The following is a 71,482-nucleotide window of genomic DNA, read 5'->3' as shown; positions in this document are numbered from 1 at the left end:
TGAGTAAGCACGGACCATTTCCGAAATTTTTGGCAATACACTTCAGCTTCATCCTGGCCCTGAGAAATAGCCAGCAAGGCTTTTTCTGCCTGAACTTCAAGATTGGGTTCCTCGTAAAGCAATCCGAGCGCCAGAAAAAATGCATCAATATTTGCCAATGCCGGATCTCCTGGCGCTAGCGAGAAGGCCCAATCCTGAGGGTCGCCCCGTAAGAAAGAGATAACAATTTTAACTTGCTGAGCTGAGTCTCCAGATGAACGGGGTCTCAGAGATAGAAACAATTTACAATTATTCCTGAAATTCCTAAACTTAAATCGGTCTCTAGAAAACAGTTCAGGAATAGGTATTTTAGGTTCAGACATTGGACTACTGGTAACAAAATCTTGTATGCCCTGCACACGAGCAGCAAGCCGGTCTACACTTGTAATCAAGGTCTGGACATTCATGTCTGCAGCAAGCACAAGCCACTCAGAGGTAAAGGGGAGGAAGAGAGGGAAAAAAAAAACAAAAACTCAGAATTTCCTTTCTTATTATCCCACTTCTGCAATGCATTAAACATTCAATGTTGGCCTGGCATACTGTTATGACCCCAATGGCAGAGGGTCTCAGAAATAATTACTAAGTCTGCAAACACAAAAAACCAGCTCATAGGGCAGTGGTAACTGAGCTGACCATATATCTAATCCTAGCACCACAAATAGCAGCAGCCGGGGAACGTGCCTACGTTGGTTCTAGACGTCTCGCGCCAGCCGGAGAACTAACTAACCCTAGAAGGAAAAAGAAAGACCTTTCTTGCCTCCAGAGAAAAAGACCCCAAAAGTTGGATACAAGCCCCTAACAAATAATAACGGTGAGGTAAGAGGAAAAGACAAACGTAAGAATGAGCTAGGTATTTAGCAAAGAGAGGCCCACTAGCTAATAGCAGAATATAGTAAGATGACTTATATGGTCAGCAAAAACCCTATCAAAATATCCACGCTGGATATTCAAGAACCCCCGAACCGTCTAACGGCCCGGGGGGAGAACACCAGCCCCCTAGAGCTTCCAGAAAAGTCAGGAATCACATTTAGTACAAGCTGGACCAAAAATAAGAGCAAAGCAAATAACCAAAAAACAAAGAAGCAGGACTTAGCTTAATTATGCACGAACCAGGACCATCAGACAGGAGCAAACAGAAAGGATCTGATAACAACGATGCCAGGCACTGGACTAAGGATCCAGGAAGTTTATATAGCGACACCCCTGGACTAACGACCCAGGTGGGTGCCAAACTGAGGAAAGACAATCCCAGAGTCATATCACTAGTAACCACAAGAGGGAGCCAAAAAGTCTAATTCACAACAGGGGGGGGGGCTGTCCTATCCTTTGGGGATTGTCTCTGAGGCAAGATAGCTTTCCTATTTCTACCTTTAGGGGTAGCTAGTTCTCCGGCTGTGACGAGGTGTCCAGGGAGTGACAGGAACATCCCACGGCTACTGCTAGTGTGTTAAGATCAGGAACTGCGGTCTGTATAGTTACCACCTGCTCAGAGCTAGTCGCATGTCGCTCCTAAATTACCAGTCCATAACAGTACAACTGGCCAAAAATGAATTGAATGCATCTCAAAAGAAGGAAAAAGAAGAAGAGTTCTGAGCCATTTTTTTTCTCTTTAGTCTGTTTTGTCTTTTTCCTTCCTCTTAATCTCTGGGTGGATTTGGGCGCGGACATGGATGTCCAGGGTTTGTTTTCTCGTGTGGATCAGCTTGCTGCAAGAGTTCAGAGTATCCAAGATTATGTTGTTCAGACTCCAGTCTTGGAGCCTAGAATTCCTACTCCAGATTTGTTTTACGGGGATAGATCTAAGTTTTTGAACTTTAAAAATAACTGCAAATTGTTTTTTGCTCTGAAACCCCGTTCCTCTGGTGACCCCACTCAGCAAGTTAAAATAGTTATTTCTCTGCTGCGTGGTGACCCTCAGGACTGGGCATTCTCCCTTGAGTCAGGGGATCCGGCATTGCTTAATGTAGATGCATTTTTTCAATCGCTCGGATTATTGTATGACGAACCTAACTCTGTGGATCATGCGGAAAAAACCTTGTTGGCCCTATGTCAGGGTCAGGAAGCGGCAGAAGTATACTGCCAGAAATTTAGAAAATGGTCTGTGCTCACTAAATGGAATGAGGATGCTCTGGCAGCAATTTTCAGAAAGGGTCTTTCAGAAGCCCTTAAAGATGTTATGGTGGGGTTCCCCACGCCTGTTGGTTTGAGCGAATCTATGTCCCTAGCCATTCAGATTGATCGGCGCCTGCGCGAGCGCAAAGTGGTGCACCATATGGCAGTGTCCTCTGAACAGAGTCCTGAGCCTATGCAATGTGATAGGATTCTGACTAGAGCGGAACAGAGGGGATACAGACGTCAGAATGGGCTGTGTTTTTACTGTGGTGATTCTGCTCATACTATTTCTGATTGCTCTAGGCGTATTAAGAGGGTCGCTAGATCTGTTACCATTAGTACTGTACAGCCTAAGTTTCTCCTGTCTGTGACCCTGATTTGCTCATTGTCATCTTTCTCTGTCATGGCATTTGTGGATTCAGGCGCTGCCCTGAACTTAATGGACTTAGACTTCGCCAGGCGCTGTGGTTTTTCTTTGCAGCTTTTGCAGAGCCCTATTCCTTTGAGGGGTATTGATGCTACACCGTTGGCCAAGAATAAACCTCAGTATTGGACTCACCTGACTATGTGCATGGCTCCAGCACATCAGGAAGATTGTCGTTTTCTGGTGTTGCATAATTTACATGATGTTGTTGTACTGGGTTTTCCATGGTATTCCATATTCGGCCGTCTTCGTCACCATTGGGAGCGGGATTCTTTTTTGTTGCCAAGAAGGATGGCTCCTTGAGACCCTGTATTGATTATCGCCTTCTTAATAAGATCACGGTCAAATTCCAATACCCTTTACCTTTGCTCTCTGATTTGTTTGCTCGGATTAAGGGGGCTAGTTGGTTTACCAAAATTGACCTTCGAGGGGCATATAATCTTGTTCGTATTAAACAGGGTGACGAATGGAAAACTGCATTTAATACGCCCGAAAGCCACTTTGAATACCTGGTGATGCCTTTCGGGCTTTCTAATGCTCCTTCTGTATTTCAGTCCTTCATGCATGATATTTTCCGCAATTATCTTGATAAATTCTTGATTGTGTATTTGGATGATATTTTGATTTTTTCCAATGATTGGGAGTCTCACGTGAAGCAGGTCAGGATGGTATTCCAGATCCTTCGTGATAATGCTCTATTTGTGAAGGGGTCTAAGTGCCTATTTGGGGTCCAGAAGGTCTCTTTTGGGGGGTTTGTTTTTTCTCCTTCGTCTATAGAAATGGATCCTGTTAAGGTCCAAGCCATTCATGACTGGGTTCAACCCACATCTGTGAAGAGCCTTCAGAAATTTTTAGGCTTTGCTAATTTTTATCGCCGTTTCTGTCATGATTCCCCAATGGCATGGGAACATCAGAAACACAAAAATAACAGACTAGCTCTCGGGTGATGGAAACTCAAGCTGACCGTGACCTAAATCTACCACACAACTAACAGTAGCCAGGGAGCATTCCTACGGCTGCCTGGATGCCACGCGCCAGCCGGAGAACTAACTACGCCTGAAAGAGGAAGGAACAGACCTGGCTTACCTCTAGTGAAATTCCCCAAAAATGATAGCAGCCCCCACATATATTAACGTTGAGTTCAGAGGAACAGACATACACAGTATGAAGGTAGATTTAGCAAAGCGAGGTCCACTTACTAGATAGAGGAAGGATACAAAAGAGGACTTCACGGTCAGCTGAAAAACCCTTTCAAAAACCCATCCTGAAATTACTTTAAAACTCCTGTGTCAACTCATCACACAGGAGTGGCAATTTCAGTCCACAAGAGCTTCCAGTATCAGGAAATGACAAAACTGTAAACTGGACAAAAATACAAAACAATAAGGACAAGAGTCCACTTAGCTGATCAGCAGACTAGTAGCAGGAACATGCAACTGAATGACTCAGGATACAATGATGACCGGCAAGGAAGTGACTGGAGAGCAAGGCTAAATAGGGAACTCCCAAAACTGATGGAAGCAGGTGAGCTAAGGCAGAAAAGCACACACAAGTCTCCAGTACCACCAGCCACCACCAGGGGAGCCCAAAAAGCGGATCACAACAGTACCCCCCCTTAAGGAGGGGGCACCAAACCCTCACAAGAACCGCCAGGGCGACCTGGATGAGCCCTATGAAAGGCACGAACCAAATCCGAGGCATGAACATCAGAGGCAGTTACCCAAGAATTATCTTCCTGACCATAGCCCTTCCATTTAACCAGATACTGGAGTCTCCGCCTGGAAATACGGGAGTCCAAGATCTTCTCTATAACGTACTCCAATTCACCCTCAACCAGCACAGGAGCAGGAGGCTCAGCAGAAGGAACCACCGGCACCTCGTATCTCCGCAACAACGACCGATGGAACACATTATGGATAGCGAAAGATGCCGGAAGGTCCAAACGAAAGGAAACAGGGTTAATAATCTCCAAAATCCTATAGGGACCGATGAACCGAGGCTTAAATTTAGGAGAAGAAACCCTCATTGGGACAAAACGGGAAGACAACCACACCAAGTCCCCAACACGAAGGCGAGGACCAACCCGACGCTGGCGGTTAGCAAACCGCTGAGTCCTCTCCTGGGACAAATTCAAATTGTCCACCACTTGTTCCCAAATCCGATACAACCGATCCACCACAGCATCTACTCCAGGACAATCCGAAGACTCCACCTGACCAGAAGAAAAACGGGGATGAAACCCCGAATTGCAAAAGAAAGGGGAAACCAAGGTGGCAGAACTAGCCCGATTATTAAGAGCAAACTCCGCCAACGGCAAAAAGGCAACCCAATCATCCTGATCCGCAGACACAAAACACCTCAAATATGTCTCCAAAGTTTGATTAGTTCGCTCCGTCTGGCCATTAGTCTGAGGATGGAAGGCAGACGAAAAAGACAAATCAATGCCCAACCTGGCACAGAATGCCTGCCAAAATCTAGAAACGAACTGGGTACCCCTATCAGAAACGATATTTTCAGGAATACCATGCAAGCGAACCACATTTTGAAAAAACAAAGGAACCAACTCAGACGAGGAAGGCAACTTCGGCAATGGCACCAAATGAACCATCTTAGAAAAACGGTCACACACCACCCAGATAACAGACATCCTCTGAGAGACAGGAAGATCAGAAATAAAGTCCATCGAGATGTGCGTCCAAGGCCTCTTCGGAATAGGCAAGGGCAACAACAACCCGCTAGCCCTAGAACAACAAGGCTTGGCCCGAGCACACACATCACAAGACTGCACAAAAACACGCACATCTCGAGACAGAGATGGCCACCAGAAGGATCTAGCCACCAAATCCCTGGTACCAAAAATTCCAGGATGACCCGCCAGCGTAGAAGAATGAACCTCCGAGATGACTCTACTGGTCCAATCATCAGGAACAAACAGTCTACCAGGTGGACAGCGATCAGGTCTATCCGCCTGAAACTCTTGCAAAGCACGTCGCAGATCTGGGGAAATAGCGGATAATATCACCCCATCCTTAAGGATACCTGTAGGTTCCGAATCACCAGGGGAATCAGGCTCAAAACTCCTAGAAAGGGCATCCGCCTTCACATTCTTAGAACCTGGTAGATATGAGACCACAAAATTAAACCGAGAGAAAAACAACGACCAGCGCGCCTGTCTAGGATTCAGGCGCCTGGCAGACTCAAGGTAAATCAGATTCTTGTGATCAGTCAAAACCAGCACCTGATGTCTAGCACCCTCAAGCCAATGACGCCACTCCTCAAATGCCCACTTCATGGCCAAAAGCTCCCGATTACCGACATCATAATTTCTTTCGGCGGCAGAAAATTTTCGAGAAAAGAACGCACAAGGTCTCATCACTGAGCAATCGGAACTTTTCTGTGACAAAACCGCCCCCGCTCCGATCTCGGAAGCATCGACCTCAACCTGAAAGGGGAGAGAGACATCGGGCTGGCGCAACACAGGGGCAGACGAAAAGCGGCGCTTAAGTTCCCGAAAGGCCTCCACAGCGGCAGAGGACCAATTGGCAACATCAGCACCCTTCTTAGTCAAATCCGTAAGAGGCTTAGCAACACCAGAAAAACCAGTTATAAATCGACGATAAAAATTAGCAAAGCCCAAGAACTTCTGAAGACCCTTTAGAGAAGTAGGCTGCGTCCAGTCACAAATAGCCCGGACCTTGACAGGGTCCATCTCAACAGAAGAAGGGGAAAAAATGTACCCCAAAAAGGAAATCTTTTGAACCCCAAAAACACACTTAGAACTCTTTACACACAGAGAATTCTCCCGCAAAACCTGAAAAACCCTCCTGACCTGCTGAACATGAGACTCCCAGTCCTCAGAAAAAATCAAAATATCGTCCAAATACACAATCATAAATTTATCCAGATATTCACGGAAAATATCATGCATTAAGGACTGAAAGACAGAAGGTGCATTAGAAAGGCCGAAAGGCATTACTAAATACTCAAAGTGGCCCTCAGGCGCATTAAATGCGGTTTTCCACTCATCCCCTTGCTTAATTCGCACCAAATTATACGCCCCACGGAGATCAATCTTGGAGAACCACTTAGCCCCCCTTATGCGAGCAAACAAATCAGTCAGCAAAGGCAACGGATACTGATATTTGACAGTAATTTTATTCAGGAGTCGATAATCAATACAAGGCCTCAGCGAGCCATCCTTTTTAGAGACAAAGAAAAACCCAGCTCCTAAAGGTGATGAAGAAGGACGAATATGTCCCTTTTCCAGGGACTCCTTAACATACTCTCGCATGGCAGCATGCTCAGGTACAGATAGGTTAAACAAACGACCCTTTGGAAATTTACTGCCTGGAATCAGATCTATGGCGCAATCACACTCTCTGTGGGGAGGGAGAGACCCAATTTTAGGCTCTTCAAAAATATCCCCAAAATCCGACAAAAATGCCGGAATCTCAGAGGGAATAGATGACGAGATAGAAACCAAAGGTATGTCCCCATGAGCCCCCCGACATCCCCAGCTTAACACAGACATAGTTTTCCAGTCCAGTACTGGGTTATGAGATTGTAACCATGGTAATCCAAGCACTAACACATCATGTAAATTATGCAACACGAGGAAGCGAATCATCTCCTGATGGTCTGGAGTCATACGCATAGTCACTTGCGTCCAGAACTGTGGTCTATTACAAGCCAGAGGTGTAGAATCAATACCCTTCAGAGGTATAGGAACTTCCAGAGGCTCCAAATCAAACCCACAGCGCCTGGCGAAGGACCAATCCATGAGACTCAGAGCGGCGCCAGAGTCCACATAGGCATCCACGGTAATAACTGATAATGAACAAATCAGAGTTACAGACAGAAGAAATTTAGACTGTAAAGTGCCAATAGAAACAGACTTGTCAACCTTCCTAGTACGTTTAGAGCATGCTGATATAACATGCGCGGAATCACCACAATAGAAGCACAAGCCATTCTTGCGCCTATAATTCTGCCGCTCGCTTCTTGACAGAATTCTGTCACATTGCATTTTCTCTGGCGTCCCTTCAGAAGATACCGCCAAATGGTGCACGGGTTTGCGCTCCCGCAAACGCCGATCAATCTGAATAGCCATTGTCATGGACTCATTCAGACCTGTGGGCGCAGGGAACCCAACCATAACATCTTTAACGGCATCAGAAAGGCCCTCTCTGAAATTTGCCGCTAGGGCGCACTCATTCCACTGAGTAAGCACAGACCATTTACGAAATTTTTGGCAGTATATCTCAGCTTCATCTTGCCCTTGAGACAGGGCTATTAAAGCTTTTTCAGCTTGAATCTCCAAATTAGGTTCCTCATACAGCAACCCTAAAGCCAGAAAAAACGCATCCACATTGAGCAACGCAGGATCCCCTGGTGCCAATGAAAATGCCCAATTTTGAGGGTCACCTCGCAGCAAAGAAATCACAATCTTAACCTGCTGAACAGGATCTCCAGAGGAGTGAGGTCTGAGAGAAAGGAATAATTTACAATTACATTTGAAATTCAGAAACCGAGATCTATCTCCGGAAAATACCTCTGGTGTAGGAATCTTAGGCTCAGAAATAGGAGTACGTATAACATAATCTTGTAAATTCTGAACCTTCGTAGCAAGATTATTTAAACCTGCAGCCAAACTCTGAGGGTCCATCCTTAAACCGGAGAGATCAGAGCCATTCAAGGATTAGAAAGAGAGAAAGGCAAGGCTGTAAATAGAGCAGAAATACAACTGAGCCAACTAAGTAGCAAACATGAGAGGGAAAAAAAAAAAAAAAAATCTACAGACTTCTTTTACTCTCCTTTCTTCTGCCAATTACTTTAACAGTGGCCGGTCATACTGTCATGATTCCCCAATGGCATGGGAACATCAGAAACACAAAAATAACAGACTAGCTCTCGGGTGATGGAAACTCAAGCTGACCGTGACCTAAATCTACCACACAACTAACAGTAGCCAGGGAGCATTCCTACGGCTGCCTGGATGCCACGCGCCAGCCGGAGAACTAACTACGCCTGAAAGAGGAAGGAACAGACCTGGCTTACCTCTAGAGAAATTCCCCAAAGATGATAGCAGCCCCCCACATATATTAACGGTGAGTTCAGAGGAAAAGACATACACAGTATGAAGGTAGATTTAGCAAAGCGAGGTCCACTTACTAGATAGAGGAAGGATACAAAAGAGGACTTCACGGTCAGCTGAAAAACCCTTTCAAAAACCCATCCTGAAATTACTTTAAAACTCCTGTGTCAACTCATCACACAGGAGTGGCAATTTCAGTCCACAAGAGCTTCCAGTAACAGGAAATGACAAAACTGTAAACTGGACAAAAATACAAAACAATAAGGACAAGAGTCCACTTAGCTGATCAGCAGACTAGTAGCAGGAACATGCAACTGAATGACTCAGGATACAATGATGACTGGCAAGGAAGTGACTGGAGAGCAAGGCTAAATAGGGAACTCCAAAAACTGATGGAAGCAGGTGAGCTAAGGCAGAAAAGCACACACAAGTCTCCAGTACCACCAGCCACCACCAGGGGAGCCCAAAAAGCGGATCACAACACGTTTCATTGCCAACTTCTCTAGTGTGGTTAAGCCCCTGACTGATTTGACGAAGAAAGGCGCTGATGTGGCAAATTGGTCCTCTGAGGCTGTGGAGGCCTTTCAGGAGCTTAAGCGCCGATTTACTTCTGTGTTATGATCTCAATGGCAAGGGATCACAGAGATTAAGCAAAGTCTGCAAACATAAATACCAGCTCATAGGGAAGTGGTAACTAGGCTGACCATATAGCTGATCCTAGCACAAACACTAACAGTAGCCGGGGAACGTGCCTACGTTGATCCTAGACGTCTCGCGCCAGCCGGAGAACTAACTAACCCTATCAGGGAAAATAAGACCTCTCTTGCCTCCAGAGAAAAGACCCCAAAGAAATACAAGCCCCCAACAAATAATAACGGTGAGGCAAGAAGAAAAGACAAACGTAAGAATGAACTAGATTTTAGCAAAGAGAGGCCCACTGACTAAATAGCAGAAGATAGTAAGATGACTTATATGGTCAGCAAAAAACCCTGCAAAATATCCACGCTGAATATCCAAGAACCCCCAAACCGACTAACGGTGAGGGGGGAGAATATCAGCCCCCTAGAGCTTCCAGCGATATCAGGAATACCATTTTGTACAAGCTGGACAAAAATAAGAACAATGCAAATAAACAAAAGTAAGAAAGCAGGACTTAGCTTATCTTGCAAAGAACCAGGACCTGAAGACAGGAGCAAACAGAAATGAACTGATTACAACGATGCCAGGCACTGGACTGAGAATCCAGGAAGTTTAAATAGCAACACCCCAGGCCTAACGAAGCAGGTGAGTACAAACCTGGTAAAAGACAATCCAAGTGCCAAATCACTAGTGACCACAAGAGGGAGCCAAGAAGTATAGTTCACAACACTTCTGCCCCTGTCTTGCGTCAGCCTGATGTGTCTCTTCCTTTTCAGGTTGAGGTTGACGCTTCTGAGATTGGGGCAGGGGCCATTTTGTCACAGAGGAATTCGGATGGTTCTTTGATGAAACCATGTGCCTTCTTTTCCCGAAAGTTTTCGCCTGCGGAACGCAATTATGATGTCGGCAATCGGGAGTTTATGGCTATGAAGTGGGCATTTTAGGAGTGGCGACATTGGCTTGAGGGAGCCAAGCACCGCATTGTGGTCTTGACCGATCATAAGAATCTGATTTACCTCGAGTCGGCCAAGCGGCTGAAGCCTAGACAGGCTCGATGGTCCCTGTTTTTCTCCCGTTTCGATTTTGTGGTCTCATATCTTCCGGGATCTAAGAATGTTAAAGCGGATGCCCTCTCTAGGAGTTTTTTGCCTGATTCTCCGGGAGTTCTTGAGCCGGTTGGCATTCTTAGGGAAGGGGTGATTCTTTCTGCCATCTCCCCTGATTTACGGCGGGTGCTTCAGGAATTTCAGGCTGATAAACCAGATCGCTGTCCTGTGGGGAAGCTGTTTGTTCCTGATAGATGGACAAGTAAGGTAATTTCTGAGGTCCATTGTTCGGTGTTGGCCGGTCATCCTGGGATTTTTGGTACCAGAGATTTGGTTGCTAGGTCCTTTTGGTGGCCTTGTCGCGGGATGTGTGTTCTTTTGTGCAGTCCTGTGGGACCTGTGCCCAGGCTAAGCCTTGCTGTTCCCGCGCTAGTGGGTTGCTTTTGCCTTTGCCTGTCCCTGAGAGGCCCTGGACCCATATTTCCATGGATTTTATTTCGGATCTTCCTGTGTCTCAGAGGATGTCTGTTATCTGGGTGGTTTTTGACCGGTTCTCTAAAATGGTCCATTTGGTACCTTTGCCTAAATTGCCTTCCTCCTCTGATTTGGTTCCATTGTTTTTTCAGCATGTGGTTCGTTTGCATGGAGTTCCAGAGAATATTGTGTCTGACAGAGGTTCCCAGTTTGTTTCCAGGTTTTGGCGGTCCTTTTGTGCTAGGATGGGCATTAATTTGTCTTTTTCTTCGGCGTTCCATCCTCAGACAAATGGCCAAACTGAGCGAACTAATGGATGATTGGGTGGCTTTCTTGCCGTTGGCCGAGTTTGCCCTTAATAATTGGGCCAGTTCGGCTACTTTGGTTTCGCCTTTTTTTTGTAATTTTGGTTTCCATCCTCGTTTTTCTTCAGGGCAGGTTGAGCCTTCTGATTGTCCTGGTGTTGATTCCGTGATGGACAGGTTACAGCAGATTTGGACTCATGTGGTAGACAATTTGACGTTGTCTCAGGAAAAGGCTCAGCGTTTTGCTAACCGCCGTCGGTGTGTTGGTCCTCGGCTTCGTGTGGGGGATTTGGTCTGGTTATCTTCTCGTCATGTTCCTATGAAGGTTTCTTCCCCTAAGTTCAAGCCTCGGTTTATTGGTCCTTATAAGATTTCTGAGATTATCAATCCAGTGTCTTTTCGTTTGGTCCTTCCAGCCTCTTTTGCCATCCACAATGTTTTCCATAGATCTTTGTTGCGGAGATATGTGGTGCCCGTGGTTCCCTCTGTTGATCCTCCTGCCCCGGTGTTGGTTGAGGGGGAGTTGGAATATGTGGTTGAAAAAATTTTGGATTCTCGTTTTTCGAGGCGGAGGCTTCAGTATCTTGTCAAGTGGAAGGGTTATGGACAGGAGGATAATTCTTGGGTGGTCGCCTCTGATGTCCATGCCGCAGATTTGGTTTGTGCTTTTCACTTGGCTCGTCCTGATCGGCCTGGGGGCTCTGGTGAGGGTTCGGTGACCCCTCCTCAAGGGGGGGGTACTGTTGTGAATTCCGCTCTTGGGCTCACTCCGGTGGTTGTAAGTAGCACTTTTGTGAGTTCTGCTCTTGGGCTCCCTCCTGTGGTTTTGAGTGGTATAGCTGCTTCTTGGATTTAGCATCAGCAGCTGCTTCCACTGATCGTCTTTCTGGCTCGGCTATTTTAGTCTGGCCTTATCTCTCAATCAATGCCAGTTGTCAATTGTTCCTGCTTGGAGTCATGGCTCTTTTGGATTTCCCTGACACTCTGACCAAGTTAAGCAAAGATAAGTCCTTGCTTGTCCTTTTGCAGTCCACTTGTTGTGGACTTATTTGTTCAGCACATTCTATGTTTTGCTCATTTGTCCAGCTTATCAGTATGGATCTATTCAGCTAAGCTGGAAGCTCTGGGCTGCAGATTTTGCCCTCCACACCTTTAGTCAGGTGTGGAGATTTTTGCATATCTCTGCGGTGGACTTTTTCTAGTTTTTATTACTGACCGCACAGTGTTCTTTCCTGTACTATCTATCTAGCTAGAAGTGGCCTCCTTTGCTAAATCTTGTTTCATACTACGTATGTCATTTCCTTCTCCTCTCACAGTCATTATTTGTGGGGGGGGGCTGTCCTATCCTTTGGGGATTTTCTCTGAGGCAAGACAGCTTTCCTATTTCTACCTTTAGGGGTAGCTATTTCTCCGGCTGTGACGAGGTGTCCAGGGAGTGACAGGAACATCCCACGGCTACTGCTAGTGTTGTGTTAAGATCAGGAACTGCGGTCTGTATAGTTACCACCTGCTCAGAGCTAGTCGCATGTCGCTCCTAAATTACCAGTCCATAACAGATGCCCCAATAATATCCCCGAGATGACGATGCCCCAATAATATCCCCGAGATGACGATGCCCCAATAATATCCCCGAGATGACGATACCCCAATAATATCCCCCGAGATGACAATGCCCCAATAATATCCCCGAGATGACGATAACCCAATAATATCCCCGAGATGACAATGCCCCAATAATATCCCCGAGATGACGATACCCCAATAATATCCCCCGAGATGACAATGCCCCAATAATATCCCCGAGATGACGATACCCCAATAATATCCCCCGAGATGACGATGTCCCAATAATATCCCCGAGATGACGATGCCCCAATAATATCCCCGAGATGACTACTCCTGACAGCAGGAGCAGATGATCGGGGTATTCCTCACCCTCCGCCTGCGATATAACTAAATAAATGAATGAGAACCCCGGTATGGGTTCCCCCTATTTTCTTGAACCAATCAGGCAAAACTCACAGCTGGTGGCTGCAACCCTCAGCTGTCAGCTTCAGCAAGGCTGGTTATCAAGAGTAGATGGGTCCTCATGCCTTATTTTTAATTATTTAAATAAATAATTTAAAAACATGGCGTGGGGTCCCCCCAGTTTTGACAACCAGCCTTGCTAAAGCAGACAGCTGGGGGCTCGTATTCTCAGGCTGGTAAGGGGCCATGGATATTGCCCCCCCCCGCCTAAAAATAGCAGCCCGCAGCCACCCAGAAAAGGTACATCTACTAGATGCGCTAATTCTGGTGCTTTGCCCGGCTCTTCCCACATGCCAGGTAGCGGTGGCAAGTGGGGTTCATATTTGTGGGGTTGATGTCACCTTTGTATTGTCAGGTGACATCAAGCCCATGGCTTAGTAATGGCGAAGCGTCAATAAAAACCCATCCATTACTAATCCTATAGTTGTATGGTAAATACACAGCCAGAATAATGTCCTTTTAAAGGGAACCTGTCAGCAGACTTTGCCGTTATAATCTGCGGCCTCCACCTTTCAGGACTGATATACGGCATTCTATAATGAGTTATATCTGCCCCCGGTCCGACCTGGAAGTGAAGAAATATAAGTTATATTATACTCACCAGGGGGGGCGGTCCAGGTCCGATGGGTGTCGCAGGTCCGGGTCAGACGGGCGTCGCAGGTCCGGTTAAGATGGGTGTCGCAGGTCCGGGTCTGACGGGCGTCGCAGGTCCGGTTAAGATGGGTGTCGCAGGTCCGGGTCTGACGGGCGTCGCAGGTCCGGGTCAGACGGGCGTCGCAGGTCCGCTTAAGATGGGTGTTGCAGGTCTGGGTCTGACGGGCGTCGCAGGTCCGGGTCAGACGGGCGTCGCAGGTCCGGTTAAGATGGGTGTCGCAGGTCCGGGTCTGATGGGCGTCGCAGGTTCGGGTCAGACGAGTGTCGCAGGTCCGGGTCAGACGGGAGTCGCAGGTCCGGGTCAGACGGGCGTCGCAGGTCCGGGTCAGACGGGAGTTGCAGGTCCGGGTCAGACGGGCGTCGCAGGTCCGGGTCTGACGGGTGTCGCAGGTCCGGGTCCGATGACAGGGGTTGCAGCCCCCAGCTGTGTTTTTCCTGGCTGGTTATAGAACATATGGGGAACCCACAGCGGGTTTCTCATTTATTTAGTTATATTGCAGGCGGAGGGTGAGGAACACCCGGATCATCGGCTCCTGCGGTCACTGTTATTAGCGGCAGCAGGTGTCGGATGATGGGAGTAACAGTCACAAAAGCCTCCACCTGCTGTCATCGTTGACTTTAATATAATTCTCATCTGATTGCGCCGATCGCCGACAGAGCAGGGAGAATGATGAGAGCGACTTAAGCACCACACGCAGGGGAACGGCGCTTACTGTAACGCTCCTTCCCCGGCGGCCGTCCGTCCGTCCGTCTGGTACTGATTGCCGCACGTATTACACACATGGACACAATACTGTACCGTTTTTTTCGGTACTGGAAATTTCAGGACGTGTGAAAGAGAGAAAACAATGAAGAAAATAGTCACATGAAAGATGGCGCCGGAGCTGGAGACATCACGAGATGCTCACGTGACAGCCTCTAGGAACGCTCTAGACGGTCACCTGATTAGAAACTACCAATCAGAATTGAGAAATAATAAAGAAGCACTTGACCGGAAAAGGCGTGGCTAGGGCCAGAACAAGGGCTGGAACGCAGAAGAGGAGGGCTGGAACGCAGAAAAGAAGTGCTGCAGCCGACTGCCAGCACCACACAGAGAGGTAAGAAATCCCGGGATGCACCGCAGCGAGCCCCGCCCCATTCCGGTTTCCGACTGCCGGTGTTGGGGGGAGGGGTACACAAGCCGCCGGTGTGTAGGTATGTATGCGCACGGCATTGTCGGGCCATGACGTCACACGTGCTGCTCTGCAGTGACGCAGGACGCCGCCATCTTCTCTCGGACGGCTGAGCCCCCGGTCAGGAGCAGCGGTGGATGTTGCCGGTGTCCGCGCCTGGGATCTCCCTCCCAGTGACGGCGGCCACGTGTCTCCTGACGGCCCGACCCTGTGGGGAGTTCTGGGAGCCGAGCTGTCAGCAGTCTCCGCACACATCACTAGATGGAGGCTGGTGGGGTGTACTCACTTCTCCATCACATGACTGTGGTATCTATGGAATATTCTAACCTCCTGTCCTGTGATGGGGAAATGTTCTGTGAAACCCACAATTGTCACAAAGTGTCCAGCGAACTGTGGATAAACATTTAACTTTTTCGTGGGGTGTACTCACTTATCCTGAACACTGTATATAATGTACCGATAATACAGGGGTGTACTCACTTATCCTGAACACTGTATATAATGTACCGATAATACAGGGGTGTACTCACTTGTACTGAGCACTGTATATAATGTACCGATAATACAGGGGTGTACTCACTTATCCTGAGCACCGTATATAATGTACCGATAATACAGGGGTGTACTCACTTATCCTGAACACCGTATATAATGTACCGATAATACAGGGGTGTACTCACTTATCCTGAACACCGTATATAATGTATCGATAATACAGGGGTGTACTCACTTATCCTGAGCACTGTGTATATAATGTACCGATAATACAGGGGTGTACTCACTTATCCTGAGCACTGTATATAATGTACCGATAATACAGGGGTGTACTCACTTATCCTGAGCACTGTATATAATGTACCGATAATACAGGGGTGTACTCACTTATCCTGAGCACTGTGTATAATGTACCGATAATACAGGGGTGTACTCACTTATCCTGAGCACTGTATATAATGTACCGATAATACAGGGGTGTACTCACTTATCCTGAGCACTGTGTATATAATGTACCGATAATACAGGGGTGTTCTCACTTATCCTGAGCACTGTATATAATGTACCGATAATACAGGGGTGTACTCACTTATCCTGAGCACTGTATATAATGTACCGATAATACAGGGGTGTACTCACTTATACTGAGCACTGTGTATATAATGTACCGATAATACAGGGGTGTACTCACTTATACTGAGCACTGTGTATATAATGTACCGATAATACAGGGGTGTACTCACTTATCCTGAGCACTGTATATAATGTACTGATAATACAGGGGTGTACTTGCTTATCCTGAGCACTGTGTATATAATGTACCGATAATACAGGGGTGTATGTTGTGAGTTCTGCTCTTGGGCTCCCTCCGGTGGTTATAAGTGGTACTGCTTCTCCTTTGGATTTCAGCAGTTATCAGGTGCTTTCACTTATTACCAATTCTGACTGGGCTATTTAGTCTGGCCAGATTCTTTTGTTAGTGCCAGTTGTTTCATTGTTCCTTGGTGGATTCACATCTCCTCCTGGATTCTCCTGCTTATCTGTTCAAATCATGAAAGATAAGTCCTGGCTTGGTTTTTGCAGTCCACATACTGTGGACTTTATTGTTCAGTGCATTTCTATGTTTTTCTTGTCCAGCTTTGTCAGTGTGGATTTATTCAGTCAAGCTGGAAGCTCTGGAGAAGCAGATTTTCCCTCCATGCCTTTAGTTAGGTGTGGAGATTTTTGTATTATCTGTGGTGGATTTTTCTAGTGTTTTTTAATACTGACCGCATAGTACTCTGTCCTATTCTGTCTATTTAGCTAGATTGGCCTCCTTTGCTAAATTCTGTTTTCAGTCTGCCTATGTTTTTTCCCTCTCCTCTCACAGTCAATATATGTGGGGGGCTGTCTATCCTTTGGGGATTTTCTCTGAGGCAAGATAGTTTTCCGTTTCAATCTATAGGGGTAATTAGTTCTCCGGCTGTGTCGAGGTGTCTAGGACTGGTAGGTACATCCCACGGCTACTGCTAGTTGCGGTGTTAAGTTCAGGGTCTGCGGTCAGTACAGGTCCCACCTCCTCCAGAGCACGTCTGATGCTGCTCCTAAGCCACCAGATCATAACAGGTGTACTCACTTATACTGAGCACTGTGTATATAATGTACCGATAATACAGGGATGTACTCACTTATACTGAGCACTGTGTATATAATGTACCGATAATACAGGGGTGTACTCACTTATCCTGAGCACCGTATATAATGTACCGATAATACTGGGGTGTACTCACTTATCCTGAGCACTGTATATAATGTACCGATAATGCAGGGGTGTACTCACTTATCCTGAACACCGTATATAATGTACCGATAATACAGGGGTGTACTCACTTATCCTGAGCACTGTGTATATAATGTACCGATAATGCAGGGGTGTACTCACTTATCCTGAACACCGTATATAATGTACCGATAATACAGGGGTGTACTCACTTATCCTGAGCACTGTATATAATGTACCGATAATACAGGGGTGTACTCACTTATACTGAGCACTGTGTATATAATGTACCGATAATACAGGGGTGTACTCACTTATACTGAGCACTGTGTATATAATGTACCGATAATACAGGGGTGTACTCACTTATCCTGAGCACTGTGTATATAATGTACCGATAATACAGGGGTGTACTCACTTACACTGAGCACTGTATATATACTGTACCGATAATGCAGGGGTGTACTCACTTATCCTGAGCACCGTATATAATGTACCGATAATACAGGGATGTACTCGCTTATCCTGAGCACTGTGTATATAATGTAGTGATGATACAGGGGTGTACTCGCTTATCCTGAGCACTGTGTATATAATGTAGTGATACAGGGGTGTACTCGCTTATCCTGAGCACTGTGTATATAATGTAGTGATAATACAGGGGTGTACTCACTTATCCTGAGCACACTGTACTGATAATGCAGGGGTGTACTCACTTATCCTGAGCACTGTGTATATAATGTAGTGATGATACAGGGGTGTACTCACTTATCCTGAGCACACTGTATACACTGTACTGATAATGCAGGGGTGTACTCACTTATCCTGAGCACTGTGTATATAATGTAGTGATGATACAGGGGTGTGCTCACTTATCCTGAGCACACTGTATACACTGTACTGATAATGCAGGGGTGTACTCACTTATCCTGAGCACTGTGTATATAATGTAGTGATGATACAGGGGTGTACTCACTTATCCTGAGCACTGTGTATATAATGTAGTGATGATACAGGGGTGTACTCACTTATCCTGAGCACTCTGTATACACTGTACTGATAATGCAGGGGTGTACTCACTTTGAGCGCTGTATATACAGTTAGGTCCATATATATTTGGACAGAGACAACATTTTTCTAGTTTTGGTTATAGACATTACCACAATGAATTTTAAACAAAACAATTCAGATGCAGTTGAAGTTCAGACTTTCAGCTTTCATTTGAGGGTATCCACATTAAAATTGGATGAAGGGTTTAGGAGTTTCAGCTCCTTAACATGTGCCACCCTGTTTTTAAAAGGGACCAAAAGTAATTGGACAGATTCAATAATTTTAAATAAAATGTTCATTTCTAGTACTTGGTTGAAAACCCTTGGCTGGCAATGACTGCCTGAAGTCTTGAACTCATGGACATCACCAGACGCTGTGTTTCCTCCTTTTTGATGCTCTCCAGGCCTTCACTGCGGTGGTTTTCAGCTGCTGTTTGTTTGTGGCCTTTCTGTCTGAAGTTTAGTCTTTAACAAGTGAAATGCTGCTCAATTGGGTTGAGATCAGGTGACTGACTTGGCCATTCCGGAATATTCCACTTCTTTGCTTTAATAAACTCCTGGGTTGCTTTGGCTTCATGTTTTGGGCCATTGTCCATCTGTAGGATGAAACGACGACCAATCAGTTTGGCTGCATTTGGCTGGATCTGAGCACACAGTATGGCGGCTCTGAATACCTCAGAATTCATTCCTGTGTCACATCATCCATAAACACTAGTGACCCAGTGCCACTGGCAGCCATGCATGCCCAAGCCATCACACTGCCTCCGCCGTGTTTTACAGATGATGTGGTATGCTTTGGATCATGAGCTGTACCACACCTTCACCATACTTTTCTCTTTCCATCATTCTGGTAGAGGTTGATCTTGGTTTCATCTGTCCACAGAATGTTCTTCCAGAACTGTGCTGGCTTTTTTAGATGTTTTTAGCCTTTTTATTCTTGATGCTTATGAGTGGCTGCACCGTGCAGTGAACCCTCTGTAGTTACTTTCATGCAGTCTTCTCTTTATGGTAGATTTGGATATTGATACGCCGACCTCCTGGAGAGTGTCGGTCACTTGGTTGGCTGTTGTGAAGGGGTTTATCTTCACCATGGAGATTATTCTGCGATCATCCACCACTGTTGTCTTCCGTGGGCACCCAGGTCGTTTTGCATTGATGAGATCACCAGTGCTTTCTTTCTTTCTCAGGATGTACCAAACTGTAGATTTTGCCACTCCTAATATTGTAGCAATTTCTCGGATGGGTTTTTTCTGTTTTCGCAGATTAAGGATGGCTTGTTTCACCTGCATGGAGAGCTCCTTTACCGCATGTTTACTTCACAGCAAAACCTTCCAAATGCAGCACCACATCTCAAATCAACTCCAGGCATTTTATCTGCTTAATTGAGAACGACATAACGAAGGGATTGCCCACACCTGTTCATGAAATAGCCTTGGAGTCAATTGTCCAATTACTTTTGGTCCCTTTAAAAACAGGGTCGCACATGTTAAGGAGCTGAAACTCCTAAACCCTTCATCCAATTTTATTGTGGATACCCTCAAATGAAAGCTGAAAGTCTGAACTTCAACTGCATCTGAATTGTTTTGTTTAAAATTCATTGTGGTAATGTCTATAACCAAAATTAGAAAAATGTTGTCTCTGTCCAAATATATATGGACCTAACTGTATATACTGTACTGATAATGCAGGGGTGTACTCACTTATCCTGAGCACTGTGTATATAATGTAGTGATAATACAGGGGTGTACTCGCTTATCCTGTGCATTCTGTATATACTGTACTGATAATGCAGGGGTGTACTCACTTTGAGCGCTGTGTGTGTTTTAGTCTGTGACCTCGCTGACTCTCTCCCTCTGGCCCACAGGTGTGGGATCGGTGCAGCCCCCGCAGGTCATGGGTGACGGTCAGGATATGCGGCGCCCTGGCCACAGGATGAATCTGCTGCTGCGCGGTCTCCTGCTGTTCCTGATTGGGGTCTTCCTGGCGCTGGTGCTGAATCTTCTGCAGGTGCAAAGGAATGTGACGCTCTTCCCCCCGGACGTGCTCTCCAGCCTCCTGTCCTCCGCCTGGTGGGTGCCGCTCTGCTGTGGAACGGCTGCAGGTAGGTGGTCACCAGTGGGGGGTTCACGTCGTCGGCAGAGTCACCGCTGTGTTCTTCCTCTGCAGCTGCCATCGGCCTCCTGTATCCGTGCATCGACCGACAGCTGGGGAAGCCGCACAGATTCAAGAGGGAGTGGTCCAGCGTGATGCGCTGCGTAGCGGTGTTCGTGGGCATCAACCATGCCAGTGCTGTATCCTACCTGCTAAGGGGGGATCACACACTGCCCGTACACTAGCGTACGTGATTACGTGGGTCCTCTGGGGGGTATTGTGTGTGTGTAGTGTCCTCTGGGCCGGTCTCCCCACCTTCGCTTCGTGCAGCAGGAGGCCCTGGCTGTCGGATGCATCTCCTGGGTGGTTGAGATCTTGGCTCCTCCACGGATTCTCATTGTGCTTTTCTTCTCCTTGACTCCTCTCATCAGAAGGTGGATTTCGCTAATAACCTGCAACTGTCGCTGACGTTGGCCGCTCTGTCCATCGGGCTGTGGTGGACATTCGACAGGTCTCGGAGCGGCCTGGGTCTGGGGGTCTGCATTGCCTTCTTCGCCACACTTGTGTCTCAGCTGCTGGTGTACAATGGAGTGTACCAGTGAGTGTCACCTGTCGTGTGTGTGTGCGCGTGCGTGCGTGCACTATTGTGCATAGATGTCTCTTGATGCTCCTCCTCTGTGCTCTTTGCCCTTACCCTCGGCGTGTGCTCTCCTAATGCTCGTCTTCTGTCCTCTGTTCTCTTTGCCCTTACCCTCGGCGTGTGCTCTCCTAAGGGCTCATACGTGCAAGCAATTCGGATGAGTCTCGCACGGCAATACCCGGCACTCAGGAGCAGAGCATGCGGCCTCATAGTAATACATGCAGCCGCACGCTTCGCTCCTTAGTGCCGGGTGCAGTGCCGGGTATTGCCTTGCAAGACTCATCCGAGTTACTCGCAAGTGAGTATGAACCCTAATGCTCCTCTGTGCACTTTCCTTTACCCTCGCCCTTTGCGTGTGCTCTCCGAACGCTTCTCTTGTGCCCTCCTTGCCTTCACCCTCCTTGCCTTCGTCCTCCTCCCTGTGTGCCCTCCTTGCCTTCGCCCTCCTCCCTGTGTGCCCTCCTTGCCTTCGTCCTCCTCCCTGTGTCCTCCTCCGTGTGCCCTCCTTGCCTTCGTCCTCCTCCCTGTGTGCCCTCCTTGCCTTCGTCCTCCTCCCTGTGTGCCCTCCTTGCCTTCGTCCTCCTCCCTGTGTGCCCTCCTTGCCTTCGTCCTCCTCCCTGTGTGCCCTCCTTGCCTTCGTCCTCCTCCCTGTGTCCTCCTCCGTTTGCCCTCCTTGCCTTCGTCCCCCTCCCTGTGTGCCCTCCTTGCCTTCGTCCTCCTCCCTGTGTGCCCTCCTTGCCTTCGTCCTCCTCCCTGTGTGCCCTCCTTGCCTTCGTCCTCCTCCCTGTGTGCCCTCCTTGCCTTCGTCCTCCTCCCTGTGTGCCCTCCTTGCCTTCGTCCTCCTCCCTGTGTGCCCTCCTTGCCTTCGCCCTCCTCCCTGTGTGCCCTCCTTGCCTGTGCCCTCCTTGCCTTCTTCCTCCTCCCTGTGTGCCCTCCTTGCCTTCTTCCTCCTCCCTCTGTGCCCTCCTTGCCTTCTTTCTCCTCCCTGTGTGCCCTCCTTGCCTTCGCCCTCCTCCCTGTGTGCCCTCCTTGCCTTCGCCCTCCTCCCTGTGTGCCCTCCTTGCCTTCGCCCTCCTCCCTGTGTGCCCTCCTTGCCTTCGCCCTCCTCCCTGTGTGCCCTCCTTGCCTTCGCCCTCCTCCGTGTGCCCTCCTTGCCTGTGCCTTCCTTGCCTTCGTCCCCCTCCCTGTGTGCCCTCCTTGCCTTCGTCCCCCTCCCTGTGTGCCCTCCTTGCCTTCGTCCTGCTCCGTGTGCCCTCCTTGCCTTCGTCCTCCTCCCTGTGTGCCCTCCTTGCCTTCGCCCTCCTCCCTGTGTGCCCTCCTTGCCTGTGCCCTCCTTGCCTTCGTCCTCCTCCCTGTGTGCCCTCCTTGCCTTCGTCCTCCTCCCTGTGTGCCCTCCTTGCCTTCGTCCTCCTCCCTGTGTGCCCTCCTTGCCTTCGTCCTCCTCCCTGTGTGCCCTCCTTGCCTTCGTCCTCCTCCCTGTGTGGCCTCCTTGCCTTCGTCCTCCTCCCTGTTTCCTCCTCCCTGTGTGCCCTCCTCGCCTTCGCCCTCCTCCCTGTGTGCCCTCCTTGCCTTCGCCCTCCTTGCCTTCGCCCTCCTCCCTGTGTGCCCTCCTTGCCTTCACCCTCCTTGCCTTCGTCCTCCTCCCTGTGTGCCCTCCTTGCCTTCGCCCTCCTCCCTGTGTGCCCTCCTTGCCTTCGCCCTCCTTGCCTTCGTCCTCCTCCCTGTGTGCCCTCCTTGCCTTCGTCCTCCTCCCTGTGTGCCCTCCTTGCCTTCGTCCTCCTCCCTGTGTGCCCTCCTTGCCTTCGTCCTCCTCCCTGTGTGCCCTCCTTGCCTTCGTCCTCCTCCCTGTGTGCCCTCCTTGCCTTCGCCCTCCTCCCTGTGTGCCCTCCTTGCCTTCGTCCTCCTCCCTGTGTGCCCTCCTTGCCTTCGCCCTCCTCCCTGTGTGCCCTCCTTGCCTTCGCCCTCCTTGCCTTCGTCGTCCTCCCTGTGTGCCCTCCTTGCCTTCGCCGTCCTCCCTGTGTGCCCTCCTTGCCTTTGTCCTCCTCCCTGTGTGCCCTCCTTGCCTTCGCCCTCCTCTTAATGTGCCCGCTTTTGTGTTTGCATGTTCCTGATACTCCAATTCTGTCTAAATGCCTTCTTGAAGCTCGTCCCATGTGATTGCACTCTCTTGACGCCCGTCCTCTTTCTGTGTATATGTGCAGTATACGACGGGTGAAATAAGTATTTAACACATCACTGATTTTCTCAGGAAATCTATTGGTAAAGGTGATATTGACATGAAATTCTCCCTAGATGTTAGTAACAACCATCCAATCCACACAGGACAGAAATCACCAGAGATGTCCATACATTATGTGTAATAATGAGAAATGACGCAGGGGAAAGTGCTGAACAGCTGGAGAGGAGCAAAAAGCCCTGGAACGTCCTGAAATCGGCTGAGGTCTATCAGTAATTAGGAAGGAATCCTGCCACTTAGGCTACTTTCACACTAGCGTCGTACTCGGCCCGTCGCAGTGCGTCGTACCGACGCTAGCGTTGTATACGCCGCACAACGGGGGCAGCGGATGCATTTAATCCAGCGCATCCGCCGCTCCATTGTGAGGTGGGGGCGGAGTTCCGGCCGCGCATGCGCGGTCGAAAATGGCGGTCCGTCGGCAGCAAAAAATGTTACATGTAACATTTTTTACACACACAAATCCCATCTAATTCATCCAAGGGACAAAGAAGAGATCCCACATATGAATAAAATCAATATTTTTATTAAGTCACATGTGACAATATACAATAAAACCACAATAAAAAAGCAAAATACCGTCTAGAGGACGCCAGGTATACACAAAGAAAAATTCCCCACAAAAAGTAACCAATTCGAAATGGTCAAAGCCAATTGTAAGTCCTAAGAAGCCATGCAATAATAGCAGCTTGGAAAGCCTGTGTTACAATTAACATACAGGCTTATGAAGACTCTTATCTACAACTGCTACCTCTCTGTATAAAAGAGTAATATAAAGCATCAAGATAAAGCATGGTAGACTATACAATAAGGTAGTAAATATTAGGAAGTTGGTGGATACCTATAGCGTGGTTTGGTCCTGGCGTCCCCTCACCCCGACGCGCGTTTCGCCGCCAGCTTCTTCCGGGGGCGTGTCAAGGTGAGGGGAAGCCGTGTACTTATGTGAGCTCTACCCTATCAGCAATGCCCAGCGCCGGTCAGGTGATGCGGCGCATCGCGTGTCCTCCCCGCCTCCTACGTCACCCTTCCGTGACGACGCTCAATGACACGCACGCTACCATTTGCGTGTCAGTGTCCGTGTAAGAGCGTCTACCGGAAGTGACGGAGTTCGGGGCCGGCACGCATGCGCACTACCCACCGGCACTTAGAAAAACTCTGTGAAGAACAACGCTGTACAGAAAAAGGGAAAGAAGGAAGACGGAGGAAAAAGAAGAAATAAAAGCAGAGGACATTCTCCATAATGAGTCCCAGCTTAGCGGCCATATTACAATCAGTACAATATATAACTAATTCTATATCACTTTTGTGCCTCATTGAAAAAGTACATATCTATGTGTATAAAGTGCATATTGTGCTATATATTGCTATAATGTGTCGCATAACTATGTTTATAAAATAGGTGCCATGATGTTATGACATTAGGCCTTATTAAAATTAAGGTGAGCATATATCATTATAAAGTGCATATGTGCTATATCATACTAGTGTATCTCAAAACTATAACAAAGTGCCATAATTTCTCAGTGGCTTCATTAAAGATCCACAATAAAACATAATTATAATAAGGTACAAAGAGTGAATACAAGATGAGTGCTAAAATTATATATATATATATTTATATATACATAAAGTGCTCTATTATGTACTACCCCTATACAAGACCATATAATACACATACAAATAAATACAATACTAAGTGCTAAGAATATATATATATATACACACAAGGTGCTAGATTAAGTACTACCCCTATACAAAGTCCATATAATACACATAAAAACAAATACAGTGCAGTGTATATTACCAAAAACACCCTTACTAATATATGCACACTAAATTGTACTAGCCAGATTACAGTTATATTCTCAAAGGGAGGCAAGTTTACAAATTATGCCCACCTGAAACCTTGGCAGAATATAATAAATCTATAAAAAAGATTTTTACTAATTCAAAAAGCCAATTATGTATAGAGAGAGACAACCAAATATAAATCATTATTAATCCTAAAATCCTCCTCCATATTCCATTCTTCCTCCATAGGGCATGAAGATAGTAATATGATGGCCAATGGATTAGTCCACATTTCTTCTTACAGCCCTCCATCGACAAGGACAACTGCTCACATAAATAAAACTAAAGATAATGGAAATGAAAAAAATTTTTAAATCAGCATATATAAACATTTAATAAACCAATGTAAATGGACTCCCCTTCCCCTTACTAAAAAGGATGCCAATCATAAGAAAGCAGAAAGGCCCATGTTCTCATTAAGTCCAGCCGGACTTAGTGCCTAAACGGTAAATCCAGCGGCATTCAAGTTTTGCAAGAGATTTCTTGATGTCTCCACCCCTCACTCCCAAATCCACCTGATCAATGGCTTTAATTCGCAGGCCACGAGGGTTGCACTTATGATATCTTTTAAAGTGCCTAGGGAGTGTTTTTAACAAAACATCATCCTTCACTACAGCAGCTTTTTCTATGTCTAAAACATGTTCTCTGACCCGAATTTTCAGTTCCCTCGTGGTCAAGCCTATATACACCTTCCCGCATGGGCAGAGAGCATGATAAACAACCCCTCTGGACATGCAGGTAAGGTGCCTACGAATGTCGAATTGACGTGATCCATCAAAATTTCCAAATTTTTTGGATTTGTCCAAATTCCCACAGGCTTTACACAAGCCACACGGGAAAAAACCCCAAGATAAAGATTTGATACCAGAAACTCCTTTCGACTCGTAGTGGCTATGCACTAATAGGTCTTTAAAATTAGCTGAACGTCTTGCAACACATTGGGGGGATGTTGGTAAAATCTTTCTCAAGATGGGATCTGTGAGCAGTACTTTCCAGTGTTGCTGGATTACCTCTTGCAAATTACGCCACTGGCCATTAAATGTTGAGATGAACCGTATTTGTTTATTGTCATCCCTCTTCTTAGGCTGATTTTTATACAATAGATCATTACGTGAAACCGCTTCCGCCCTCCTCTGTCCTCTTTTTATCATCCTACGGCTGTATCCTCGGTTTTCAAATCTCCTGGTCAGTTCTATACTTTGTTTATCAAAACTCATTTGATCCGAGCAGATTTTCTTAGCCCTTAAGAACTGACCTATGGGAATGCCGCGGATGGTACTGGCAAGATGCGCTGAATCAGCCTGAAGATATGAATTTGTAGCCGTCGGTTTTCTATATATGTCAGTTTTGATGATTCCAGTATCAGAAGCCTCCATCCAGATGTCCAAAAATTCAAGACACCTGCCAGATTTAAAGGTGAGTTTTACGTTAATGTCATTGTCATTCAGTTTTTTCATCAGATCTTCAAAACCCTGTTCCGTACCTTCCCAGACAAACATAATGTCGTCTATATACCTCATCCAGTTATGGACCCCCCCTATCTCCACAATTTTGTCACCCATAAAAATATCTCTCTCCCATGCTCCAAGGAATAAATTGGCATATGAGGGGGCACAAGACGCCCCCATTGCCGTACCTTGGAGCTGCAGATAGGTCTTGTTGTTAAAGGTGAAGATGTTATGTTTCAACACAAATTCAAGGAGAATCAGGATGAGGTCCCCTAGAGTGTCTTCGATATTACTAGAGCGGAGGAACAGGGCTGTTGCTGCAAGACCATCACCATGCTTTATTGAAGAATACAAAGCTTCCACATCAGCTGTCACCAAAATTTGATTATCTTCCAGCTGTAGCTGATCCATTCGCTGTAAAGCTTGGCTGGTATCTCTGATAAAAGAGGGCAAAGTAGAAACAATCGGCTTCAAAAAATGATCAATCACATTGCAGATAACTTCACATAAGCCCTCATTCCCTGCCACAATGGGCCGTCCCGGTGGGTCTAAAGCATTTTTATGTACCTTAGGTATCAAATATAAGGTAGGCATTTTGGGTTGATGATCCCGAATTCGGTCTAAAAAACTCTTAGTAATTAGACCTTTTTCAAATGCTGTCTCCAATATTGACACCAGGCTCTGTTGGAAAGATGAAGTCGGGTTTGAAGTGAGTCTTTTATAACACTTGCCATCATTAAGGAGTTTATAGGCCTGATTCTCATACATTACTTTTGGCCAAATTACTAAATTTCCCCCTTTATCGGCTGGTTTTAAAACCACGTCGTCCCAATCTCCTAGTTGTCTTAAGGCTTCTCTTTCCTCTTTAGACAAATTATCTCCATTTTTTTGGGTCCGAGCTAAGGTTTCAATATCTTTGGTAACCAGCCGAGTAAAAATTTCTATGGCAGGGCATATACTAAGAGATGAAAAATTCTTGGATTTGGTGAACAGGCTAGAGGGGATAGTACTTACCTCATGCGGTTCACTTTCTTCTGCTAGTGACTCCAAAATTTGAATCACTTCATTATCTCCAATTTCAAATGTCTCAGGTTTGTAGTGTAATTTTTGCAATACGATCTTTCTTGCAAATAAATTAAGATCCTTCACCGCAGTAAAGGAGTCTAGACGAGAAGAAGGAGAAAAATTAAGACCTTTTTCCAGGAGGTTAATTTGAGGGGATGTCAAAATATGATTAGACAAATTAATCACCTTTAGATGGTCCTTTGCATTTCTGTGTTTCCGGGGTTTTTGAAAGATATCAGGATAATTTCGTCTCCCCCCAGTCCTTAACTGAAAATCCCTATTATATCCTGTTTCGCTGGCCGATGCCCCACTTTCACTTCCAGACATACTTGACACATCCGATCTGTCCCTTGAAGTCTGTTGTACCGGGATTTCACCTCTCTTCTGTTGTTGCCATCTATAGATTTTTTGTGTGTCATAGTCTTTTGTATCTCTCATAAATTTTTTAAGTTTTCCTTTACTGACATCATCCTCCCATTTGTCAACTTCCTTCCCCAATTCTTTTAGCCATATTTCCAAAGATTCTTTAGACATACCAGTCTGCATTGCCTTATACCATGACTCTAAATCACCGTCAATATCTTTGAGAGTTGCCATATTATGTTCCACAATGATTTTTATAAAATCCAGAGAGCACGTTGTTGCTGCCTCCTTCCATCTACTTATCAAATCATCATTATTTAGGTCAAAGGTGGGATAGAGTTGTACTCTAAGGCCACGAGGAATAATTTTTTTATCCAAATAATTTTCTAGGGCTGCACGATTCCACCAGATCTTAGTTTTTTTCTGTAAAGCACTCTTATATTTGAACATGTACTCTTTCTGACTATTATTGGCATCCTGTGAAACGAAACCGGTATTTTGCTTAAAAATGTCTTCTGCTTTAGTACGCCACGTCAATTCTTTGGCTCGAAGATCCATCATAGCGGACTCACTGTTATAAAAACAGCAAAAATAGTATAAATCAACTAATGTCCTAAATTATTTAGGGGGGCACTTCAAATGACTACACACACAAATCCCATCTAATTCATCCAAGGGACAAAGAAGAGATCCCACATATGAATAAAATCAATATTTTTATTAAGTCACATGTGACAATATACAATAAAACCACAATAAAAAAGCAAAATACCGTCTAGAGGACGCCAGGTATACACAAAGAAAAATTCCCCACAAAAAGTAACCAATTCTAAATGGTCAAAGCCAATTGTAAGTCCTAAGAAGCCATGCAATAATAGCAGCTTGGAAAGCCTGTGTTACAATTAACATACATGCTTATGAAGACTCTTATCTACAACTGCTGCCTCTCTGTATAAAAGAGTAATATAAAGCATCAAGATAAAGCATGGTAGACTATACAATAGACTATACAATAAGGTAGTAAATATTAGGAAGTTGGTGGTTACCTATAGCGTGGTTTGGTCCTGGCGTCCCCTCACCCCGACGCGCGTTTCGCCGCCAGCTTCTTCCGGGGGCGTGTCAAGGTGAGGGGAAGCCTTGTACTGATTGTAATATGGCCGCTAAGCTGGGACTCATTATGGAGAATGTCCTTTGCTTTTATTACTTCTTTTTCCTCCGTCTTCCTTCTTTCCCTTTTTCTGTACAGCGTTGTTCTTCACAGAGTTTTTCTAAATGCCGGTGGGTAGTGCGCATGCGTGCCGGCCCCGAACTCCGTCACTTCCGGTAGACGCTCTTACACGGACACTGACACGCAAATGGTAGCGTGCGTGTCATTGAGCGTCGTCACAGAAGGGTGACGTAGGAGGCGGGGAGGACACGCGATGCGCCGCATCACCTGACCGGCGCTGGGCATTGCTGATAGGGTAGAGCTCACATAAGTACACGGCTTCCCCTCACCTTGACACGCCCCTGGAAGAAGCTGGCGGCGAAACGCGCTCAAAACCCCCCCCCCCAAAAAAAAAAAAAAAAACAGTGAAATTGTGTGTGTGTGTGTGTGTGTGTGTGTACTTTCGCAAGCCACTGGATGTATGCTCTCGATGCTGTTCCTCAGTGGCATGTAAAGGTTTTGGTACTCCTGGTCAAATTGTAATGTTGTGAACCGTTAAAATGACTTGTCGGCAGGATTGTGCTCGGTGACTACAGGCAGTGTCAGGTCGGTGCAGTTATACTGATTACACTGATACCTGTGATCAGGATTGTGCTCAGTGACTACAGACAGTGTCAGGTCGGGGCCGTTATACTGATTACACTGATACCTGTGATCAGGATTGTGCTCAGTGACTACAGACAGTGTCAGGTCGGCACGGTTATACCGATTACACTGATACCGGTGATCAGGATTGTGCTCAGTGACTACAGACAGTGTCAGGTCGGTGCCGTTATACTGATTACACTGATACCTGTGATCAGGGCAGCATGGTGGCGCAGTGGTTAGTACCGCAGCCTTGCAGCACTGGAGTCCTGGGTTCAAACCCCACCAAGGACAACATCTGCAGAGAGTTTATATGTTCTCTCCGTGTTTGCGTGGGTTTTCTCCGGGTTCTCCGGTTTCCTCCCACACTCCAAAGATATACTGATAGGGAATTTAGGTTGTGAGCCCCATTGGGGACAGCGATAATGTGTTCAAACTGTAAAGCACTGCGGAATATGTTAGCGCTATATAAAAATAAAGATTATTATTATCAGGATTGTGCGCAGTGACTACAGACAGTGTCAGGTCGGTGTCGTTATACTGATTACACTGATACCTGTGATCAGGATTGTGCTCAGTGACTACAGACAGTGTCAGGTCGGTGTCGTTATACTGATTACACTGATACCTGTGATCAGGATTGTGCTCAGTGACTACAGACCGTGTCAGGTCGGTGCCGTTATACTGATTACACTGATACCTGTGATCAGGATTGTGCTCAGTGACTACAGACAGTGTCAGGTCGGTGCGGTTATACTGATTACACTGATACCTGTGATCAGGATTGTGCTCAGTGACTACAGACAGTGTCAGGTCGGTGCCGTTATACTGATTACACTGATACCTGTGATAAGGATTGTGCTCAGTGACCACAGACAGTGCCAGGTCGGTGCCGTTATACTGATTACACTGATACCTGTGATCAGGATTGTGCTCAGTGACTACAGACAGTGTCAGGTCGGTGCGGTTATACTGATTACACTGATACCTGTGATCAGGATTGTGCTCAGTGACTACAGACAGTGTCAGGTCGGTGCCGTTATACTGATTACACTGATACCTGTGATAAGGATTGTGCTCAGTGACCACAGACAGTGCCAGGTCGGTGCCGTTATACTGATTACACTGATACCTGTGATCAGGATTGTGCTCAGTGACTACAGACCGTGTCAGGTCGGTGCCGTTATACTGATTACACTGATACCTGTGATGAGGATTGTGTTCAGTGACTACAGGCAGTGTCTGGTCGGTGCCGTTATACTGATTACACTGATATCTGTGATCAGGACTGTGCTCAGTGACTACAGTGTCAGGTCGGTGCCGTTATACTGATTACACTGATACCTGTGATCAGGATTGTGCTCAGTGACTACAGTGTCAGGTCGGTGCCGTTATACTGATTACACTGATACCTGTGATCAGGATTGTGCTCAGTGACTACAGACAGTGTCAGGTCGGTGCCGTTATACCGATTACACTGATACCTGTGATAAGGATTGTGATCAGTGACCACAGACAGTGTCAGGTCGGTGCCGTTATACTGATTACACTGATACCTGTGATAAGGATTGTGATCAGTGACTACAGACAGTGTCAGGTCGGTGTCGTTATACTGATTACACTGATACCTGTGATCAGGATTGTGCTCAGTGACCACAGACAGTGTCAGGTCGGTGCCGTTATACTGATTACACTGATACCTGTGATCAGGATTGTGCTCAGTGACTACAGACAATGTCAGGTCGGTGCCGTTATACTGATTACACTGATACCTGTGATCAGGATTGTGCTCAGTGACTACAGGCAGTGTCTGGTCGGTGCCGTTATACTGATTACACTGATATCTGTGATCAGGATTGTGCTCAGTGACTACAGACAGTGTCAGGTCGGTGCCTTTATACTGATTACACTGATACCTGTGATCAGGATTGTGCTCAGTGACTACAGACAGTGTCAGGTCGGTGCCTTTATACTGATTACACTGATACCTGTGATAAGGATTGTGCTCAGTGACCACAGACAGTGTCAGGTCGGTGCCGTTATACTGATTACACCGATACCTGAGGATGAAGTCCGTCATGTGGTTGTTGTGGAATCTGGATTTGTAGTGTTCCGTTACAGAGATTCTTGTGCTCCAGGGCGGCATGTGGAAAGTTGGAAGATAAAATTATCTAAAAGGCCTAAAGTTACAAATGACTCATTTCCTTTTTATTTTAAGCAACAATAAAAAATACATCTAGATACCTTTTATGCTTACAATTTATGAAAATGGGTCAATGCAAAAGGTTTGTGCACCCTGCACGGATAGTACCTAGTGGCGCCCCTTTTGCGGGTATCACAGCTTGTAGACGCTTTTTGTAGCCAGGCAAAAGTTTTTTTCTATTTTTAGGGATTTTCCTCCATTCTTTCTTGGGGATTTCCTCCAGTTCTGTGAGATTCCTTGGTCGTCTTGCATCTTCTGCTATTTTGAGGTCTAGCTACAGATTTTTCATCATTGTGGCCAAAGAGCTATACTTTAACCTCATCAGTCCACAGGATTTGTTTCCAAAATGCCTCAGGCTTGTGTGACAACACAGCATTTAATCTTTAATTATTCAGACGTCCTACTTTCAGTTAGCCATTAGGCTGAATGTTGGTTTGAAGAACAGTTATGACCTATAAAAAGGGAGCATTTGCCTCTAACAATTATATTCAAGAGATCCATAGATTCTGTACAAAACTACAGCCAGGAGCACTCTACACGACAGCTGTCAAGACATCATGGCTCGATCACGAGGGACACAGATTTGACATTCTACAGGATGCCAGCTTAGGGGACCACGGCCCCAGCTGAAAGAATACATATTTGCTCTATTGACCGCTACTGAACCCATGGATACGTTTGGAGAGATCAGGATGTGGACCCACTGGTCATCTAAGCCCCATGAAGATGTTTGGAGAAGCCAGGTTGTGACCCACCGGTCACCTGGCCTTGTACCCCAATCAACTATCAGCTTCCTAAGCTTGTTGTTACCACCTTTCTGTGCATGCCACAGGTGGGGTAGTCTGTCCTGGAAGCTCCTGAAGTCAAGATGCTCTTTTCCTGGCAAGTCAGTGGAAGAGTGAGACTCTGTAATGTGCATCATCTTGCGTACGTTGCTGGGTTTGTTCATTGTGTTATTTTCCTGTTTTGTGGTTCATTAAAGTGTTTCCACACTGTTTTATCCTCAACCTATGTTGTCTAAGTAGTACTTTATTACGCCCATGGTAAAAGGGGAGCGGACATTTGGTGTGTCTCTGAACAGTAAAAAAGGTACCACAACTTCAGTGACTGGTAAATCTTTCTGAAGGTCTTTTGCAGTCAAGCTGGGGTTCTGATTTGCCTCTCCAGCAATCCTACGAGCAGCTCGCACTGAAATTTTGCTTGGTCTTCCAGACCTTATCTTGACCTGCGCTGTTCCTGGTAAAGGCCATTTCTTAATTACATTTCAAAATGAGGAAATGACAACTTGAAAAGGCTTTGCTCTCTTCTTATAGCCTCCTGCTTTGTGGCCACCATTTAAGAGTGCTCAGCAGCTGCTTAAAAGATCCCATGGCTGCTGTTTTTTGGCACAAGGTTAGAGGAGGCTGGATTTTTATAAAGCTGGGAATTTGCATCACCTGGCATTTCCTAACGATGAGTGTGAATAAGCCATAACCCTAACAGGCTAATTAAAGTCTGACCCCTTGGTCAGTTATCTGAGCACACACATCACAAAGGGTGCACAAACTTTTCCATCGGCTCATTTTCCTTTCTGTAAAATGTAAGAAATGACTTGACTTTCTTGCCTAAAATACAAACATCTGTAACTTTAGGCCTTTTAGGGATCATTTCATTTTTAACTTGCTTAACTGTTCACAGTAACAGTAATTTTGACCAGGGGTGCACAAAGCTTTCCATGCCGCTGTATATATGCTCTTGACGCTTATCCTCGGGGTGTGTGCGTGCGTGCGTGCGTGCGTGCGTGCATACATGCTCATCTGACGGCCTCCTGTCTCGGCAGGTACACCTCTCCGGACTTCCTATACGTGCGCTCCTGGCTGCCTTGTGTATTTTTTGCTGGTGGGATCACGATGGGGAATATTGGCCGTCAGCTGGAGATGGTGGGTTGTGTCCTGTAAATGTGGCTCCGCACCTCGTCTCTGACTTACTGTCTGTTATCTTCCATTTCAGTATGAGCGGAAATCTGTGATGGAGAAGTCTCATAAGGACTAAGGAGAGAGCGAGCTCTGTGACAAGTGTGACGACCTCTGGAGACTTACTGCAATCTGTGATTGCTTCTTCTGCAGGATTACCCCTTGTTTTGGGGATGGTACTGGACATTTTGAGGCTCCTTGAAAATGCTTACCCCTTCCCCCACTATGGTGGGATGATACAGAAGAGAGATTCTGTATATATTTTTTTTTTTTGTGACTGGCGTGAGACGAGGTCCTGATGTGTCATTTATATTGTCAGCATTACACTGAGTGAACAGCAGCGGCAAGTATCTCCAATCATCAAATCCTTGCCACTGCTAATAAAACGTTAACCAATGGTGATGGGCACTTGTGATCATGTCCATGAATAAAAACACCGCCATAATCATGTGACTGGCAGCTGTGAGCGTGTGCACGTAGAGCAGGAGCGCTACCATCATGTGACTGGCAGCTGTGGGCGTGTGCACGTAGAGCAGGAGCGCTACCATCATGTGACTGGCAGCTGTGAGCGTGTGCACGTAGAGCAGGAGCGCTACCATCATGTGACTGGCAGCTGTGAGCGTGTGCACGTAGAGCAGGAGCGCTACCATCATGTGACTGGCAGCTGTGAGCGTGTGCACGTAGAGCAGGAGCGCTACCATCATGTGACTGGCAGCTGTGAGCGTGTGCACGTAGAGTAGGAGCGCCACCATCATGTGACTGGCAGCTGTGAGCGTGTGCACGTAGAGCAGGAGCGCTACCATCATGTGACTGGCAGCTGTGAGCGTGTGCACGTAGAGCAGGAGCGCTACCATCATGTGACTGGCAGCTGTGAGCGTGTGCACGTAGAGCAGGAGCGCTACCATCATGTGACTGGCAGCTGTGAGCGTGTGCACGTAGAGCAGGAGCGCTACCATCATGTGACTGGCAGCTGTGGGCGTGTGCACGTAGAGCAGGAGCGCTACCATCATGTGACTGGCAGCTGTGGGCGTGTGCACGTAGAGCAGGAGCGCTACCATCATGTGACTGGCAGCTGTGGGCGTGTGCACGTAGAGCAGGAGCGCTACCATCATGTGACTGGCAGCTGTGAGCGTGTGCACGTAGAGCAGGAGCGCTACCATCATGTGACTGGCAGCTGTGAGCGTGTGCACGTAGAGCAGGAGCGCTACCATCGTGTGACTGGCAGCTGTGGGCGTGTGCACGTAGAGCAGGAGCGCTACCATCGTGTGACTGGCAGCTGTGGGCGTGTGCACGTAGAGCAGGAGCGCTACCATCGTGTGACTGGCAGCTGTGGGCGTGTGCACGTAGAGCAGGAGCGCTACCATCATGTGACTGGCAGCTGTGAGCGTGTGCACGTAGAGCAGGAGCGCTACCATCATGTGACTGGCAGCTGTGAGCGTGTGCACGTAGAGCAGGAGCGCTACCATCATGTGACTGGCAGCTGTGAGCGTGTGCACGTAGAGCAGGAGCGCTACCATCATGTGACTGGCAGCTGTGAGCGTGTGCACGTAGAGTAGGAGCGCTACCATCATGTGACTGGCAGCTGTGGGCGTGTGCACGTAGAGCAGGAGCGCTACCATCATGTGACTGGCAGCTGTGGGCGTGTGCACGTAGAGCAGGAGTGCTACCATCATGTGACTGGCAGCTGTGGGCGTGTGCACGTAGAGCAGGAGCGCTACCATCATGTGACTGGCAGCTGTGAGCGTGTGCACGTAGAGCAGGAGCGCCACCATCATGTGACTGGCAGCTGTGGGCGTGTGCATCATGTGACTGGCAGCGCTGCGATCATGTTTCTCTTGCTCGCTCTTTTCTGTTCCCATCCCCTGCGCGCTGCCCGTTTTTTTCCTTTCTTGCTCTTTGTGGTCAGTTCACTCTCACTCTTCCGAACTTTTTTCTTGCTTTATTGCTCTATTTCCACATTTTGATCTTTATCGATTCAAGTGTACTTTCTCACCTGCTCTCTTTCTCACCTGCTCTCTTTCTCACCTGCTCTTTCTCACCTGCTCTTTCTCACCTGCTCTTTCTCACCTGCTCTCTTTCTCACCATTGGCCTGTTGCACTCTTTTCCTCTCTATGCTTCTCCACTCCCTTTTTGCCCTGCTGTCTCTTGCACAATCCTTCGAATTCTTTTCCTTTCTCTGTTGAGCACTTTTTTTTTTTTTCAGTTGCCACGACAGCACCAACGAGAGACGGTACCCGCCCTTCGGGGACAGGAAACCTACAGACATAAAAGGGCGGTACCTCTCTCCCCTTCAGACATACTTTATGAAGAAATGTAAAGACGGAAGATTGACCCAGACCCGGCAGGCCGGTTCAGGAGGCGGGGTCCCCTTCCTCGGTCTGTCTGGTGTGCTGGAAGTGCCACACCACGGAGGGCAGTGGAGGTAGGCAGCGGCAGGAGAAAGCAGTCTTCAGGGGGAGCGCTCGCTTTTGGTGACCATCCCTGCAGGTACAGGTAAGTATAAGCCACGGGGGGGGGGGGCTTTCTCCCCGGACCATACTAACCAGGGCCATGTCGCTGGGTGTGGTGTCCCGGTGTGCCGCGCATGGCAGAGGCGCAGTCCAGCGCTTCCTGGCGTGACGGGGTCGCGGCTGGATGATGTGGCCAGAAGGGGCGGTCCCTCTTGACGCGGCCTGATGACGTGTCGGGCATGCGCCGTCCGTGCCGCAGTGGTGATCGTTTGGTTCGACGCGGCCCTGTGAAGTGCCGCGGGTGGCCGACATGATGGTGACTCGTGGGGCTCGCGCACCGGAGCCAGGTAACAAGGAGGACGTCGGGGCTGTGTGGTGTGCTGCGGCACAGCGAGCGGGGGGGGGGGGTTCATGTCCCCGCAGGGGGTGTGGTCTTATGGGGGAGGGTCTCCCAGTGGCATACAGATTTTGTACCGGGCAGATCACCCGGATTGGCCTGCTGACCCCTCCAGCCAGGGGAAGTACCTTGAGGGGAAGCCAGCTACATAAAGAATTATGGGCTGCCATGTGCTTCTCGGCCATTTTGTAAAATGGAGTCTCAGGAGCAAGAAGTGCTGCAGCACTCTCCAGAGCAGCAGTGTCAGCCCTTAAGCCCCAAGCAACCGTTACCCAGCGGCGATCTAGTGGCAGTAGTCACCCTGGAGGAGATAGAACCAGTCAAAAGTCTAAGCTGGGCAAGTCCTCAAGCCGTAGAGATGTCACCAGCTGAGAATGACCCTCCGCAGACTACGGTACCATTTTTTACTATGCCAAGGGTAAGTGATCTTCGAGAAAGTTCACTTGGTGATGTGTTGCCTCCCCTTATGTTCCCTCTCTCCTTATCTATCAGGGAAAAACGCTCCGCTAAGGCTAAGCATAGGGAATGTACTGAATGTAGGGTTCCACTTCCAGACGGCCACGTAAAGAAACTATGCAGACAATGGTTTCAGTGTTTGATAGCAGAGGAGACACCAGACTTTGCCACGAGCCTAAGACAGATGGTCAGACAGGAGGTCAGGGGTTCGGTCAAATCCCTATCTCAGGACAGAGGCGTTAAAGAAAGAGAGCCCAGATCCCCAATTTTAATTGTCGAGAGTGACTCAGAAGAGCTAAGATCAGATTCTCCCCATTCATCCTCATCTTCTTCAGAGGGCGAGTCCGGTCATTCATGTTTTTCTTTAGACCGGATAGATCGACTGGTCAAAGCAGTAAATAATACTATGGGGATTGAAAAAACCCAGTCAGAGAAATCTGTACAGGATGTAATTTTTTTTTTTTTTAAAGGTCTAGACCGGAAAACTTGTAGATGCTTTCCTGTGATCGACAAAATAAGCTCACTTCTTACACGGGAATGGAAGAAACCTGAAAGGAAAGGTTCTCTTCAGCCATCCTTTAAAATAAAGTATCCATTTGAGGAGGCGGCATCTTATGCATGGGATAAGGCCCCAAAACTCGATGCAGCTGTGGCTAAAGCTTCCAAAAGAACCTCTCTACCATTTGAGGATTTGGGGACTTTAAAGGACCCGCTAGATAGAAGGGCCGATATGTTTCTTAAAGGAGCCTGGGAAACATCAGCAGGAGCTCTCAGACCATCAATCGCAGCCGCTTATACAGCATGACCTCTAATGGTATGGCTAGACTGCTTAGAGGACCAACTTAAAGACACGGTTCCTAGAGATGAGATCTTATCCTCTTTTCCCATAATCCAGGGAGCAGCGGCTTACCTTTCTGATGCATGGGCAGATTCTGTAAAACTAGCAGCCAGGTCAGCGTCTCTTTGCAATGCTGCCTTTAGAGCCATATGGCTGAAATGTTGGCCGGGGGACATGCAGGCCAGGTCAAAACTCTGCAGCATTCCATGCGAAGGGGTACATCTATTCAGCTCAGTTCTGGATGAACTACTGGAAAAAGTGAGCGATAGTAAAAAAAAAAAACAGTTCCCTTACTTAGGAAGACCCTCATACAGATGGGATACTAATAGAAGGTGGTTCGATTGTTGAAGGTCTACCCTAACCCTAACTCGATTGTTGAAGGTCTACCCTAACCCCCCCCCCTTTGGTTGAAAAGCTAGATTGCTCTTTTTGTACTGTTATCAGTCTGAAAGGCCTAAATAAATTCTTACTGGTCTATTCGTTCAAGATGGAGTCTGTAAAAACCGCAATAAAGCTACTGTTTAACAATTGTTTCATGGTAGGCTTAGTTTTCAAAGACGTCCATTATCATGTCCCTATACACACAGATCACCAGCAGTTTTTAAGAGCAGCAGTTTCACTGGGTGGGACTGTAGAACACCTCCAATTCAGAGCACTCCCCTTTGGGGTTGCGGCACATCTGCATGAACAGGATGTACTAGTGGTTCCATATCTGCATGACTTATTGATTGTAGGACACTCAGAATCACACTGCTCTGCCCAACTGGGGAAAGTAATATCAGCCTTACAGAGATTGGGGTGCATTATTAATAAAAAAAAAAAAAAAAATCACGATTGCGACCCTCAAGAGTAGGAATTCCTGGGTCTCATCCTAGACTCCAGATTGCAGGAATGCTGCCTACCAGAGGCAAAGGTGGACAGTATTCGACGGCAGACACTCAGGGTTGTTAATAATCCGTCAGTCACATTAAGAAGGGGAATGTCCCTGTTAGGCTCACTCACGGCTTGGATCCTGGCGGTTCTTTGGGCCCAGTACCACACCAGAACCCTGCAGTGGGATGTACTGTGCAATGCTCGTCATCTAGAAGGCCACCTTGAGTAGATTTTCCTTGTCCGTTTCTTCTATACAATCCTTACGTTGGTGGTTGCATATACCAAACCTACGGACAGGTGTTCCCTGGATAAACCATATATCTCGAGTGATGACTACGGATGCTAGCCCCAGGGATTGGGGAGCACACATGGGTGATATGTGGGTCCAGGGGATTTGGGCACAATCCAATCAAGCCTTATCTTCCAACCTTAGAGCTCGTTCTACTGCTAATAACTCTGTAAGTCATTTACTTATGTCCCTACAGGGCCGACATGTCAGGCTATTTTCAGACACCTAGATAACTGTAGCCTACATTAACCATCAAGGGGGGAATCGGTCCAGGTCATTAATGGAAGTGACGGATCGTATCTTTCAGATAGCCGAGGCTCATCTACTGTCATTCACATCCCTTCATTATAAAAGGGAAACACAACATCATGGCTGATTACTTAAGTTGCAACAGACTCAGACAAGGAGATTCGGTCCTGAATCAGGCTGTCTTCAATCAGATCAGGCTTTTATGGGGGTACCCAGACAGACCTTTTTGCCAACAAAGAAAACAGGAAGATACCCCGGTTCTGCTCCTTAGATCCCAGCGAAAACCCGTATGCAGTGGATGCCCTCCTAATTCCATGGCATTCCAGTCTAGCCTATGCATGCCTTTCCCCCATTGAACTTAATCCCGATAGTTCTGAGGAAAATACGGGAGGACAGAGCTCGGGTAATCTTAATAGCACCATTCTGGCCCAAGAGACCATGGTTCCCCTGGCTGAAGAAGATGTCTGTTTCTCAGCCTTGGATTCTTCCGGAGCTTCCAGATGTCCTCTCCCAAGGTCCGATTCTCCATCCACGAGTGTCCAATTTACATCCAGCGGCGTGGAATTTGAAAGGGTGTTACTGAGAGAGAAGGGGTTTTCTCAGGAACTTGTTAATACCTTGCTGAAAAGTAGGAAGGCTTCTACAACAAACATTTGTTAGAATCTGTAAAAAATTCTTAGCAGTCTCTGGATCGGAGGTAGGTCAAAAAGTCTGTATTAGTGAGATTCTGGAATTCCTGCAGAGGGGTTTGGAGACGGGTCTAGCTACAAGCACTCATAAGAGTTCAAGTGTCAGCACTAGGAGCACTATACAATCGTAATTTAGCTAGCAATTACTGGGTTGCTAGATTCATCAAGGCAGCGGCTAGGTCGAAACCCATTGTTAGACAAAAACTAGCTCCGTGGGACTTAATCCTGGTACTTACAGCTTTAACTGAAGCCCCCTTTGAACCTATTGAATCTGCTCTGATAAAAGCCCTGTTTTAAAACAGCCCTTTTAGTTGCCTTCACATCTGCAAGGAGGGTTAGTGATCTGCAGGCCCTCTCTAGACAGCCTCCATGCATTCAGTTTACAGACGATAGAGTGGTGCTAAAAACTGATCCTCTTTACCTTCCAAAAGTAGCGTCCAAGTTCCACAGACTACAGGTACAGGAGATAATTTTCCCCTCGTTTTGTCCTAATCACTCTAATCAAAAGGAACTCAAACTTCATTCTTTAGATGTAAAAAGATGTCTACTCGGGTATATTTCTGTTACAGACTCTTGGAAGAAAGCTAATTCCTTATTTGTATCCTTTCAGGGAGTTAGGAAAGGACTTAGTGTCCAAAAACACCTTAGGCAGATGGATTAGGGAAGGGATTTCTTTGGCTTATTCAGCAGGTGGCATGGAAATTCTGGAAGGTATAAGAGCTCACTCCACTCGAGCCATGGCAACATCCTGGGCGGAGAGGTCGGAGGTGTCGATTGAGGTCATATGTAAGGCGGCCACATGGCCATCTCCGTCTACTTTCTTTAAGCATTATAGACTAGATCTGGGTGGTTCCCCTGATCTCACGTTTGGAAGAAGAGTGCTGGAGGCAGTAGTCTCTCCCTAAGACTCTTCTCTGTAAATCTCTCGTTGGTGCCGTCTTGGCGACTGAATATAGTACTCAAGCTACTTACCGGTAGCAGTGTTTTTCAGGAGCCAATGACAGCACCCTTATATTCCCTCCCTTATATGGGTTAACACCTCTTGTTTCTCTGGAGTTTTATGTTTACTCACATGGGTGAAGTATATGTTATTTGTGTTACTAACCAAGGAGGTCCTCTCATGTTACGTAATCCAACTGATGTGGGAGAGAGGTACCGCCCTTTTGTCTGTAGGTTTCCTGTCCCTGAAGGGCGGATCCCCCCTCTTGTTGGTGCGGTCATGGGCTCCTGAAAAACACCACTACCGGTAAATAGCTTGAGTATTTCTTTATTTGTTGTTGTTGTTTTTGCTTGCTCCCTGTCCTTCATCCATTCTCTTGCCTTGTACCTCTGCATCGCATACAGTCTTTCATCCTCTTACTTGACTGCTCTCTTTTCATCTTAATTGCTCTCTCCCCCTCTTCCTCTTGCATGTCTGGTTTTTTTTTTTTTTTTTTCATTGTCCCTTTTCCTCTATTTATTTTCCCTCTCTTCCTTTTCTTCCCTGTTGTCTCTCTTCCCTTATTCTCTTCTCATCTCTCCTCTCATTTCCTCTCCTCCGCACTGTTTTCTATTACTTACACTCTCTATCCTTTGGTCCGCATCTTCCCCATCACTTCTCTTTTTCCCTCGCTTGCCTCAATCTCTCTTATCTTTGCTCTCTTTCTTGTCATCTTTCCCTGCATTTCTTCTGTCTCTGCTCCTCTGTCTCGCTTTCTTTCCTGTAGTCGCATCCTGTTTTATCCTCTGGTTTTGTTCTTTCCTTGTTTCTTTCTCTCCTTTCTCTTGCTTTGTAATTTTCACTTGCTCATTCTTTACTTCTTTCCGTTGGCTCTCTTATCTTGCATTTTTTCCTTTTGCTCTGTATCTCTTCCTGTTTCTTTATTTATATCCCACTGCTCGGCTGCACCAATTTGTCACGAACCAGGGTTATTTGGTTGCCCCTGGTTCTTTCTGAAGGGGATTTATCTATATCCCACTTCCCAGTTCCGGTTTGGAACTGTTAGCTCTCTGGCGCCCCCTTACCCTCAGGGTCAGTCAGGGAACTGCATCTAGGATAATTAGCCACCAGAAAGGCTGCCTGGTTGTGTACTGGTTACTGGGCAAGCTGCCGTGAGGGTGATATAATTATTCTCAGCCGCAGCCGAGCAATACACTATAAAAACCCCGTTCTGTCACTGCCAGCATTGCACAACAAGCTCAGTACGATCTGCCACTAGCTCCTATTCCTATGACTAATAGCAGGTCAGGAGCCAACCCAATTAGTAGCGTAATTTACTTGAGAGGACGTTGGAGTTACTTTTTAGAGCAAGGCAAAGGAAGCTAGTAAATATTATAACTTTTACTCCAAAAAGATTAGGCAGAGTTTACAAAAAGTATATAAAAAAAATATTACAAGATGAGACAATTATAGTATCTACAGAACGATTGCAAAATAGAGGGGATTAAAGTTGAAAATAAACTTACATTTGTCTTATGTCATGGCTGGCCATGCGGCTGGGGGAAGGGGTAGCATATGTCCCAATGCATCAGAGCAGATTGCCCAGGAATCCAGCTAACAGAAACTGTGCAAAGACCTACTCATAACTCAGCAGGTTTAAGATATACCCTCTGGTTGTGACATCACTGAGTGGGCTGAGTTATGAAATGCACTCCTCTTTTCTCAGAGGGACTGAAGCGTACTGAAAACTAACCATCGTAGCTCGGGGTTGGCACCCCGTATTGCGACCACGGAACTACCATTCTTATGGGCATGAGCTGGGCGTTAATTTGAGCCTAAACATGAAGTATCTGAGCCGGTTAAGTAGCAGTCCGTTTCTCAGAATCTGCTGGTACGGGAAAATAGAAACCGCACTGGTGTGTAGCGCTATCATCACACATCCCAAACATGTAATTTTCACATCTATATCGCTACTTGGGGTCGAGTTATTTCATCTTAAAGAACTTTCTCGTACACACATGGAGCACATGACTGCAGACAAAGAACTGGGTTCTGCTCACTCATGCATTCTTGAGGGGGGGGAAGGAGTATAGGATTACACACACAGGCAGAGTGAGAAGGAGAGCTTAGGGTCTGCTGGGGGGGGGCTGCTAGCACAATGGTAACACGTTGCACAGAGTGTGTAGTGAGAAAGAGCTGGGGGGGTTCAAAAAGCCCACAGCGGGTCTGTAAAGCCATGGAACCTTCTAGAAGTATACTCAGAATATGGCATATTTTATATTATCATGACACTCCCGTTATTTCCTTTCCTCTCCTCTCTTCTTGCTTTTACAGTGAAGGAAATCATTATTTGATCCCTTGCTGATTTTGTAAGTTTGCCCACTGACAGACATGAACAGTCTATAATTTTAAGGGTAGGTTAATTTTAACATTGAGAGGTAGAATATCAAAAATAAAATCCAGAAAATCACATTGTATAAATTATATAAATGTAATCTTAAGGGACCAGTAGCGCTACTAACTAACAATCGCAGCAGGTAATGATACAAAACCACCCTTTATTTTGTATCGTGGTCTATAAAGAAAAATAAATGATAGAATACCCGCGCTAAATGAAAAACCTCCACTCAACCTTTACATATGTCAGAGCGTTGTCTTAAGAAGGGAAACTGAATGTATTTACATTTTGCAGTGAGAAATAAGTATTTGATCCCTCTGGCAAGCAAGACTTAATACTTGGTGGTAAAACCCTTGTTGGCAAGCACAGCAGTCAGACGTTTTTTGTAGTAGATGACGAGGTTTGCGCACATGTCAGGAGGAATTTTGCTCCACTCTTCTTTGCAGATCATCTCTAAATCATTAAGATTTTGAGGCTGTCGCTTGGTAACTCGGAGATTCAACTCCCTCCATAAGTTTTCTATGGGATTAAGGTCTGGAAACTGGCTAGGCCACTCCACCACCTGTATGGGCTTCTTTTTGAGCCACTCCTTTGTTGCCTTGACTGTACAATTTGGGTCATTATCTTGCTGGAAGACCCAGCCATGACCCATTTTTAATTTCCTGGTGGAGGGAAGGAGGTGGTCACTCAGGATTTTACAGTACATGGCTCCATCCATTCTCCCATTGATGTAGTGAAGTATTCCTGTGCCCTTAGCAGAGAAACATCCCCAAAACATAATGTTTCCACCTGCATGCTTGACAGTGGAAACGGTATTCTTTGGTTCATAGGCAGCAGTTTTCTTCCTCCAAACACGGCGAGTTGAATTAATGCTAAAGAGCTCATTTTTCTCTAGTAGCCTTGCATGACAACATAGGAGGTTGTCTCCATTCCCTAATGAGGACAGGAAGCACAAGAGGTTAAAAACCCCTCCCATTAGCCATCCAGTGTCTTTCCTGTCCCCCATGTGGCATGGAGAGGTTCTTGGTACGCTGCGTGGCCGGCTTCGGCAGTTGTACCTGTCAAATACTTGTTTGCTGGGCAGTGGTGGTCGGGGGCCACGCCTTCCTCTGCCCTTCTGCTCCTTTCTTCTCTGCGGATTCTTGGACCGTTTCCTGGCCCACCTGCGTCCCCTTGCGGGGGTAAAGCGGGCCCGTGATCCCCATTCCCGGAGGCCTCCCTGAGCTCTCAAGCGTCTCCACATCTTGCGCGTGCTGTTCGGTGACACGGAAGTCGCGTCGTCCTGGCGCTTCACTTACGAGTCTTGCTTTCCAGCTGGAACGCATGCAGTTTTCCGATCTGAGAGTTCCGAACGGTGTGTAAAGCACGCTGAAGATGACGCCTGCTTTGGACTTCAGAGGGGGAGGCAATTTGCCAACGCTGGGGCAGCCTTATACACATATAAGGCTGCCAGAAGACATCTCCCAGGTAAGACTGATCCCATAGCATGGAGAGTATGCCCTGCCCTGCGTCTGCAGAGCCCAGCGCTCCCCAAGCCCCAGTAAGTGTGGGGCTTGGGATGGGTCCTTTTTCTGAGGTTATGGGTTTTAAGCTCCCCAACTTATTCTTCTCTCCCTCTATTTCAGGGAGACAAGTTTACCCATAAAACCTCCAGTAGATGCAAATGCGCTATCTTTAACCTGAAGTTACCCCTAAAATGTGAGAAAAAAACGATGCCAGTCCTGTACAGACAAGGGGTCAGAGCGGAGCACCCTTCGTTAATTGAGATACGTACGCTAGTTAAGCAAGAGGTCCAAACCTCACTAGCCACACTTACCCCTCCCCCACCACCATCCTCACCTGGCCCGTCTCTCCACAAGAAAAGGAAGTTTTAGGTGGAGCATTCTGACTCCGAAGCGGATGTCTCCTATGAGTCATCCTTAGTTGGATGGGAAGACTCTCTGCCCCATAAAAACCCTGAGGTCAGGAGATATCTTTTTTCTTCAGAGCATATTGAAGAATTGGTGGGTGCAGTGCGAAGCACTATGGGGTTGCAAGAGGAACCCGTCGCTCAGTCAAGGCAGGATGAACTTTTCGTGTTACATACTGATAAACAAATTGGCTTTCCTGTACATAAAAGTATCGTGGATATGATTACCCAAGAATGGGAGCTTCCAGAAAAGCGTCTGACCACCCCCTCAGACTTCAAACACAGGTTTCCTCTTGATGAAGATGGGGTATTCCTAAGGTGGATGTTCAGGTGGCGAGAGTGGCAAAAAAGACAGCCCTGCTTTTTGAGGACTCCTCTCAAAGGATCCCATGGATAGAAAGATTGAGTCTTCTTAGGAAATCCTGGGAAACCTCCTCCTCTGCTCTCAGATCTAATATTGCATCCACCTGCGTAGCCAGATTGCTTTTTCGTTGGCTGGAAGAATTGGAGAACCACATCTCTCAAGGAACTCCGAGAGGCGAGGTATTACTCTCTGCCCATTCTCCAAAAAGTTACTTGGTTCCTAGCGGATGCCTCTATGGAGTCGATCTGTGTTGCTGCTAGATCTCTGGTCCAGACTAACTCAGCCAGAAGGGCACTCTGGCTCAAAATGTGAAGTGGAGGCATAACCTCAAAAATAAAGCTGTGCTCCATTCCCTTTAAGGTTGAGTATGTGTTCGTCCCGCTCTGGACGAAATCCTGGAGAAGGCCACGGATAGGAAAAGAGCCCTTCCTGAGCAGAGACCACCCAGGAAACATTTTTTTTTCGGCCCCCACAGTCTCAACCCTCCCAAGCCAGGGGGAAAGGGAAAACTGAGAGATGGAGCTATGCCAAAGGGAAAGCCAAGAATATCCTTGTTCCCCAGCAGCCACAGCAAGAAAAACAATGACTCTGATCCGGTGGGGGGAGTTCCTCGAAATTCTTCCACAGTTGGCAGTCTATTTCCAACAGCCACTGGGTCCTAAATGTCATTCAGGAGGGACTCCTAATAGAATTCAAGGCCTCGAGTCACTCCTGCTCCATCTCGGGAAGTTCAAACCTTAATATTAGCAGGGCTGCAGGAGCTAGTGGCCTCAAAGGCAATATCCCCAGTTCCAGTGAGCGATCAGGGAAGAGGTCATTATTCCCATATATTCATGGTAAAGAAGCCTTCAGGTCAGGCCCGGATTATAATAAATCTAAAGTCCCTCAATAACTACATCGCTTACCGCAAATTCAAGATGGAGTCCATAAAATCAGCCATCCCATTGATAGGCCCAGACTCCTTTATGGCGACTATAGATCTCAGACGCCTACTTCCATATTCCTATACACCCTCAACACAGGAAGTACCTGAGGTTTGCAGTTCACCTAAATCAGAGGGTATTGCATTTTCAATACAATGTGCTTCCCTTCGGGATCTCCTTGGCCCCAAGGATCTTCTCCAGAGTCATGGCGGAAGCGGTATCACATACGAAGACAGGGTATCGCTATTGTTCCCTATCTGGACGACCTGCTAATTATTGGTCCTTCCTCCGAGATCCTCAAACAGATGTACAGAACTCTGGACATTCGGCAACATCTGGGTTGGTTTCCCAACCTAAAAAAATCCCAACTCCAGCAGTGAAGGAGAGCACCAAATCTTCCAACTTCAGAGAGTTAAAGGGAACCTGTCACCCCCAAAATCAAAGGTGAGCTAAGCCCACCGGCATCAGGGGCTTATCTACAGCATTCTGTAATGCTGTAGATAAGCCCCCGATGTATCCTGAAAGATGAGAAAAAGAGGTTAGATTATACTCACCCAGGAGTGGTCCCGGTTCTGTTCTGGTCCGATTGGCGTCGCGGTCCACTCCGAGGCCTCCCGTCACCTTACGATGACGTCCTCTTGTCTAAACGCTCTGGCACAGGTGTACTTTGTCTGCCCTCAAAGTCGCAGGCGTCGGGCCTCTCTGACCTTTCCCCGGCGCCTGCGCACTGCAGTACTTTGCTCTGCCCTCAACAGGGCAGACAAAGTACGCCGGAGCCGCAGCGTGAAGACAAGAAGAGGATGTCATCGTAAGAAGATGGGAGGCCCCGGAGCGGACCGCGACGCCCATCGGACCAGAACAGAGCCGGGACCGCCCATGGGTGAGTATAATCTAACCTCTTTTTCTCATCTTTCAGGATACATCGGGGGCTTATCTACACCATTACAGAATACTGTAGATAAGCCCCTGATGCCGGTGGGCTTAGCTCACCTTCGATTTTGGGGGTGACAGGTTCCCTTTAAGGGCAGTGGAGAAGGCTCTTTTGGCAGCAAACAATCTGGTCTCAGGTCACCATGTCAGAGTTTACTCAGACCATATGACTACGGTAGCTCATCTCAAGCACCAAGGGAGCCCAAAATTAAATGGTCTGAGAGGGATCTCAAACAATTTTCTGCTGGGCCGGGAAACATCTCTCCTTGACGGCGGTACACCTAAAGGGGTCCGTAAACACACAGGCAGACCTTCTAAGCTGACAGAACATCCAGCCAGGAGAATGTAGCCTGTTAAAGGGCGCCTTCAACATGTTGACAGACAAATGGGGCCTACCAGAGGTGGACCTACTGGCCTCAAGCCAGAATGCGCAGGTAGAAGCCTACTTCTCCCTGAATCCCAGGGACGCCTTTGCCCACACATGGAAGTTTTGGCTGGCATATGCTTTCCCCCAATACCATTGATGGCAAAAACCCTTTGAAAAAATTTGAGACGACAAGGTTACAACTATCCTTGTTGCCTCAGTATTGCTAAAAAAAAAGCTGGTACCATCTCATGATAGAGCTTCAGGCGGATAAAATGGTTTTCTTACCACAGGATGGACTGGTTTTCTTTCCACCATCGGACGACCTTCTGCAGGGTCCCCCTTCATCACCCAAATGCCCAAAGGCTGAACCTGGCTGCTGAAGCCCAGGTACTACAAGCTTGGGGGCTCTCAGAATCCGTGATCTCCACCTTGCAAAAATCCAGAAAACCTGTTACCAATGCTATATATAGCAAAATTTGGAAGAAATTCTCATGGTGTCACCCTAATGCACCTGACCCTTTCCACCCAGATATATCTCGAATATTGGACTTTTTGCAAAAAGGGTTGGAATTGGGGCTCAAACCAAGCACACTAAAGGTCCAGGTATCTGCTCTAAGCGCTGTCTTTGACCAAGATCTAGCCAGTCATCGGTGAATAAAAAGGGTCATGTTTCAGCACTTAGACTTCATCCCAAAAGACAGATTATTGTCCCATCCTTGGACTTAAACTTGGTCCTTAGAGGACTCGCGGGCCCTCCATTTGAACCCCTGTCCTCTTGCACCCCTCAGCTCCTATCGTATAAAACAGTGTTCTTGGTTGCCATATCTACAGCAAGGCGAGTAGGGGAATTGCAGGCTCTATCGGTCAGGGAGCCTTACCTAAACATCACAGATGACTCCATTATATTCCGCCTGGACCCGTCCTTTCTTCCAAAGGTGATGTCGGACTTTCTTCTTTCACAGGACGTAGTCCTACCGTCCTTCTGCCAAAACCCGACGAATCCAAAGGAAGAAAAGTACCACACTTTGGACGTCCGATGCATAGTCCTCCACTACTTGGAGCAGTCCAAATCTTTCAGATCTGACAATCTCTGTACATTTGTTCGGTTGAAATAAAGGCAAGAAAGTAGCAAAAAGTACAATTTCCAACTGGATAAAAAGGGCTGTAGCTGAAACATACTTAGCCCTTCTGGGCTTGACTGCACCTGCAGGTTTAAAAGCTCACTCCATCAGATCCACCTCCGTCTCCTGGGCAGAAAGGGCTGGCGCATCTACTGAACAGATCTTCAGGGCTGCAACTTGGTCTTCTTTACATACCTTTACCAAACATTACAGATTGGACCTCTGGTCCAATTGGGATCTAGTCTTTGGCCAGAAAGTTCTCCAGGCCGTGGTTCCTCCCCTCCCAATGCAGAATTGGTTGGTATTCCTCCTATGCTATCGTGGAAGGCTACTAGAGAAATTAGAATTAGACCTACCGGTAACTCGGTTTCTAGGAGCCTTCCACGACAGCACTAATTCCCTCCCGACATTCTTGGATTAATTTTTGAGAATCTAAAGGTAACCGGTGCTATGGTGTTAGTTGTAAGTCACTGGCTAATGGGCGGTTGGAGGGGTTTTTAACCTCTTGTGCTTCCTGTCCCCCATTAGGGAACGGAGACAACCTCCTATGCTGTCATGGAAGGCTCCGCACCGGACCGTTCCCCCGGGTGCGTATAATATAGCTTATTTTTCTTCACTTCCAGGTCGGACGTGGGGCAGATATACCTCATTATAGAATGCCGTATATCAGCCCTGAAAGGGGGAGGCCACAGCTCATAGCTGCAAAGTCTGCTGACAGGTTCCCTTTAATGCAGGTAACGAGTTGATTAGGAGCGTCTAACTGGTCTGTAGGAGCCAGAGCTCTTAACGGTTGGTAGGGGATCAAATACTTATTTCTCACTGCAAAATGCAAATAAATGTATATAATTTATACAATGTGATTTTCTGGATTTTATTTTTAATATTCTATCTCTCAATGTTAACCCCTTCCCCCCCCTCTTGGCTACGATCGCTCTGATTGGCAGTTTCACTTTCAACAGCCAATCAGAGCGATTTGTAATATTTCACCCAAAAAAACGGTGAAATATTACAATCCAGCCATGGCCGATGCTGCAATATCATCGGCCATGGCTGGAAAACCTAATCTGTACCCCCCCCACACCCACCGATTTCCTCCCCAGTCCTCCATTATGCGGTCCGCCCCCCTAAGTCGTCCTGTCCGCTGCCCCTTGTCGTCCTGTCCTTCCCCCCCCCCCCCGGGATCCGATCACCCCCCTTCATACTCACCGGGCCTCCCGGTGTCCGTTCGTCTTCTCCATGGGCGCCGCCATCTTCCAAAATGGCGGGCGCATGCGCAGTGCGCCCGCCGAATCTGCCGGCCGGCAGATTAGTTTCAGATATATTTTGATCACTGCGATATAGCCTATCACAGTGATCAAAATAAAAAAAATAGTAAATGACCCCCCATAGGTAGGGACAATAATAAAAATAAAAATAAATAAAATATTTTTTTTTTCTTTTTCTTCTAGGGTTACAACTAGGGTTAGGGTTAGGGGTAGGGCATGTGCACACAGTGCGGATTTGGCTGCGAATCCGCAGCGGATTGGCCGCGGATCCGCAACGGATTGGCCGCTGCGAATTCGTAGCAGTTTTCCATCAGGTTTACAGTACCATGTACACCTATGAAAAACCAAATCCGCTGTGCCCATGGTGCGGAAAATACCGTGCGGAAACGCTGTGTTGTATTTTCCGCAGCATGTCAATTTTGTGCGGATTCCGCAGCGTTTTACACCTGTTCCTCAATAGGAATCCGCAGGTGAAATCCGCACAAAAAAACACTGGAAATCCGCTGTAAATCCGCAGGTAAAACACAGTGCCTTTTACCTGCGGATTTTTCAAAAATGGTGCGGAAAAATCTCACACGAATCCGCAAAGTGGGCACATAGCCTTAGGGTTGGAATTAGGGCTAGGGTTGGAAATAGGGTTAATATTAGGCTTGTGGTTAGGGTTAAGGATAGGGTTAGGGGTGTGTTAGGGTTACAGTTGTGGTTAGGGTTGGGATTAGGGTTACGGGTGTGTTGGGGTTAGGGTTGTGGTTAGGGGTGTGTTGGGGTTAGGGTTGTGATTAGGGTTATGGCTACAGTTGGGATTAGGGTTAGGGGTGTGTTGGGGTTAGTGTTGAAGTTAGAATTGAGGGGTTTCCACTGTTTAGGCACATCAGGGGTCTCCAAACGCAACATGGCGCCACCATTGATTCCAGCCAATCTTGCGTTCAAAAAGTCAAATGGTGCTCCCTCCCTTCCAAGCCCCGACGTGCGCCCAAACAGTGGTTTACCCCCACATATGGGGTACCAGCGTACTCAGGACAAACTGGGCAACAACTATTGGGGTCCAATTTCTCCTGTTACCCTTGCGAAAATAAAAAATTACTTGCTAAAACATAATTTTTGAGGAAAGAACAATTATTTTTTATTTTCACGGCTCTGCGTTGTAAACTTATGTGAAGCACTTGGGGGTTGAACGTGCTCACCACACATCTAGATAAGTTCTTTGGGGGGTCTAGTTTCCAAAATGGGGTCACTTGTGGGGTGTTTCTACTGTTTAGGCACATCAGGGGCTCTGCAAATGCAACGTGACGCCCGCAGACCATTCCATCAAAGTCTGCATTTCAAATGTCACTACTTCCCTTCCAAGCCCTGACGTGCGCCCAAACAGTGGTTTACCCCCACATATGGGGTATCAGCGTACTCAGGAGAAACTGGACAACAGCTTTTGGGGTCAAATTTCTCCTGTTACCCTTGGGAAAATTAAAAAATTCTGGGCTTAAAAAATATTTTTGAGGAAAGAAAACACATTTATTATTTTCACGGCTCTGCGTTATAAACTTCTGTGAAGCACTTGGGGGTTCAAAGTGCTCACCACTCATCTAGATTAGTTCCTTGGGAGGTCTAGTTTCCAAAATGGGGTCACTTGTGCGGGAGCTCCAATGTTTAGGCACATAGGGGCTCTCCAAACGCGACATGGTGTCCGCTAATGATTGAAGCTAATTTTCCATTCAAAAAGCCAAATGGCGTGCCTTCCCTTCCGAGCCCTGCCGTGCGCCCAAACAGTGGTTTACCCCCACATATGGGGTATCATTGTACTCAGGACAAACTGGACAACAACATTTGGGGTCTAATTTCTCCTATTACCCTTGGGAAAATAAAAAATTCCGGGCTAAAATTCATGGCTCTGCGTTATAAACTTCTGTGAAGCACCTGGGGGTTTTAAGTGCTCACTATGCATCTAGATAAGTTCCTTGGGGGGGTCTAGTTTCCAAAATGGGGTCACTTGTGTGGGAGCTCCAATGTTTAGGCACACAGGGGCTCTTCAAACCTGACATGGTGTCCGCTAGCGATGGAGATAATTTTTCATTCAAAAAGTCAAATGGCGCTCCTTCCCTTCCGAGCCTTACTATGTGCCCAAACAGTGGTTTACCCCCACATGTGAGGTATCGGTGTACTCAGGAGAAATTGTTCAACAAATTTTAGGATCCATTTTATCCTGTTGCCCATGTGAAAATGAAAAAATTGAGGCTAAAATAATTTTTTTGCGGAACAAAAGTACTTTTTCATCTTTACGGATTAATTTGTGAAGCACCTGGGGGTTTAAAGTGCTCACTATGCTTCTAGAGAAGTTCCTTGGGGGGTCTAGTTTCCAAAATGGGGTCACTTGTGGGGGAGCTCCAATGTTTAGGCACACGGGGGCTCTCCAAACGCGACATGGTGTCCGCTAAAGATTGGAGCCAATTTTTCATTCAAAAAGTCAAATGGCGCTCCTTCCCTTCCGAGCCCTGCCGTGCGCCCAAACAGTGGTTTACCCCCACATATCAGGTATCAGCGTACTCAGGACAAATTGGACAACGTTCGTGGTCCAGTTTCTCCTTTTACCTTTGGGAAAATAAAAAAATTGTTGCGAAAAGATCATTTTCTCAGTCGCCCATGACAGCACTACCAGAGAGAGGGGATCCGCCCTTCAGGGACAGGAAACCTACAGGATAAAAGGGCGGTACCTCTCCCCTGCATCAGTTTGGTTTCCTGTCCCTGACGGGGAACCTCCTTGGACGGTACCTGCGTGAAGAACCGACCGATGAGGACCGGGGCCGGCCAGTCCGACTTCTGGCGGCGGGGACGCCCCTGCCACGGCTGGTCCGGTATCCGAAGCCGCCACAGCTCCGACTGAGGGGTCCGGTAGTGTGTGCGGGGGGAAGCGCAGCCGCCGCTCTGATGGGAGCTTGGGGCTTCATGCTGCTGTGAGAAACGCCGAAATCCAAGATGGCGCCGCACCGGAAGTAGTAGTGGAACTTCCGGTTCAGGGGCGACGCTGTGAGTGACTGCACCAAGATGGCGCTGCCCCGGAACCGGAATACTCCATTTCCGGGTTGCTGGCTGCAGGCATGCGCAGTAAGAGGGGAAAAAAAAAAAAAATGGACTCTTCCTCTTTCGGCAGCCACAGGTGAAGGGGATTAATAGCGCTTATATGGAGATGGCGACGGAGGCTCCTGGCTGCAGGCTGTTCCACGGTAATACCATGGAGGACAGTGACCAGCAGCTCCATCCGCCGCTGCCACCACCGCCGCAGCAGCAGCAACAACAGCGCCGTCGGCAGAAATTGGACATTCAGGAAAAACGGATTTCGGCAGGCAATCGAAGCTCTCGGTCTGATAGCCGTTCCACTCAGCGCAGTAAAAGCTCCAGTGTGGTAAATCAGCTGCCTCCCACGGATGCTTCTCAGACGACCCCTCCTCCAGAACTGGTACCTGTGGCTGCGTCAGAGTGGTGAGTGATCTTCGTGTAAGTTCACCTTTTGTAACTAGGGTTCCCCTTCTCTATCTATCCTAGGCAGGGAAGAGAACGGGGAAGATGAAGCATAGAACCTGCCCCCTATGTGAAACAGCTTTGTCACAGACATGGGACAAAAAGCTATGTGGGTCTTGTATAGAACGAGTCCTCTGTGAGGAGACCCCCAAACTTTGCTTCCGAGTTACGGTCCGTAATTAAATCGGAAGTTGAGAATGCGTTTAGCTCCTTTAAAAGTGGGAAGGCTACTAAAAAACAACCTATTTACTCGGACTCCCATGACAGCACGACGAGAGAGGGGATCCGCCCATTAGGAACAGGAAACCTACAGATACAAAAGGGCGGCACCTCTCCCCTGCATCAGTTGGTTTCCTGTTCCTAAAGGGACGGGTGCCTACAGATTAAGAAAAGGAGCCCAGGCCGGCCAGACCGAATCTGGTAGCGGGGGGGTCTCCTACCTCGGCCGGTGCGGAGAACCCTGGAGACGCCACGGTGGTCCTGGCTGGACTGCACGCGGTGGCGTTCGCAGCAGGGAACGGAGTCCGGAGGATTTCCTGCCTCCATCAGCGTCGGCGCCGGTAAGTATATCCATTGGTGGTGCAGCGGTGCGGTGAATGTGGGGTGCCGGCGTCAGGGCTGTCTGGGTGAACTCCCGGAGCGCTGCGGTCCGTTCCCGGCGTCCTGCACCGCTCTCAGCGTTTCCGGGTGCAGTGACGTGAGGGGGCGGAGTTAGCAGCCGCTTCCGGGTCGCCGGGTGTCTGCGCATGCGCAGTCGATCCAAGATGGCGGCGCCCATAGCATCCTGATGCCGGTTTTCTCCCACATGGTTCCTGCCTCCCTGCGGTATCCTGAGCCAATGGGGCAGCGTCTGACCTATCTGCTGACCGGATCCAAGGGGGATTTAAGCAGGTGACAACTACAGAGCCCTGCTTTTGGTCGCAAATCATCATGGAGAGTGGTGGTGAGCAGCAGCAGCAGCTGGATGAGGTGCGTCAGAAGCCCAAAGACAGAAGCGACCAGTCCAGTCGAAGAAGCTCGTCCGCAAAAGGATCCAGAGCTTCGGCTAGGAAAGAACCCCCTCGTATTCCGGTATTTACTTTGGCGCACGGGTAAGTGATCTACGTGAAAGTTCACTCTGTGATGCAGGCCCCCTATACTTTATCATTCTAGGGGAAGAAAAGCACGGACAAGTCAAGGCATAAGGAATGTGCCCTCTGTGGGGTCCCCTTACCTGATTCTTGCCCCAAAAAATTATGTGCCCCCTGTATACAACAGACGGTGAGGTCTACAGGAGTGGTTGGGTGGAAGTGACATTAGGTCAGATAGTATTTATCACCTATATTGTCCTCCCCTAGGTGGCGGAAGAATCTGTGAGTGCGGCTAACCTGAAAGAAATGATCCGTTTGGAAGTAAGGGAATCCTTACGGTCCCTGTCCCAAGCGGGAGGTTCCAAACATAGGACCCCTCTGGACTCTAATTCTTCGGAGGAAGAAAGAGAAGAGGGTGCCTATCACTCAAGTCCTTCCTCCTCTTCATCAGATGAGGAGTCTGGACGATTCTGTCTACCCCTGGATAGAATTGACAAAGTCGTCAAGTCTGTTAGAGGCACAATGGGGATAGAAGAGCCCAAACCGCAGCCCTCAAAGCAGGATATGATGTTCAGCGGATTGGATCGTAAGAAACATAGATCTTTCCCGGTGAACGAAAAAATCCAAGACCTGATTCTCCGAGAATGGAAGAAACCTGAGAAAAAGGGTTCCTTACCGCCAGCGTTGAAACGCAGGTACCCTTTCGACGATCCGGTTGTGGAAACATGGGATAAAGCCCCTAAGCTGGATGCGGCGGTGGCAAAAGCGTCGAAGAAGGCCTCATTGCCATTTGAGGATATGGGGACCCTCAAAGACCCCCTTGACAGAAAGGCAGATGCTTTTCTTAAAGGAACCTGGGAGACGGCGGCAGGATCTCTAAGACCAGCTGTTGCCGCGACATGTACAGCCAGGTCTTTAATGGTCTGGCTGGATCAGTTAGAGTCCCAGCTCAAGGACGGCGCTTCCAGAGATTCCATTCTGAAGGCTTTACCAACAATGCAGAATGCTGCGGCCTTTCTGTCAGACGCATCTGTGGACTCAGTCAGGATGGCGGCTAGAGCGGCAGGACTCTCCAACGCGGCTCGTAGAGCTTTATGGTTGAAGTGCTGGTCTGGCGACATTCAATCCAGAACTAAACTCTGCGCCATTCCGTGTAAAGGAGAATATCTCTTTGGACCAACTCTGGATGAGTTGCTGGAGAAAGCGGGGGATGATAAGAAGAAATTTCCCAATCCATCTTCAGCATCCTACCGCAGACCCTTCATTAAAAGGAGATTTGGTCGCGGGAAAAAACGCGGATCCTCACCCTCTAGAGAGAGTTTTAGATGGGAGGACAGACGCGGAAGAGGTACGGGCTATATGTTTCGCCGTTCCTCGAAAGAACAGAAAAAACCGGACCAATGACTAGCGGTCCCCGTGGGGGGTAGACTGTCAGCTTTCTCATCAGCTTGGTTTGACATTACAAACAGTAAATGGGTCCGAGGCATCATAGCGAAAGGTCTAAGACTTGACTTTGATCACTGGCCTCGAGATAAATTTAATTTAACCCCTTTACGTTCCTCCCCCCTTGAGCAAGCAGCCTTGGAAGCAGAGGTCACAAACTTATGCTTCAAGAATGTTTTGGTTGAAATTCCAGTATCAGAAAGAGGGAGAGGATTTTACTCTCCTCTCTTTCTGATCAAGAAGCCAGACGGATCATTTAGAACGATCATAAATCTTAAAGGCCTTAATAATTTTCTGACCAATGAATCGTTCAAGATGGAATCAATTGGTTCAGCAATAAAAATGTTGTTTAAACACTGCTTCATGGTAGTTGTAGATCTAAAGGACGCGTACTATCATGTCCCAATACATGAAGACTTCCAGAGATTCCTGAGGGTAGCTGTGTCAATGGGGGGACAAATTCGTCATTTCCAGTTTAGAGCTCTTCCCTTTGGCTTATCAGCGGCTCCTAGGGTGTTTACCAAGATAGTGGCCGAAGTCATGGCACACTTACGAGAGTCTGACATCTTAATTGTCCCCTATTTGGATGATTTCCTTATAGTTGGGAATTCAGCAGACCATTGCCTCTCTTAGCTACAGACAACCACAACCAAACTTGAGCATCTGGGGTGGATTGTGAATTATGAAAAATCCCGATTACAGCCCCAGAAAATACAGAGATTCTTAGGACTGTTGTTAAATTCAGAGACCCAACAGTGTTGTCTTCCGCCCGACAAGTTATTACACATCCAACAACAGGTGTCTAGAGCAACTGATAATCCATCCATGACACTTAGACATGCTATGTCACTGTTAGGATCTCTAACCTCGTGCATTCCTGCTGTCCGGTGGGCCCAATTTCACACCAGACCCTTACAATCCGAGGTACTGGTTAATGACAGAATCTTGCAAGGCTCCTTGCAGAGTCAGATTACTTTGGGTCCAGAAGCACTGACATCTCTTAGATGGTGGCTAGTCACTGACAATTTATCAGCAGGAGTTCCCTGGGTGACACAGGCGACACGTATTGTAACGACAGACGCTAGCCCTTCAGGTTGGGGAGCACACATGGACGACATGATAGTTCAGGGTCTATGGGACCCCTTAACATCAGCCTCCTCCAACCAAAAAGAATTAATGGCGGTTGAACTGTCAGTTAAAAAATTACTCTCATATCTGCAGGGTCACCACGTCAAGATCCTCTCGGACAACCAGGTGGCGGTCGCGTACATAAATCACCAGGGTGGAACTCATTCCGAATCATTGATGAGGGTGACAGATCGTCTATTCCAGACTGCGGAAGACCATTTTCTATCTTTAACCGCACTGCACATAAGAGGAAAAGAAAATGTAAAAGCGGACTTTCTAAGCCGCAACACCCTGAGACAAGGGGAGTGGTCTCTAAACAGTCTTGTGTTCGACCAGATTGTCCACAAATGGGGACATCCAGAGGTGGATTTATTTGCCACCAGGGACAATCGAAAGACAGTAAAATTCTGTTCCCTAAATCCCAGGGAGAATCCTCTAGCGGTAGACGCCTTTCTGATCAGTTGGAACTTTCGGCTGGCTTATGCGTTCCCCCCGCTGGCCTTGATACCTCTGGTAATCAGGAAGATAAGAGAGGATCGGGCAAGAGTTATTTTGATTGCCCCATTTTGGCCCAGAAGGGCCTGGTTCACCTGGCTCAGGATCATGTCAGTGGAGGACCCCTGGGTGCTTCCGGACATCCCAGATTTGCTCCACCAGGGTCCGATCAGCCATCCTCAAGTAAAGAATCTCCATTTAACGGCATGGAGTTTGAGAGGGCGTTACTGAGGGACAAAGGGTTCTCCCCAAATTTGATTGAAACCCTTATGAAAAGTAGAAAGCAGATTACAACAACAATCTATGCTAGAACCTGGCGGAAATTCCTAGCCTCTTCTGACTTTAATTTAGAAGAGGGAATTCCTATAAAACAGATCTTAGAATTCCTGCAAAGGGGCTTAGAGCTAGATCTATCCACTAGTACCCTAAAGGTACAAGTCTCGGCCCTAGGGGCCTTGTTTTCCTGTAACATCGCCAATAATTATTGGATCTCAAGGTTCATAAAAGCTTCTAGCAGGGCTAGACCCATACATAAGGATAGATCTATGCCGTGGGATCTTAATCTAGTCCTGTCAGCATTGACTAGAGAGCCGTTTGAACCATTACAATCAGCTTCAATCAAGGCCCTATCCCTTAAAACAGCATTTCTGGTAGCGATAACATCTGCCCGTAGGGTAGGGGACATACAAGCTCTCTCCAGAATTTCCCCTTACACAGAGTTTCTGCCAGATAGGGTAGTCCTCAGACCGGACCCAGCCTATTTACCAAAAATGTCATCACGGTTTCACAGGTCACAGGAGATAGTTTTACCATCTTTCCTTCCCAATCCCTCCAACCCTAAAGAAGAGCTACTCCATACACTAGACGTTAGGAGATGCCTGTTAGAATACATCTCTGTTACTGATACATGGAAGAAAGATAATGCGTTATTTTTATCTTTCCAAAACCCTAGAAAGGGACTCAGGGTATCAAAGTACACACTAGCGAAGTGGATTAGGGAGGCTATCTCTTTGGCTTATACTGCAGGTGGGGGTCCGACTCCGCAGAATCTGAGGGCGCATTCCACCAGAGCCATGGCTACATCTTGGGCGGAAAAATCTGGAGTATCAATCGATCAGATATGTAAGGCGGCCACATGGTCATCCCCGTCCACCTTCTTTAAACACTATAGGTTGGATTTAGGGGCCTCCTCTGATCTCACTTTCGGGTTAAGGGTGCTGCAAGCTATAGTCCCTCCCTAAGGTAGTGTTACATCTCTGTAAATCTCTCGTCGTGCTGTCATGGGAGTCCGAGTAAAGCATTAAGCTACTTACGGTAGCGGCATTTCTCGGAGGCCCATGACAGCACCCTTAGTTCCCTCCCTATTCACGTGGGGGTTGCACCTCCTATAATGTATATATCTCACGTATAATACCCAGTTCCAATATATGGGTTATAATATTGTATATAAACTGTATATAATGTATATTTTTGTGTGCCACTAACCGCGGTAGTCCTCTCAAGGCTCTGAAATACAACTGATGCAGGGGAGAGGTGCCGCCCTTTTGTATCTGTAGGTTTCCTGTTCCTAATGGGCGGATCCCCTCTCTCGTCGTGCTGTCATGGGCCTCCGAGAAATGCCGCTACCGTAAGTAGCTTAATGCTTTCCCCTGCGGATTCTGACCCTTCCTATTCCGGGAGTAAGAGCTCAGATACGCATGACTCCTCATCCTCTTCTTCGGACAACGAGAGTGGAGGTCGTCATTGTTTCCCCCTAGAGGAGGTCGATGGCCTTGTTAAAGCGATAAGATCTACAATGGGGGTTCTGGACCCTCGTCCTGAAAAACCGTTCAGGACATTATGTTTGGGGGACTATCTCAAAGGAAGCGTAAAGTATTCCCCCTTAACGAGAATATACAGGCATTAATTAAAAAGGAGTGGGAGAAACCGGAAAGGAAAAACGCATCGGTCCCCTCTATTAAAAGGAAATACCCCTTTGAAGATGAGGCTTCTGCTACATGGGATAAAGCCCCCAAACTAGATGTTGCGGTGGCTAAAGCCTCAAAAAAGTTTGCCCTACCGTTCGAGGACATGGGAACCCTGAAAGACCCTCTCGATAAGAGGGCAGATACCTTTCTCAAAGGGGCCTGGGAGTCAGCAGGAGGATGCCTAAGGCCTACCATAGCGGCAGCTTGCACGTCACGGTCTCTAATGATCTGGGTTGATAACCTAGAAAAACAGCTCAGAGATGGGGTCCAGAGAAATAAAATCTTAGAGTCTATCCCTATGATTAGGGGAGCTGCGGCATTCCTGGCGGATTCTTCGGCTGACTCAATTAAACTAACATCTAAATCCGCAGCTCTTTCAAATGCAGCACGTAGAACCTTGTGGCTGAAAACCTGGCCAGGGGACTTGCAAACTAAACAGAAACTTTGTTCCATTCCGTGTGAGGGCAAATTCCTCTTCGGAGAAACTCTGGATGATATCCTGCAAAAAGCGGGTGATAAAAAGAAAGGGTTTCCTATCCTCGCCCCAACATATAATAAGCGGCCCTTTCGGAACAGAAAATTCTTTAAAAGGAGACCACCAAGAGAACAAACCCGATGGGATGATGGGAGAAGAAAGGATAGAGGGTTCCTCTTTAGTAACTCCCCTCACGATAAAAAACCCCCCTCCAAGTGACATCTCTCCCAGGGTGGGAGGGAGATTATCCCAATTCCTCCCGGCCTGGGAGAAAATTTCGTCCAGCCCTTGGATTATAAATCTAATACGGGAAGGGCTTCGCATAAACTTTCTATCCTTACCCCCAAGGAACTATGTGGTAACACCGCTGAGGTCGTCTCCCCTTCAGCAAGAAGCCCTGGAGCTAGAAATCATAAAACTACTAAACAAATCTGTCATCCAAGAGGTCCCCCCTCTAGAGAGGGGAATGGGATTTTATTCTCCATTGTTTCTGGTGCCCAAACCAGACGGAACCTTCCGAACCATAATAAACTTACGGAAGTTGAACACCTATGTAAAACACCAGAGGTTCAAAATGGACTCAATAAAGTCAACGATAAAAAATCTGTTTCCAAACTGTTTTATGATAGTTCTAGATCTCAGCGATGCATATTATCACGTCCCCATCCACAAGACTTCTCAGAAATTCCTCAGACTAGCGGTAGTCATGAAAGGACAGACAAAAGAATACCAATACAAGGCTCTCCCATTCGGTTTATCAATTGCCCCTCGCGTCTTCACCAAGCTGATAGCAGAGATGATGGCGCATCTGAGGGAGGAAAATGTCTTGATTATTCCATATCTAGACGATTTTTTGATTGTGAGCAATTTGGCCGAACTCTGCTGCCAGCAACGCGACAGAGTCATAGACATTTTAAAAAAATTGGGGTGGTTAGTGAACCTCCAAAAGTCGAAGCTGGAACCAGCCAGGGTTCAAGAATTTTTGGGTCTCATCTTAGACTCAAATTCTCAAATGTGTCTCCTGCCACACGACAAAAAACAAAAAATAATTCACTTAAGTGTCACAAGCACGTACGAACCCTACCATGACTCTAAGGAAGGCGATGTCACTACTGGGGTCCCTCTCTGCTTGCCTTCCAGCAGTTCAGTGGGCGCAACTCCACACAAGACCCCTCCAGTGGGACGTCTTAAAAAACCAGAAACTACTGGAAGAAGGTCGCATGACTCTAGATTTGCCTACTATTCGTTCCCTAGCCTGGTGGTTAAATCCCAGCAACTTGTCAAAGGGAGTTCCTTGGGTGATAGAGACATCTCAGATAGTCACTACGGACTCAAGTCCCACAGGGTGGGGGGCTCACCTGGACAACAGAATCGCTCAGGGGTTATGGACAAATCAGGAGCTAGTGTCCTCCTCAAATCAAAAAGAACTGAGAGCGGTAAAGCATGCCTTACTGTACTTTCTAAACGAGTTGCAAGGTCACCATGTCCGAGTATTCTCGGACAACAGAGTAGTGGTAGCTTACTTAAACCACCAGGGGGGAACCAGATCCCAAACATTAATGAGAACCACCTCCGAAATTTTCAGCCTGGTTCAAAACAACTTTCTTTCCCTATCGGCCCTACACATAAAGGCAGTAGAAAACCAGAAAGCGGACTTCTTGAGTCGTACCCAATTAAGACAGGGAGAGTGGTCTCTAAATCAGGGGATTTTCAACAAAATCACAGATCTATGGGGAGTCCCTGTGATAGACCTCTTTGCCAACTCTCACAACAGGAAGGTGGAAGCCTTCTGCTCCCTAGATCCCGGGGGGAACCCTCAGGCTGTGGATGCATTCACAATTCCCTGGACACAAACACTGGCGTACGCTTTTCCCCCCACCATTCTCATTCCAGCAGTCCTGCGGAAGGTCAGGCAGGACAGATCCAGTCTTATCCTAATAGCCCCCTTCTGGCCCAGGAGAGCCTGGTTCTCATGGCTGAGGATGCTATCGATCACCGATCCCTGGGTCCTTCCGGATCTTCCGGACCTCCTGTCTCAGGGACTGGTGTTCCACCCTCAGTCAGAGAATTTACATCTGACAGCATGGTATTTGAGAGGTCACTATTGAGGGAAAGAGGTTTTTCTGACAAACTAGTGTCCACTTTAATGAAAAGTAGGAAACCTGTGACTACAAAAATTTACGGTAAAACCTGGAAAAAATTTCTATCATCCTCAGGGGTAAGATTGCAGGACGGGGTCCCAATCACTGAAATACTAGAGTTTTTGCAAAAAGGGTTAGACCTAGGCCTTTCAGTAAGTACATTAAAGGTACAAATAGCAGCTCTAGGAGCATTATACTGCGAAAACATAGCAGCCAACCCTTGGGTAGTACGATTCGTCAGAGCAGCCGCAAGGTCTAAACCCGTAACTATACGGAGGTTACCATCCTGGGATTTGAACTTAGTATTGTCAGCCCTAACAGAATCCCCGTTCGAGCCTTTAGAATCACTCCCTCTTAAGATTTTCACTTAAAACGGCCCTCCTAATAGCCCTGACTTCGGCCCGTAGAATAAGTGACCTCCAAGCCCTATCTGCAAACCATCCATTTACACAAATCCTGGATGATAGTTATACTAAAAACAGACCCTGCCTATTTGCCAAAAGTTGCATCCTCATTTCATAGATCTCAGGAAATAATACTTCCTTCTTTTTGTCCAGACCCTAGAAATAAGAGGGAAGAGAAATTCCACACACTAGATGTGAAAAGGTGTCTAGCACAATACCTTAAAATCACCCAGCAGCATAGGAAGGAAGGGTCTCTTTTTTTTATCTGCTTCCAGGGGCCTAGGAAAGGACTCAAAGCTTCTAAAGGCACTATTGCTCGATGGGTGACAGACGCAATAGCCTTGGCGTACTCATCCACCGGAAACGCTGTTCCAGAGGGACTGAAGGCCCACTCTACGAGGGCTATGGCGACCTCCTGGGCCGAAAGGTCGGAGGTACCATTAGATCAAATCTGTAAGGCGGCCACCTGGTCATCACCCTCAACCTTTTTCAGACACTACCGCTTAGACCTAGCCTCTTCATCTGACCTGACCTTCGGAAGAAGGGTTCTACAGGCTGTGGTCCCTCCCTAAGCAATATCTCTGAAATTCTCTCCGTAGTGCTGTCATGGGCGACTGAGAAAGTCCTAGTTACTCACCGATAACGGTGTTTCTCAGAGCCCATGACAGCACCTGCTTATTCCCCCCCTCATCACGTGTGCGGTGAGCACATTATTTTGTGTGAAGTGGTTTTCCATATAGACACGGTGTTTACTTACTAAGAGATACGTAAAATTGTATATTTTTTTGTTGTTGTGACTAACCTGGAGGACCTCCGATGCTCTGTAAACCAAACTGATGCAGGGGAGAGGTACCGCCCTTTTATCTGTAGGTTTCCTGTCCCTGAAGGGCGGATCCCCTCTCTGGTAGTGCTGTCATGGGCTCTGAGAAACACCGTTATCGGTTAGTAACTATGACTTTTGTGACTAAAAAGTTAAATGTTCATTTTTTCCTTCCATGTTGCTTCTGCTGCTGTGAAACACCTGAAGGGTTAATAAACTTCTTGAATGTGGTTTTGAGCACCTTGAGGGGTGCAGTTTTTAGAATGGTGTCACTTTTGGGTATTTTCAGCCATATAGAACCCTCAAAATGACTTCAAATGTGAGGTGGTCCCTAAAAAAAAATGGTTTTGTAAATTTTGTTGTAAAAATGAAAAATCACTGGTCAAATTTTAACCCTTAACTTCCTAGGAAAAAAAAATTGTTTCCAAAAATGTGCTGATGTAAAGTAGACATGTGGGAAATGTTATTTATTAACTATTTTGTGTCACATAACTCTCTGGTTTAACAGAATAAAAATTCAAAATGTGAAAATTGCAAAATTTTCAAAATTTTCGCCAAATTTCTGTTTTTTTCACAAATAAACTCAGAAATTATCGACCTAAATTTACCACTAACATGAAGCCCAATATGTCACGAAAAAACAATCTCAGAATCGCTAGGATCCGTTGAAGCGTTCCTGAGTTATTACCTCATAAAGGGACACTGGTCAGAATTGCAAAAAACGGCAAGGTCATTAAGGCCAAAATAGGCTGGGTCATGAAGGGGTTAAAACTAACCTCTACCCTTAATATTATAGACTGTTCATGTGTCAGCGGGCAAACTCACAAAATCAGCAAGGGATCAAATGCTTATTTCCTTCTCTGTACGGTCCCGCACTCGCGCTCCTAGTCTCTCTCGCCGGGCTCCTAGTCTCTTCTCTATTGCTCGCCATCTTCCTACACTCTCATTTTCACGGTCTCCCCGTGATCTCCTTTCCGCCCCCTCTCCTCTTGTTTGTACTCTCCCGCACTCGCTCTGTCGTCTCTCTCTCTCTCGCTCTGTCGTCTCTCTCTCTCTCGCTCTGTCGTCTCTCTCTCTCTCGCTCTGTCGTCTCTCTCTCTCGCTCTGTCGTCTCTCTCTCTCGCTCTGTCGTCTCTCTCGCTCTGTCGTCTCTCTCTCGCTCTGTCGTCTCTCTCTCGCTCTGTCGTCTCTCTCTCGCTCTGTCGTCTCTCTCGCTCTGTCGTCTCTCTCTCGCTCTGTCGTCTCTCTCTCGCTCTGTCGTCTCTCTCTCGCTCTGTCGTCTCTCTCTCGCTCTGTCGTCTCTCTCTCGCTCTGTCGTCTCTCTCTCGCTCTGTCGTCTCTCTCTCGCTCTGTCGTCTCTCTCTCGCTCTGTCGTCTCTCTCTCGCTCTGTCGTCTCTCTCTCGCTCTGTCGTCTCTCTCTCGCTCTGTCGTCTCTCTCTCGCTCTGTCGTCTCTCTCGCTCTGTCGTCTCTCTCTCGCTCTGTCGTCTCTCTCTCGCTCTGTCGTCTCTCTCTCGCTCTGTCGTCTCTCTCTCGCTCTGTCGTCTCTCTCTCGCTCTGTCGTCTCTCTCTCGCTCTGTCGTCTCTCTCTCGCTCTGTCGTCTCTCTCTCGCTCTGTCGTCTCTCTCTCGCTCTGTCGTCTCTCTCTCGCTCTGTCGTCTCTCTCTCGCTCTGTCGTCTCTCTCTCGCTCTGTCGTCTCTCTCTCGCTCTGTCGTCTCTCTCTCGCTCTGTCGTCTCTCTCTCGCTCTGTCGTCTCTCTCTCGCTCTGTCGTCTCTCTCTCGCTCTGTCGTCTCTCTCTCGCTCTGTCGTCTCTCTCTCGCTCTGTCGTCTCTCTCTCGCTCTGTCGTCTCTCTCTCGCTCTGTCGTCTCTCTCTCGCTCTGTCGTCTCTCTCTCGCTCTGTCGTCTCTCTCTCGCTCTGTCGTCTCTCTCTCGCTCTGTCGTCTCTCTCTCGCTCTGTCGTCTCTCTCTCGCTCTGTCGTCTCTCTCTCGCTCTGTCGTCTCTCTCTCGCTCTGTCGTCTCTCTCTCGCTCTGTCGTCTCTCTCTCGCTCTGTCGTCTCTCTCTCGCTCTGTCGTCTCTCTCTCGCTCTGTCGTCTCTCTCTCGCTCTGTCGTCTCTCTCTCGCTCTGTCGTCTCTCTCTCGCTCTGTCGTCTCTCTCTCGCTCTGTCGTCTCTCTCTCGCTCTGTCGTCTCTCTCTCGCTCTGTCGTCTCTCTCTCGCTCTGTCGTCTCTCTCTCGCTCTGTCGTCTCTCTCTCGCTCTGTCGTCTCTCTCTCGCTCTGTCGTCTCTCTCTCGCTCTGTCGTCTCTCTCTCTCTCTCGCTCGTCTCTCGCTCTGTCGTCTCTCTCTCGCTCTGTCGTCTCTCTCTCGCCTCTCTCGCTCTGTCGGCTCGCTCTCTCTCTCGCTCTGTCGGCTCGCTCTCTCTCTCGCTCTGTCGGCTCGCTCTCTCTCTCGCTCTGTCGGCTCGCTCTCTCTCTCGCTCTGTCGGCTCGCTCTCTCTCTCGCTCTGTCGGCTCGCTCTCTCTCTCGCTCTGTCGGCTCGCTCTCTCTCTCGCTCTGTCGGCTCGCTCTCTCTCTCGCTCTGTCGGCTCGCTCTCTCTCTCGCTCTGTCGGCTCGCTCTCTCTCTCGCTCTGTCGGCTCGCTCTCTCTCTCGCTCTGTCGGCTCGCTCTCTCTCTCGCTCTGTCGGCTCGCTCTCTCTCTCGCTCTGTCGGCTCGCTCTCTCTCTCGCTCTGTCGGCTCGCTCTCTCTCTCGCTCTGTCGTCTCTCTCTCGCTCTGTCGTCTCTCTCTCGCTCTGTCGTCTCTCTCTCGCTCTGTCGTCTCTCTCTCGCTCTGTCGGCTCGCGCTCTCTCTCTCTCGCTCTGTCGGCTCGCGCTCTCTCTCTCTCTCTCTCTCGCTCTGTCGTCTCTCTCGCTCTGTCGTCTCTCTCGCTCTGTCGTCTCTCTCTCGCTCTGTCGTCTCTCTCTCGCTCTGTCGTCTCTCTCTCGCTCTGTCGTCTCTCTCTCGCTCTGTCGTCTCTCTCTCGCTCTGTCGTCTCTCTCTCGCTCTGTCGTCTCTCTCTCGCTCTGTCGTCTCTCTCTCGCTCTGTCGTCTCTCTCTCGCTCTGTCGTCTCTCTCTCGCTCTGTCGTCTCTCTCTCGCTCTGTCGTCTCTCTCTCGCTCTGTCGTCTCTCTCTCGCTCTGTCGTCTCTCTCTCGCTCTGTCGTCTCTCTCTCGCTCTGTCGTCTCTCTCTCGCTCTGTCGTCTCTCTCTCGCTCTGTCGTCTCTCTCTCGCTCTGTCGTCTCTCTCTCGCTCTGTCGTCTCTCTCTCGCTCTGTCGTCTCTCTCTCGCTCTGTCGTCTCTCTCGCTCTGTCGTCTCTCTCTCGCTCTGTCGTCTCTCCTCTTTATCACAGTCTCCCCCTTGATCTCCTTTCCGCCTCCTCTTGTTTGTACTCTGTCGTCTCTCGCTCTGTCGTCTCTCGCCATCTTTTATCACAGTCTCCCCCATCATCTCCTTTCCGCCTCCTCTTGTTTGTACTCTGTCGTCTCTCGCTCTGTCGTCTCTCTCTCTCGCTCTGTCGTCTCTCTCTCTCGCTCGTCTCTCTCTCTCTCGCTCTGTCGTCTCTCTCTCTCGCTCTGTCGTCTCTCTCTCTCGCTCTGTCGTCTCTCTCTCTCGCTCTGTCGTCTCTCTCTCTCGCTCTGTCGTCTCTCTCTCTCGCTCTGTCGTCTCTCTCTCTCGCTCTGTCGTCTCTCTCTCTCGCTCTGTCGTCTCTCTCTCTCGCTCTGTCGTCTCTCTCTCTCGCTCTGTCGTCTCTCTCTCTCTCGCTCTGTCGTCTCTCTCTCTCTCGCTCTGTCGTCTCTCTCTCTCTCGCTCTGTCGTCTCTCTCTCTCTCGCTCTGTCGTCTCTCTCTCTCTCGCTCTGTCGTCTCTCTCTCTCTCGCTCTGTCGTCTCTCTCTCTCTCGCTCTGTCGTCTCTCTCTCTCTCGCTCTGTCGTCTCTCTCTCTCTCGCTCTGTCGTCTCTCTCGCCTCTCTCTCGCTCTGTCGGCTCGCTCTCTCTCTCGCTCTGTCGGCTCGCTCTCTCTCTCGCTCTGTCGGCTCGCTCTCTCGCTCTGTCGGCTCGCTCTCTCTCTCGCTCTGTCGGCTCGCTCTCTCTCTCGCTCTGTCGGCTCGCTCTCTCGCTCTGTCGGCTCGCTCTCTCTCTCGCTCTGTCGGCTCGCTCTCTCTCTCGCTCTGTCGGCTCGCTCTCTCGCTCTGTCGACTCTCTCTCTCGCTCTGTCGGCTCGCTCTCTCTCTCGCTCTGTCGGCTCGCTCTCTCTCTCGCTCTGTCGGCTCGCTCTCTCTCTCGCTCTGTCGGCTCGCTCTCTCTCTCGCTCTGTCGGCTCGCTCTCTCTCTCGCTCTGTCGGCTCGCTCTCTCTCTCGCTCTGTCGGCTCGCTCTCTCTCTCGCTCTGTCGGCTCGCTCTCTCTCTCGCTCTGTCGGCTCGCTCTCTCTCTCGCTCTGTCGGCTCGCTCTCTCTCTCGCTCTGTCGGCTCGCTCTCTCTCTCGCTCTGTCGGCTCGCTCTCTCTCTCGCTCTGTCGGCTCGCTCTCTCTCTCGCTCTGTCGGCTCGCTCTCTCTCTCGCTCTGTCGGCTCGCTCTCTCTCTCGCTCTGTCGGCTCGCTCTCTCTCTCGCTCTGTCGGCTCGCTCTCTCTCTCGCTCTGTCGGCTCGCTCTCTCTCTCGCTCTGTCGGCTCGCTCTCTCTCTCGCTCTGTCGGCTCGCTCTCTCTCTCGCTCTGTCGGCTCGCTCTCTCTCTCGCTCTGTCGGCTCGCTCTCTCTCTCGCTCTGTCGGCTCGCTCTCTCTCTCGCTCTGTCGGCTCGCTCTCTCTCTCGCTCTGTCGGCTCGCTCTCTCTCTCGCTCTGTCGGCTCGCTCTCTCTCGCTCTGTCGGCTCGCTCTCTCTCTCGCTCTGTCGGCTCGCTCTCTCTCTCGCTCTGTCGGCTCGCTCTCTCTCTCGCTCTGTCGGCTCGCTCTCTCTCTCTCTCGCTCTGTCGGCTCGCGCTCTCTCTCTCTCGCTCTGTCGGCTCGCGCTCTCTCTCTCGCTCTGTCGGCTCGCGCTCTCTCTCTCTCTCTCGCTCTGTCGGCTCGCGCTCTCTCTCTCTCTCTCGCTCTCTCTCGCTCTGTCGTCTCTCCTCTTTATCACAGTCTCCCCCTTGATCTCCTTTCCGCCTCCTCTTGTTTGTACTCTGTCGTCTCTCGCTCTGTCGTCTCTCGCCATCTTTTATCACAGTCTCCCCCATCATCTCCTTTCCGCCTCCTCTTGTTTGTACTCTGTCGTCTCTCGCTCTGTCGTCTCTCTCGCTCTGTCGTCTCTCTCTCGCTCTGTCGTCTCTCTCTCGCTCTGTCGTCTCTCTCTCGCTCTGTCGTCTCTCTCTCGCTCTGTCGTCTCTCTCTCGCTCTGTCGTCTCTCTCTCGCTCTGTCGTCTCTCTCTCGCTCTGTCGTCTCTCTCTCGCTCTGTCGTCTCTCTCTCGCTCTGTCGTCTCTCTCTCGCTCTGTCGTCTCTCTCTCGCTCTGTCGTCTCTCTCTCGCTCTGTCGTCTCTCTCTCGCTCTCTCTCTCTCGCTCTGTCGGCTCGCGCTCTCTCTCTCTCTCTCGCTCTGTCGGCTCGCGCTCTCTCTCTCTCTCTCTCGCTCTGTCGGCTCGCGCTCTCTCTCGCTCTGTCGGCTCGCGCTCTCTCTCTCTCTCGCTCTGTCGGCTCGCGCTCTCTCTCTCTCTCTCGCTCTGTCGGCTCGCGCTCTCTCTCTCGCTCTGTCGGCTCGCGCTCTCTCTCTCTCTCTCGCTCTGTCGGCTCGCGCTCTCTCTCTCTCTCGCTCTGTCGGCTCGCGCTCTCTCTCTCTCTCTCGCTCTGTCGGCTCGCGCTCTCTCTCTCTCGCTCTGTCGGCTCGCGCTCTCTCTCTCTCTCTCTCGCTCTGTCGGCTCGCGCTCTCTCTCTCTCTCGCTCTCTCGCTCTGTCGGCTCGCGCTCTCTCTCTCTCTCGCTCTCTCTCGCTCTGTCGGCTCGCGCTCTCTCTCTCTCTCTCGCTCTGTCGGCTCGCGCTCTCTCTCTCTCGCTCTGTCGGCTCGCGCTCTCTCTCTCTCTCTCGCTCTCTCTCGCTCTGTCGTCTCTCCTCTTTATCACAGTCTCCCCCTTGATCTCCTTTCCGCCTCCTCTTGTTTGTACTCTGTCGTCTCTCGCTCTGTCGTCTCTCCTCTTTATCACAGTCTCCCCCATCATCTCCTTTCCGCCTCCTCTTGTTTGTACTCTGTCGTCTCTCGCTCTGTCGTCTCTCGCCATCTTTTATCACAGTCTCCCCCATCATCTCCTTTCCGCCTTCTCTTGTTTGTACTCTCTCGCTCTCTCTCGCTCTGTCGTCTCTCCTCTTTATCACAGTCTCCCCCTTGATCTCCTTTCCGCCTCCTCTTGTTTGTACTCTCCCGCTCACTTGCATCTGACACATCTTTGGGATTCAAGGTGGCTAGCTTGGAGCTTTCACCTGCCTTGCCAGGAATGATTGATTACAGGCGGTGGAGTGTGTGTCCGGTGCTCGCCAACAAATGATTCTGGCCCCAGCATCAGGCCTTGGCTGGATAGAAATCAATATTTCACCATTAAAGTCTATCAGCGGAGAGTTAAGGCGCCATCTGTCCTTGCCGCTTCTCCGCAAAGAGTGAACATTAAAGGCGACACTTGTAGTCCACGAGTAATCAATATCCTGCGCTTCACACCTCATTTGTGGCCCCTTCCTGCATCCAGACGCTGTGATTCATGTTGTCATTCCATTAGCTCCGGCCTCATCTTGTGCAGAGACCTTCCCCTGGCTGACGGAGACGATTGGCGTCTGATTGGCGTCTTGTACATCTCAGGCTCTGTAATTCTACGTCTCCACCATGAACACAAATATTAGCTCTCCCCCTCCCACCGCTACAAGCCAAGCGGAGGACGCCGGTGCCTCGTGTTCCATCATCAGTGGTATGAGTGACTCCGCAGCAAATGAGAGGAGCCATTGTCTGAGCCTCGTTAGTGATGGCGTAATTAGTGCTACTTAGCGGATTCAACTGGACCTGAATGTAGATGTTCCCGGAGTCGCTGCCATCTTCCACCTCATTGGGATACTCAGATTCAATAGTGCAGTAACAGTCTGCTCCAGCTGGTGGCGCCGATGCTGTTCTTAGCACCTCACCCTCTTCAGCAATTGTGAGTGGCAGCAACAGACTAAATGGCGCCATCTACTGTACGTGTCATGCCATGCGCTGTCCTGAGTGTAGTAACTGCACTTTTGGGGGATGTTATTGCTGAACAAGGTGAGATTCAGTCACAGGAGAGAAGACATCACAAGTCTGGGGGTGACACCGTACTAACCACTTCTGGAAGTGAAGATCCTTAAAGGTGTTCTCATCTGTCAGAAAACTTTCTTGCCTGCACAGTTGTGAAAAAACTAGCACAGTCCAGTACAGTGTTCCCATCCCTGGCCCCTCCTCCATTGTGTGGCAGATCCGCTGAGCTCAGAGGTTGGTTTCAGTGATGTCATCGGATGGACTGCTGCAGTGGAGACTGCTGGACCCGGTGAGGGTAGGTATAGCTCGGTCTAGGGATTTTACAACCAACTGTTCAGGTAGGGATGCTTTCTGAAAGGTGACAACCCCTTTAATCATCATGGTGAAAAATTATT

At 48.2% G+C, this 71,482-nt stretch overlaps 1 protein-coding gene across 5 annotated transcripts; it reads left to right on the top strand.

Annotated features, from left to right (window-relative positions):
• The first annotated feature begins 14,813 nt into the window (after nt 1-14,813).
• On the top strand, nt 14,814-34,330 carry INSIG2 (insulin induced gene 2). Of its 5 annotated transcripts, none has more exons than XM_077273424.1 (6): nt 14,814-14,912; nt 20,155-20,391; nt 20,457-20,581; nt 20,813-20,979; nt 33,796-33,895; nt 33,966-34,330. In XM_077273424.1, exons 2-6 carry the CDS (start codon nt 20,184-20,186, stop codon nt 34,005-34,007), a joined length of 642 nt encoding a protein of 213 aa, XP_077129539.1. In that variant the 5' UTR covers nt 14,814-14,912; nt 20,155-20,183; the 3' UTR covers nt 34,008-34,330. The 5 variants fall into 5 exon arrangements, with proteins under 5 accessions (XP_077129539.1, XP_077129540.1, XP_077129537.1 ...); XM_077273422.1 differs by having other exon boundaries at nt 14,878-15,009; XM_077273421.1 differs by lacking the exon at nt 14,814-14,912 and adding an exon at nt 15,033-15,293.
• The last annotated feature ends 37,152 nt before the right edge of the window (nt 34,331-71,482 follow it).

Source organism: Ranitomeya variabilis, chromosome 7, assembly GCF_051348905.1.
Source record: "Ranitomeya variabilis isolate aRanVar5 chromosome 7, aRanVar5.hap1, whole genome shotgun sequence".
Taxonomy (NCBI): domain Eukaryota; kingdom Metazoa; phylum Chordata; class Amphibia; order Anura; family Dendrobatidae; genus Ranitomeya; species Ranitomeya variabilis.
This window is presented reverse-complemented; position numbering and strand designations above follow the sequence as displayed.

Bases quoted from the DNA above. Each gene is read 5' to 3' on its own strand.
- INSIG2 (XM_077273421.1), top strand. From the start codon at position 15,125: ATGTTGCCGGTGTCCGCGCCTGGGATCTCCCTCCCAGTGACGGCGGCC. The intron at 15,294-20,154 runs GTATCTATGGAA...TCTGGCCCACAG, and splicing joins TTCTCCATCACATGACTGTG to GTGTGGGATCGGTGCAGCCC. The intron at 33,896-33,965 runs GTGGGTTGTGTC...CTTCCATTTCAG, and splicing joins TTGGCCGTCAGCTGGAGATG to TATGAGCGGAAATCTGTGAT.